The 72,089-nt window shown below is 40.6% G+C and overlaps 1 protein-coding gene and 1 pseudogene across 1 annotated transcript; one reads left to right on the top strand and one right to left on the bottom strand.

Annotated features, from left to right (window-relative positions):
• Nucleotides 1-6,258: 6,258 nt before the first annotated feature.
• On the bottom strand, nt 6,259-8,469 carry LOC116747510 (40S ribosomal protein SA-like). Its single transcript, XM_032619808.1, is given in 2 exon segments — nt 6,259-7,377; nt 8,350-8,469. A coding segment is annotated over 1 exon segment (1,014 nt). The 5' UTR covers nt 7,288-7,377; nt 8,350-8,469; the 3' UTR covers nt 6,259-6,273.
• An 11,373-nt stretch (nt 8,470-19,842) lies between these two features.
• Nucleotides 19,843-34,694, top strand: LOC116747149 (annotated as a pseudogene).
• The last annotated feature ends 37,395 nt before the right edge of the window (nt 34,695-72,089 follow it).

A 72,089-nucleotide genomic window follows, 5' to 3' on the forward strand; every position in this document is an offset into this window, starting at 1 on the left:
CAGATTCAGGCATGAGAGTTGATGAGTAAGTTACATTCACAGGATGATGGCTATTTGTGTATACCTATATTCAAAGCCAGGAAAGTGAGGAATAAAATTTGGGTTTGATATGTTTAAATTCTTGTTAAATGTTCTGATTTAGTTGTCCTCTGTTATCCCTTTTTTCCACTCCTGTAAATTATTCATAAATTGACTTAATACACAAAACATCAAATGAGTATTTTGTATCCAGAAGGTGATGATGATTTTGCCTTGGTATTCTTTTTTTTAATATATTAATTATTTGGCTGCTCCAGGTTTTAGTTGTGGCATATGGGATCTAGTTCCCTGATGAGGGATTAAACCTGGGCCTCCTGCACTGGGAGCACAGAGTCTTAACCGCTGGACCACCAGGGAAGTCCCTTGTCCTGGTATTCTGAGTGGTAACATTCCTGAGTGGCTAGGAGAACTCAATATTTTTATCTTGTTTAATCAATGCGGCTGGTGGGAGTGACCTCTCCAAAGTGCCTTTATGATGGGAACCCCTGACTCTCATTTCAGTGTTCTACTTAGCCAAGTCAATAACACACTGTGTGCTTCCTTATCAGCTTCTGTGCCTCAAGATCAAAGTTCACAAACTTTTCTGATGCTAAATCTAGAAGTCAAAATAAGACAACTGGAGAGTTTATGAAATAGAGGAGTGGGGGAGATTTTCTTCTCCTATCCTAGATTCGACTGGAGAGCCTTCAATTAAATGGAAATGATATAATGACATTCCTTTTTTTAAATTTATTAAATTTATTTTTTTTGGCTGTGTTGGGTCTTTGTTTCTGCGCACGGGCTTTCTCTAGTTGCGGCGAGCTGGGACTACTCTTCATTGCGGTGCACAGGTTTCTCATTGCAGTGGCTTCTCTTGTTGCAGAGCACGGGCTCTAGGCGCACGGACTTCAGTAGTTGTGGCACTCGGGCTCAGCAGTTGTGGCTCACGGGCTCTAGAGCGCAGGCTCAGTAGCTGTGGCAAACGGGCTTAGTTGCTCCGTGACATGTGGGATCTTCCCGGACCAGGGATCGAACCCATGTACGCTGCATTGGCAGGCGGATTCTTAACCACTGCGCCACCAGGGAAGTCCCTATAATAACATTCTTTCTCCAGGACTCCATCAGGCAGCCAATTCTAACATAACAAATTGGCACGGAAACTCACGTGGGCAGGTAATGAATTTGTATGCATATCCCTTTATTGTTACATTTTCAAGTATTCCCTCTAGTAGTCAAGCTTTTCAGTTCATGTCCAGGACACCTCTTTTAAGAAGGGAAGAGTCAAAGTGGGAAGCAAATTGGCATCTCCTGAAGTGCCCCACTAGGTGCCCAACACTGGTGGTTTAAAAATGAGGAAGGCTGAGGGTCAGAGCAGTTAAATATCATTCCCAGGCCCCACAGTTAGTAAAAGGCTGAGGAGATCTTCTCACCAAGGGTTGTCTGAGTCTAGTGACCATAGTCTCGCCACTCTCCCACTTGGACTTCTCTTTTAGATGGTAGCCTTGCAAGAATGAGGAATGGTTGAGCTTATGCTTTTTTGGGTAGGGGAATCCGTGCTGAGTGGTGCAGGTTACCAGGGGATTTATCGTCCTCCAGTTGAAGATTTCTGATAGATACATAGGATTAGAGCTCATGTAAGGAATGAAATGTGAATTGGAGCCTGCATACCTTGATTCCATTAGGTGCCTAACACATGCATGGTGGCCATGTTCTACTTTACTCTTTCTGAGTCTCATTACTCTCTCTGCAAACTGAAGTTGCTAGACTAGGTAACTGCTAAGGTCCCTTTCTGCTCTGTCTTCATAAGGGCTAAAGATGGCCACTTAATAGTTTTTGGATGCTGCAAAGTGAGTCAGAGTTCCTCATCAACTGCCCCATCCCTCCTTGTAGGCTGCACTTCAGCCATATCAGACTGTCTCCTGGCTGTGTACCCCAAGCACATTGGGTACATTTCCTCTTCCATGCCCTGTGCATAGCCAGGAATGTCCATATATGTATTCCACTTCCTCTCACAATCCTACTCTTCCTGTACGATTTAGCTCAAAGCCCATCTCCTTCTCTGATGATTTTGACTGGCATTGCCTGGCACACAATATTTTCTCAAGAAGGGCATGACAAGAGAATGAGGCCATTAACCAGTGAAGGTTTAATATTCTTAATGCATAAAAAACAATAAATATCAGAAAAGGTGGTTAATTATATCAGTAATTAGGGAAATGGAGGTGAAAACAACAGAAAGCAATATTTCAGAGTCATCAGTTGAGGAAGACTTATTTTAAAATTCTCTAAATACCAAAGTTCTGGTTTGTTTTTGGTTTTATTTTTTTGTTAGGAGTATGATGTATAAATTGAGAATTTTCACCCACTGCTGGTGGCAGTTTAAAAAGGTGCAAACATTTGGGGGAACAATTTTATAATTTCAAGTAGAGCTTATTCATATCCTAAGACTCAGACGTTTCATGCTTAGGCACATAACAGCTGGAAACTCATACATACGTACATACATATATTCATAAAACACTATACCATTTAAGGAATAGTGCAAGTATTTCGTAACAATTTTCAAGGCCACATAGCTTGGTAAGAGGCATTACAGGGATTCTAACCCTGATTTTTCTCATTCTACACTAGCACGCTGACTCCCCGGCAGACAGTCAGTCACCTTCTAGGGCTCATGTAAACTTATTCGATGTGAAAACTCTGCTAGAATCTTGCAGTTGTAAAGGACAGGGACACTAAGTAGGCAGTTGTATAGACAAGTTTAGGGCTGAACAGAGAGAGAGAGGTGTGAAATAGGAGTTTGAATACAGGTTGCCAGTGCCTGGCACATAGAGATTGCTCATAAATATGTAGTGAAAGGATGAATGAAATGTCAGTTTTGGAACGATCAGCCTCTGGCAGTGATCATACATCTTTACAACTTTTACCTAATTGTATATGAGATAGAGGCTTGTTTCATACTTCCAGTTTTAGAACCTGCTTTGTAAAAATTATTTTTTAAAATGTTTATACTTTTGACAACGTGAAATATGGACTTTGGGTAATAAAGGGTGTATAGATATAGGTTTATTGATTGTGACAAATGTAGCACTCTGAGGTGGGATATTGACAGTAGGAGGGGAATTGTGTGGGCTTGTGGGAGCAAGGGGTACATGGGAACTCTCTGTACTTTCTGCTCAATTTTTCCTTGAACCTAAAACTGCTCTACAAAATAAAGCCTATTTAAACAAACAAAAATCTTTATTGCTTTGGTTTTCTTTCCTTGCTAAAAAAATATTATATGCTTGGGGAAAATTTAGAAAGTAGAGGTCTTCACCAGCTGGTGAGGAGAACTGGAATTGCAACTTGAACCTCACAGTTGAGGACAACAGATTAGGTGGGGATGAGGGAGCACCAGGGGTTCCCTTAAACCCACTTGATGGACTTTTCTGGATGTGAAATGTGGCACAAGACCCTGTGCTTCCACTGCTATTACCTGTGCAGTCTCTGAGCCTCATGACAGACGGATCCTGTCTGATAAGTAAAATTTGGGATGATGCTATACGTAGTTTCTAATTTACTTCCTCCCCAGCCCCTTCACTATTAATTATGGACATATTTTCCGAAAAGTAAATCTCTCTCTACAACAAAAAATTTGCAAATAAATTTAAGACCAAATTCAAACCTCCTGTTTTAAAATGTTATTTTTATTATAATTACGTAAGTAGTAAATCTTGGATGTAAGATAAATTCGAACAACACGGAAGTGTATATAACATCTATATTTCGCCGCAACCCTGGAAATATCCATTGCTGTAATTTGGTGTATGTATAATTTATATATATTGTATGTTATATGAAGAGCTGTATAGAAAGACCTTTTTGTAGGAGAACATCCTCCACACCCAGCCACCTGAAAATACTGAATTCAGTGTTTGTTCACTGTCCTGGCAATGCAGAAGACTCAGAAAAACTAAAGGCTGAGCATTTCTTATCTTCATCAACTTTTAGACCTTGAACTCTCTATTTTCTTTACAAGGCCTTTCCTTTTCAAAATTAATACGAACTGGCTTATGTTTCTCCTTCCAATGAATAGCTAAACAAATATACCAAAAATCCTTCCCTACAAATCAATATTCCTAAGCCACATCCTCCCCTCTCTCCTCTCATTTTCATAAACAACAAACTGCTCAAAGCAAGGGGAACTATATTCACTGTCTCCACTTTCTAACCTCCCTGTCATTCCTCAACCCACCCCTGTCTATTGCCTCTCCATTCAGCTGAATCTGCTCTCAACAAGGTCACCAATGGCATCATTGTTGTAAAACCCAAAGGAGTTCCTTTCAGCCCTTATCTATATAAATGAGCCCATGTTTCTGATGAAAACAATACATGCTCCTTGATTTTGGTTGTTGTTAAAAACAAATCACAAACTTACAGAAAATTTGCTGGTATAAAACAAAGAATCCCCTGCCCCACCCCCTTCCCTGGACCATATGAGAGCAAGTTGCCAACACAATGCCCCATAGCTCCCAAATACTTTAGAGTGTATGTCTTACAGACAAGACCATTCTCCTATATAACCAGAAGACAACCATCAAAATCATGAAATTATCATTAATAAAATTTATCACAAGCTAATCCTCAGACCCTGTTCAAGTTTTGCCAGTTGTCTTAACGATGTCTTTCATAGCAAAAGGATCCAGGACAGAATCTTGTACTGTGGTGTCTCTTTAGTTTTCCACAGTCTAGCAAAGTTCCTCCGTTTTGTCTTGACTTTCATGACCTCGACATTTTTGAAGACTGTGGGCCGGTTATTTCATACCCTTTTCTCCCTCCTTTCCCCTTCCATTGCCTGCTGCCTTGAGACTTTAAGAGCTACAGTTCTAGATCTGACCACCAGGGGAGTATCTATCAACATTGACTACATTTTACAAAGGAAAAGCCATGATTTTCTTTTTTTTCCTGCTCTTATTACAGTGACTCACCAAACTGTTTGCTAATTCCTTTCTACTTTCCAGGTCTGTTTTGTGTATGACCTCTCTGGCATGTGACTGATTTGAACCAACACTTCACCTAAGAAATTATATAAATGGCAAATTGGTACATGAAAAGGTGATCAACATTATTCGTCAATATGGAAATGTAAATTAAAATTACAGTGAGATATCACTACACCCCTATGAGAATGGCCAAAATTAAAAATGCTGACCATACTAAGCACTGACGATATTGTGGAGGATCAAACCCTCATACACTGCTGATGGGAATGAAAAATGGTATAACCACTTCAGAACCAGTTTGGTAATTTCTTACAACATTAATCTTACATCTACCATATGCTCCAGCCACTGACCCCCTAAGTATTTACCCTACAGAAAGAAAGCATGTGTCCCTGTAAAGACTTAAACCCAAATGTTCATACCAGTTTTATTTAAAAGAGCTTCATGTTGGAAACAACCTCATATCCCTCACCAGGTTAATGGATAAAACAAACTGTGATATATCTGTATAATAGAATACTACTCAGCAATAAAAAGAAACTATCTATACAGGCAACAAATGGATAAATCTAGAAATAGGCTGAATGAAAGAAGCTAGGAAAAAAGTACATTCTATACAATTCTATTTACATAAAATCACAATGAAATTAATTAATAGTGACAGAAGTTCAGTGGTTGCCTGGGAACAGGAAAGGTCCAGGGGAGGAAGTTGGAGGCCAGAGGCAGGTGGGTGGGAGATTACAAAGGGGCACGAGGAAGTTCATTATCTCTGCTGTAGTGTTGGTTTCATGATGTAGACATATACAAAACCGTATTAAAGCATACAGTTCAAATGTGTGCAATGTATTGTATGTCAATCATAGGTCAATAAAGCATTTAAAATATATTTTTCTAAGTCTTTGATGCAATTAAAATAACCAGGAGAACAATACCCATCAATATGCTCTTATCATATTAATAGGTCCACACCATGTCTCACCAAATTCATCTACACCACATATTACCAAAATAGAAATCATCTTTTGCAATGAGGTATGTTGAAACATTTAGTGAAAGTTGATGCACATGTCCTTCTGAAGTACAGACTAAAACTATTATTTCCTGGAAAATAATCATAAAGATATTTTAGAATATCCGGTTATTTTAGGGGACATGGCTGAATATTATTATAATAGGGAAGCTCTAGAGTAATTATTATTTTTCAAAATACTAAATCCTCATAACTGACATTTTATACTAACACTTGGAAACTTTTTGGCATTTAAACATTTTGTTACGCGATGGATAAAAATGTGGTGATCAGGGAAGAATCCATGGTACAATCACAGATTGCTAGGAAAAACAACGTAGCATATTTCTTTTGTTTTTTTAGAAACTGTTTATTTTCCATCAACCTATTTCCATTTTGAGTTTGTGGAAGAACAGTTTCAGACCACTCAGTGGTTGTTCCTACCCACTCAATGGCCTGAGCAGTGGGAGCTGCAGACCAGTCTTCAGTAGCAGGCTGAGCACTCCAGTCTTCAGTGGTGAACTTCTGAGTAGGCACAGAGGGCACCTGCACACCTTCAGACCAGTCCGCCACCTCAGGCTGAGTAGCAGTGAACTCAGGAGCTGGAGCAGTCCATTCACCTTGAAATTCCTCCTTGGCCACAGCCTTCTCAGCTGCCGCCTGCTCTTCCTTTTCAATCTCTTCAGGATCTCTGTAGAAGTAGAGATCAGGCATGACCTCCCATGGGTGTTCACGGGAGATGGTGCCACGCATGCGCAGAACTTCTCAGGCAAGCATCCACCACATCAGACCCACTGAGTGAGCTCCCTTGTTGTTACATGGGATGGCAATGTCCACATACCGCAGAGGAGAGTCTCTGTTACACAGAGCAGTGGTAGGCAGGTTAACATAAGAGGCCTCTGTGAGAGGCTGGTGGTCAGCCCTGGAATCAGTAACCACCAGAAGTCTTGGCTCCCGGAAGGCTGCCTGGATCTGGTTCGTGAAGGTTCCAGGAGTGAAGCAGCCAGCAATAGGAGTGGCTCCAGTGGCAGCAGCAAACTTCAGCCCAGCTCGCTGGCCAGTATTCCTGGAGGATATGACACTGACATCAGCTGGGTTTTCAATGGCAACAATGGCACGAGCTTCCAACAGAAGCTTCTCCCAGGTTCCCTTCAGATTTATGATGTAGATGCCATCACTTTTCCTTTTGTAGATGTACTGTTCCATTTGGAAGTCAAGGTTGGTGCCACCTAAGTGGGTTTCTGCTGCAAGGAATTTGAGGACATCCTTCTCCTTCATTTGCAGGACATCAAGGCTCCGGACATTGTGAAAGTTTCCCTTTAAGTTCCGATGGGAATACAGAACAACGCCGTATGGACCCCTGTCTGGCTGGCACGGAAAAGGCAATTGCATATTTCAATACCCATCTGAGACATACGTGAGAATCACTGACTATTATTTACACAGTTAGAAAATATATATGTAAACTTATTGCAAATGCATATTAAACATCAAGCAGCTCCCTCAAGCTATAGAATTCATTGCTTTTGCACAAATAAGGCATTTCTAAGATGGGCCTCAGAACTACTACAAAGCAAGTAGCTGCTGATGGAATGACATTCCACCTGCTAAACCTCTTTCCCATGACGAGATCAAAGTAGCTTCTCTACTTTTAGGCTAGAATCTCACAGGAGCTATTTTATAACATGCTTTTGTCCGGATCTATGAACTCACTAGAGCCAGGCGTCATATTCCACTAGGAAATGAAGTGTTGTGGTTTCCTGAAGACTGCTGCCCTTGAATCGGGAGTAGAAGCTCCAGCAGCCATCAAGACACATGCTCAGAACCTGCCCCCTTCAGACACCTGATATGACCAAGGCCACTGGCATGAGAAGCTGCACAGGGAGAGACAGATCCAGCAATTACTATGCTTTACTGGTAACTGTGTGCCCTGCACCGTGCTAGGCACTGGGTTAGTGACATAGACAGTGAAACAACTGAGCAGTGATCCTAACTACCAGATGTTACAATGCGTTTCTCACCAGGGCCTTTTTCTTTTTCTTTCCTCATCTCTCCCCCAACAACGAAGTTGATAATAAATAAGAAGTGGCCAAACATTCATGATCCCACAATAACCACAGGACTATAGGCTTACTCATGTGTTATCACTGAATGTTCACAGCGATCCTGTGGGGAAAGCATTGTTATCCCCATTTTACAGAGGGAAAAGCTGAGGCTTAGAGTCGTTACCTGTGTCACCTCCCGCGCCCCTGCCTTTAGAAGGAAAGTGGCTCCAGGACACCCCTGGAGCAGGACACCGCACCCACTGGGGCTGGGCGGGACCCCAATGGCTTTACCTACGAGACAGGGGAGGCACCTAGCCCCAAAGCGGGAAAGAGGCGACTTGGAAGCGGATCCCTTCGTCTCCCCATACCCTAGGGCGGTCCAGCCACCACCGCCGGGACGCACACCCTCAGCTGAGTCCCAAACACCTGAAGGCGGGACCTGTGCTACTCGTCAGGTAACGTCAGTCTCTGCAGAAAAGTCGTCACGGTCGCCTTATTGACGTCAGGTTTCCATGGCAACCGCGAGGCGCAGGCTAATCCCCCACACCGGAAATGCCTCTTGCACACTCCTCCACTCCCTGGATTTCGGTGAAAGCAGAGGACATTAGCTCTGGCTACCACCAGAGAAAGCATACTAATTAGAGGCACTAGACTGGGATCCGGAAAATTGGCGAACTCTGCCCAGGCTGATGGAAAAAAACGTCCCTGTTGTCAGGAATATGTTTGCTTTAAAGAGACAAGAGCGGAGTTATTCTCAGTATACAGAGACCCAGGGAAGTATCCTAGGATTCTTGGAGATGAGCTAGCCCTCAGAGGGCTAACAGAAGTTCGTCATCTATGGTAGAACATTAAGAGAATGTCTATAATCGTGTGATTGAATGATCTAAGAAGTTGGAAAAAAGTCACTTATTTATTTATATATTTATTAAGTCATTTAAAGAAACATTCAGAGGTGCTTCAGGGAGGCAGGCCTAGAAAAATATAATCATTTAATAGGCAGAAAGAAACCTAGTCAATTCCCCATACAATTGGTTTCTGTTGGGGAAATTCTTATTCTCCATTCCTGATGTTTTCTTCCATGAGGAGGGACATCCATGACCAAAATACTTCTAGCCTCTCTGTAATTCACTTCTCTATTGTGGGAATCACTTATCTGATGAGTGACTTTGGAAGGAGGGGCACACAGCCCATACCCTTTCCCTTCAAAATTCTTGAAGCAAGCTGCCTTTATAGAGCACATGTTTACTCTGTTCTCAGGGGTGGGTCTAACAATAGATCCACAGCTCTTCTCCCCTTTTCTGAGTCTTGCTGGCTCCCCAACTTTTCCTATGATCCATTACAAAATGCTTGTGTCTTTAAGGGGTCCCCCAAACATACCTTTTACCCACATCTGGGCTCTAACTCAAGAACTATGACAAAAGAATAAAAAGAACAAAACATCAATTCTATTACTTATAAAGGTGATATTGGAGAAAATGACTTAGATTTGCAGGCAATTGGGCTTCTTTTTTAATAAACCCCAGAATCATACTGACTTGACCAACTAAAAGTGCTTCATGAGACAGTCATAAAGGCCAAAGACTACAATGCAGAGCTATTTGCTGCTGGTGAAGAAGCTCTGCCTATATGTGCTCAAGGAAAGTAACTTCCTTGCCAAAGGTTATCCCTGTAGCAGGAGAGTGTTTCAGGAAACAATCTGAGAATCACTTTTCAAAGTGAGTAAACACCCCTTGTTCTATTACTCACCAAGCAACGTTCTGAGGGTATGGTGTTCCATGTGGTTTATGGATCCAATTGTAGCAACAACCTCTCTGTTCCTTAACACAGGAGATTGCATTGGAGACTCCTCCTGTGGAGGGGGATTGGAATTAGGTTCTAAATTCCAAAAGTAGGATGAAAATCATATGTCATGAAAATTTCCTATGGAAATCCCTTCAAGAAGGAATAGAAATGTTCAGAAATCGATACCCACATATAAAGCTATATGCAATCTATAGCCGAAACTATAATGGAGTCCTACCAAGGCTTCAGGAATCAGTGAATCCCTATCCTTTCCAATGATTACAGACCACAGAAAAAAAGTACACCCCAAATACATGTTTTGAATATCCATTTCTACTTAATAAAGTCCCACAAATAATAGACATTTATTATCTCTCAGGATTCAGTATGTTGACTCAGCTCAGTTGAGTGTTTTTCTGCTCCACATGGTTTCTGTCACTTTAGGTCACAGTCATCTGGAGGCTTAATTCAGCTAGGACATCCAAGAAGGTGTACTCACATGGATGATTGGTGCTGATTGGTGGGCTCAGCTGGGGCTGTTAAACTTAGATTCACAGTCTCCTACCCCAGGGTGTCCAGATTTAGCAAATAAAAATAAAAGACACCAAGTTAAATTTCAATTTCAGATAAACAAAATCACATTTCATTTGACATACTTATGCTAAAAATTATCCCTTAGTTCTCTGGAATTCAAATTTAATTGGGTGTCCTGATTTTATCAGGCAACCCGACACAAAGAATGCTTTGTGGAGGAGAACCAAGGTGCTGGTGGTGAGGTGTGGCTGTCTTGTCTTCACGATGTATGTGACAAAAAAGCATGGGCTTCTCACCAGGAACAGGTGGCAAAGAGGTTTCTCCCCAAGCCCACTGCCATAACTATGGATATAACCGACAGCCTGAGCACCTTTAGTTGCTGGTGACCGATCTGTACAAAATGTATCAGGATACATACTGCTGAGGTGATCACCTCTGTTCTCCCTGTGTTTACCTTCCTTGCAGCAGGGAGCCAGGGTTGATGCCCCTTCCCCTTGCCTCCAGGGAAGTTTGTGACAGGGTTTGGAGCAGAAGCTGTTTGACACCTGTGTTTCTTCCATCTTTTGTAAAACCTTAAACTTACAGTAAGGAGTGGGCTGTTTCTACCTGCTACAGAGCGGAGGGCTTCTGAGAGCCTGGAGAGGGAGAAGAAGGGAGATTTCTCCCACACTGGAATGAGGTCAGAGATCTACATGTCCCTCCAGGAGCAGGGACCTAGCACTGCTCCATATCAGTGCTTGTGGTGGTTCTGTGGATGGTTCATCAAGGCTGGGCAACCAGCAGTAAGAGAGATTTTCTCCTTTGAATCAAGCAGTCAGGGGGCCTGAAGACATTGAGTCATCTGTGTTGATGGTTCAACCCTGAACAGTGTGGACAGATGGATCATGATGGCAGGGGTCTCACCCGGCTGCCTCAGGAAGACAAGATCCCACAAGTGGGACTTCTTTGTCAAAGAGTATGGACATTGAATATTTTTAATATTTACTGTTTAGTTGACCTTTATAATCTTATTAGTATTTAGCACAAACAACCACAAGACGAGAGCACCTGTTTTTGCAGATCTGAGTCCATGATGGGTTTTACGTTTTTATTATTTGCTAATCTGATATCCTGGTACTAGAACGTTAGATTATTTTAATCTTTCTTTGTTATATTTTCCTATAAATGGCACATCTCACATTTGTGCCTCAGAATATATCCTGAAATAATTCCAGAATTTGAAAAGAAAATCTGATCAATGACTTTATGTTTATGCTGCATCCTCTTTAAGTGGAAAATGTGGGGATACATTAACTCCATTCACTGCTGGTGGAGGAAAGATTGGTACAACCTCTTTGCAGAGACATTGGCAATATCTATGAGAGAAGAGATAGTGAGGTCCCCATCAGCTGCTGCACTCTTGGACACTGGCTACAGAACTTCTTGGGCACCTGTGCCCCAGGAAATACGTGAAAGAATGGTCAGGGCAACATGGAGTCATATGAAAGCAGCCCTACAGTCACCTTACTAGAGAAATCTCAAAAAACCCTACTATTTTCAGATTTAAAAAAGGTTGCTAAAGGGAACTAGCTCTATGATAGTATTTATATGTTTATACCTGAAACATGCACACAATTATATACCTTACATTATTCTCACAACAACTCTGGGAGGATGGCATCATTATTCCCATTGACAGATGACAGATTCATTCACTAATGGAAGATCAATCTTCCAGAGGCATCTTTTAAGGAACAGGAATGGGATCTACCTCCTACCCTCCCCAAAGGGCATCCAACAGTCTCCTTGACAGATGATGTCCTTCTAGAACTTAAAACTTGCAGTTTTACATGTTTCTAAACTGTGCCCACTGAGGTAATATTCACTCCCCATCCCCTCTCTTTGAAGAAGCTGATGGTGCAGATGAAATCCTAGTGCATGGTCCTGTAGAGGGTAATGGGTCTGGTGTCAAAGTCAAGGGTTTGTGATTCCTGCCTCCCCTTTATCTGCACTCTCTTCATCTGGGGGCTCAATGGGAAACTGCTTTTCCAATATCAATCTAAAAGGTAAAATAAAGGGACATAAAATGATGAGGAATTAAAGAAAATGGTTTGATGATCTTCTTACCTCACCCTGGATTCCTCAGCAAAGCCATACTGCAACACAGAAATGGCCCCAAACCTCCTTTATTATGGAAGTGTGAATATGTGCTATTTCTGACTGCCATGTTTCCAGGTGATTTCTATGGCAGATATGTCTCAGGGTCTCTCACAAGGCTGCAGTCAAGGCAAAGGTAGTGGCTACAGCTACCTGAAGGCTCAACAGGGGGAGGCTTAGATAACAATCATCACTTTCTAGGAGGGAGGAGAAAAGTGGGCCATGTCTCACATTTCTTGAAGTCCTACAATGTGCCATATACTCTATGGAGGGTTCCCCATTTACTCCTCCCTATAGTCCTGTAAGGAAAGCATAATGGGTGCCCTTTTGCAGAAGAAAAAGTGCAGGCTAACAGAGGCTAAGCAAGCATTCCTGAATGACACACCACATAATGGGCAGGGATTGCGTTCCAGGTTTTGTCTCCATCACAATTTTCCATTCATCCTCAGTGAAGCCAATATGGCCTCCCACCAAGAATCTGAAAATTGGTTCTTGAGAATAGGGGAAGGAAGTAGACATTACAATGGTTTGTGGCCCTCCAAAGGTCCACAGTACATAAACAGATGTAAACTACATCTATGGTATTAAAATTTCACATTCTATGCAGTAAAGTGTTGGCAAAGAAAAACTGTCTAAAGAGCCTCCTTGAGGGAGTAATAATGAAAGTAAGTTGAGATACACTGTGTATATCCAGTGATCTCTTATGTAGGTGATAGGGCTTAAGGACTGGTCATTTTACACTCCCCTATGGGCACTCACTCAAAAACCCCTCTTGGTGATGATGATGATGATGACAGAAATGAAATCCTGTCCCTGGGGCCAAGACACCTGTGAATGGGGACCAAGTGAATTGACTGGTTTTAAGGCGGTAGACAAGTTCTCAGTCAGAACAGGTGCTTCCTCTAGGATAGGTGGTCTGAAGAGTAGGATATTAATGTTGACAAAACTATTTTATGCAAGTGGAACTCTAAATTGTATATCCTTTAATCTTCACATTTATTTGAGTAAAGTATTATTAAATCCACTGTTTACATCAGAGTATAGGAAGTTTGGAGAAGTTAGATAAAAGGGGGAAACTTCTTTGTTAATGCCTGCTTAGTAGTGTAACCTGGACTTCACTAAAGCTTCTCCTATTGTGTCCTGAAGCCACCAGGACATGTCCTAATCCTAATTTCTTTCAGTGCTCATATTTCATGCTGCCAAGGCTATCAGTTTTTTAAATATAATGAGCCATATTACTTTTAAATTATAATATTAAAATTTAAAAGACTGTATTACAAAATAATCATTAAAACTTGCTTGACAAGACTGGAGTAAATACTTGAAAATTATATGAAGTGAACTCTCATGATATTGAAGCATTCCCAGGAACCAATATAAACAGATAATCTAATGATGTTGTGGTAGGCAGCCCCTAAAACAGTCTCTAATGATCTTCGCCTTCTGGCATTCACTTCCTTATATAATTTGGCCTATTGTGTGTGGGCTGGAGTTAGTGACTTCCTTTAATGGCTAGAATATATGAGAAGGGATGGGGTTCAATTTTGAGACAAGGTTACAAAGAGGCTGTGTCTTCCTTGTTGGTCTCATGCTCATTCTGAGAGAAGCCAGCTGCCATGTTGTGAGCTACCCAAGTAACAAGGAACCCATGTCTCTGGCCAGAAGCAGTGAGGCCCTGAGACCTGCCAGTAACCAGCTACCTTTGCCTTGATTGCAGCCTTGTGAGAGACCCTGAGCCAGAGCCTTCCACTTTAGCTTCTCCCTGATTCTTGATCCAAAGAAATGGTGTAGTATTATATATTTGTTATTTTAAACATCTAAATTTTTGAGTAATTTATTTTTCACCAATAGATGACTAATATAAATATAAACAGAATTCATTCAAAGAGCAATATGCATGTCTTAGAAACATTTAAAAACACAGCTAATGAAATACAAATGAAAACATAAAGAGATACTATTTTTGATGCAATAAAGCAAGTTGCAAAATATGAATAAGGTGATTCCAATATTGAAAAAAATATATGTATGAATAAATATTTTTGTGTATCTGTGATTATGATAATAATTCACCTATAGAGAAACACATCTGGAGAACATGCACCTGTCTGTTGATAATAGACACCTTTGGGTCAGGAGACAGGAATCAGGCAGGAGGGAGATTCAGGGTAATTTAATTTTATACATGTACAGTTCTATATTGCTTGAAATTCTATAAACAGAAAAATTTATTGATGAAAATTTGAAAACACAAAATACTTTCACAGATAAAGTAGTTATGGTTTTATTGTTTTAGAAATGTATTCAAAGAATACTGATTCATACAGAAAATAATCTGATTACAATTTTTGACACTGGATCTGTACATGTAAGTGTGTGTCAGTGTGGGTTTCTCTGGCTGAAACTTGGTAATATCTGTGTGCTTCCATGTCTCAAGTTCTATCACCTTATGTATTCATGGGCTGTGGATCCTTGTTATTTGGATTCAAAATCCTTGATGGGTCCCTTTTTAAGTTTGTGAGCTTACGCAAAGTACTTAACCTCTTAGTTTCTTATCTATTTCATCTGTACAATAGGGATGAAAATGTCACATAATAGTTTTATGAATAAATGTTGCCTGGGCCAAAACAAATGTTACCTAATTTTGATATTGTGATATGTTTAAAGGCCACTAGTATTTTTGCAAGCATAATCATTAGTTGATTTATATCAGTTTCAGGTGTACAACATAGTGATTCAACATTTTTATAGATTATACTCCATTTAAAGTTATCATAAAATAATGGCTATGTTTCCCTGTGCTGTACAATATACCCTCGTAGCTTTTTTATTGTATACATGGTATTTTGTACCTCTTAACTCCCTACCCCTATCTTGCCCCTCCTCCCTTCCCTCTGCCCACTTAGTGAGCAAAATTGGGCACCACTGTGCTATAAGGTAATGGTTACCCACTGGTAACCACTAGTTTGTTCTCTGTATCTGTGAGTCTGTTTCTTTTTTGTTAAATTCACTAGTTCATTTTATAGTTTAGATTCCATACATAAGTGATATCATACAGTATTTGTCTTTGTCTAATTTATGTTGATAAGCATAATATGTTCCGAGTCCATCTATGTTGTTGCAAATGGCAAAATTTCATTATTTTTTATGGCTGAATGACATTCCATTATATATATATATACCACATCTTCAATAACCATTCATCTGTTGATGGACACTTAGGTTGCTTCCATATCTTGACTATTATAAATAAGGCTGCTATGAACATTGGGGTGCATGTATCTTTTCCAATGTGTTTTTGTTTTCTTTGGAAATAGACCCAGGAGTGGAATTGCTAGATCATATGGGAGTTCTATTTTTAGCTTTCTGAGGAGCCTCCATACTGCTTTCCATAGTGTCTGCACCAATTTACATTCTCAACAACAGTGTACAAGTGTTCCCTTTTCTTTACATCCTTGCCATTTGTTATTTGTAGAATTTTTGATGATAGCCATTCTGACAAGTGTGAGGTGATATCTCATTGTGGTTTTGATGTTCATTTCTCTGATGATTAGCAATGTTGAGCATCTTTCCATGACCTGTTGGCTATCTGTCTTCTTTGGAAACATGTCTATTCAGTTCTTCTGCCCATTTTGTAATTAGTTTGTTTGGTTTTTTTGCTATTGAGTTGTATGAGCTGTTTATATGTTTTGGATATTAACCCTTTATCGGTCATATCATTTGCAAATATTTTTCTCCCACTCAGTAGGTTATCTTTTTGTCAAACTGTGTTTTGATGCATCACCAAACTAATCAGATTCAAGGGTTTTGCTCAAAGTATCCATGACTATGAATGAAAGCATCTTAATTCTGACCTCAATTACTATAGTTTGTTACCTATTAGCAAACACGTTGTAATGCAGATTTTAATTGTAATGATTTAAAAGGAAACTCTGTAATTTGAGAACATAAATTATTTTTGAGAAACGTGTATTTCTACTTGGTTTGGCCAATGATATTCTTACAGCTGTTAATTCATTTCCATTGAGAAATGATATATAGCTTTTCTTTTCTGTTAAAAGCAATATCTGGGTGATATGGGTTTTTTTTGGTGTGTGTGTGGGTCTATAGGTATAATTTGCTACAAATTGTAACAATTTAAAATTATTATAAATTGGAGGAATAGTCTCCCGTGATCTGAAACTATTATATAGTTCAGCAAAGAAATCACTAGTCATTGAAAAACTAGTGAACATAGTAGTTTCCAACATACATCTTTATTGTTTCCCTTTTATAAAACTAATTAACATAAACAAAATACCAATCAGCATTCATGTAGGAATTATACTTGTTCATCACTGTCTGTTTATGGATACAAACATTGCACCAAAATCAATGAAAGCCTTTGGTGAGAATCAGTTGGCTATATGAATTTATAATAAAGAAGATTTTATATTGTATTATTTGTAAATAGCGTGCTGCATATCTTTTTATCAGTGAATTTATAATACGTATATGAGTGTGTGTGTACATGCATGCACATAGTTTATCAGAGAACATATTGTTAAGCTAAACACACCACTGTGTATCTAAATGCTATAATTTCAAATAATCTATCCTAAAATACCTCCCTCTTACCTATTCTAGGCCTCAAATTACTCCACTAAAGATTATCCCATTAGCTTAAAATGTTGAGTCCTTTCAAAAGACAACTATTTCTCAACAGGGTATTGATGGAAGCTCAATTATATATACTTTTTTTAAACATCTTTATTGGAGTATAATTACTTTACAATGGTGTGTTAGTTTCTGCTTTATAACAAAGTGAATCAGTTATACATATGCATATGTCCCCATATCTCTTCCCTCTTGTGTCTTCCTCCCTCCCACCCTCCCTATCCCACCCCTCTAGGTGGTCACAAAGCACCGAGCTGATCTCCTTGTTCTATGCGGCTGCTTCCCACTAGCTATGCAACTCAATATCAAAAAAACAAACAACCCAATCCAAAAATGGGCAGATGACCTAAATAGACATTTCTCCAAAGAAGATATACAGATTGCCAACAAACACATGAAAGAATGCTCAACATCATTAATCATTAAGGAAATGTAAATCAAAACTACAATAAGATATCATCTCACACTGGTCAAAATGGCCATCATCAAAAAATCTACAAAAACTAAATGCTGGAGAGGGTGTGGAGGAAAGGGAACCCTCTTGCACTGTTGGTGGGAATGTAAATTGATACAGCCACTATGGAGAACATGGAGGTTTCTTAAAAAACTAAAACTAGAACTACCATACGACCCAGCAATCCCACTACTGGGCATATACCCTGAGAAAACCATAATTCAAAACGAGTCATGTACCAAAATGTTCATTGAAGCTCTATTTACAACAGCCAGGACATGGAGGCAACCTAAGTGTCCAGCAACAGATGAATGGATAAAGAAGATGTGGCACATATATACAATGGAATATTACTCAGCCATAAAAAGAAACGAAACTGAGTTATTTGTAGTGAGGTGGATGGACGTAGAGTCTGTCAAACAGAGTGAAGTATGTCAGAAAGATAAAAACAACTATTGTATGCTATCACATATATATGGAACCTAAAAAAATAATGGTCATGAAGAACCTAGGGGCAAGATGGGAATGAAGACACAGACCTACTAGAGAATGGACTTGAGGATACGGGGAGGGGGAAGGGTAAGCTGGGACAAAATGAGAGAGTGGCATGGGTGATATGGTTTTAAAACAGTGGAAATAAAAACAAAACTTGTCTCAAATCGTCACAGTAAATTGAAACTAGCTTTTATATTGTTTTCAGTTGTCAGCAAGGGAAACCATAAAGTTAACTATGTATGTCAGTGTTTTGTAGTGTTGCTGTTATTTGCAATTTCCCTCCATCCTTGAATGTATTTTCCACATTGTGTAAACTGAGTGTGAATTCCTGTTATGGTTGTAAACAAAGCCCATAAAATTATATCCAATAAATAAAGCAAGGCCTGGTGAATCAGTAGGAAGAGCAAAGGCCTCGAGTTCAGAAGACGTGGGTTCCAGTCTGGAATCAGCCAATGAGTAGGAGCATGACATGGGGCAGTGTGGGACATTAAGGTCCCAAACCTCAGGTTCCCCATCCCGGGAGTGAGGATTCTCCCCCTCATAGGGTCCTTGTCAGGATTTACTGAAATCACAAGACTGTGTAGGTCACCAAAGTGCCTTAGTCTCAGCCAGGCCTGAAATCTAAGGCTCGGTTTCCTTATCAGTAAAGAATGAATCACAATATGGAGTTTGTAGTTATGTCAAAAGGATTAAGTGTTATGTGTAGATTAAAAGATAAGCCAGTGTCCTGTTATGCGCATAATTAATGAGAATATAAAAATGATGATATCTCATCAGGGGTTAAAGGAACATTTTGCTTCCTTCCTTAATTTCTTTTTTTACTGTTTTCCAAGTTCATTTAAATATTTTGAAATATATTTAAGAGTATTCCACACAACAAATTATTCAAAACCTTTCAAATCTGCAATTTTACCTCTGGAAGTTTCATTTGGTCTTTGCCATGCAAAACTATGCCTGCTAAAAATCACAGACTCTCGTTGTAGTACTCTTATGGGCTCTTGTAGAGGAAGGAAGATTAATCCACAGCCTGCTCAGCTTCTCTGAACTACACGTTCCGATTGCTGTCTGTGGAAGAACTCTGCATTTCCGTTGCTGAACTGACCTGTGTCCCTAGCATCCCTCTCGAAAGTGGCAGAGAGAATCTGAGGCAACTCTTCAGACAAGATATTTGAAAATTTCAGCATCTTAAGTCCACTGTGTGATGCTACAGCCTATGAAACATTGTGAGGTCACAGTCTTTGGTCCCCTTTCACATGGAACATGTGTCTGGAGATGGTAAAGGTGGTGGAGCTACTACTAGATGCCTAGTGGTAATCACACCAGTAGGGTATGTCTGAGACTTCTCATGTGAAGTGAAGTTTAAGCTGAGATCTGAGCCTAAGGAGGCTTTAGCCAGCAGAAGAGGAGAGAGTGGAGACTAGCCAGATATAACAGGAAGGAAATACCCTATAACCTGGTTCATCCCTTTGGAAAATCCAGAGTGCAAATCCCTTACCCAGAAGTTTGTCACGCTGGGAGAAACTTTGTGAAACTTAACAGGACAGTTGTAGAAAGTATCTGAACTCCTTCTGCCCTCCTTGCTCCCACCTCAGGCCTTTACTGACCACCAGCCCTCTAAGAGTCCTATATTATTATTATGATTTCTATCTGTGAAACCATAGAGAAGAAGAAAATCGTTAGGTAAAGGAATTTGAGCATGATTTTATTTCACATGTTCTTCCACCACTCGCAATGCAAGGTAACTTTTAGTAGATTTTTCTTTCCCTTTCCCAAATAACATTTTTCACTGGAGAAAATTCAGAAGTTGGAGGTCTGTGCCACCTGGTGAGCATATCTGGAATGGCCGCTTGGATGTCGCATAGCAGGAAGCCTTGGCAGGAGGAAGGGAGAAAGGTGCCCATCGGATGGTAATATCTGGAAGATTTTGTGGCGAATGAAGCATTAAGGGTGAGTTAGAGCCCAGGTACATTAAGTCTAGTGGCAAGAATTTTCTTCAGCCCCTTCCTCCCAATAGTGACAGGAAACGTTTATATGTATAATTGAGAGACAAGGGTAATGTGAAAAAATATATAGATTTATATATAAACAGAGTTAAGTCACATACATAATTTCTTTGCAATGAAATTCCCAGCTAGATATATACTATAGTGTTATAAAAATTTGCATCATTTATTCTTCTGATTTCAAATTAATATCTTTCTTTCCAAAACTAATGAAATGCAGGAATGTGTATATGCTAGAGAAAATATTTTTCTATTTGTTTTCATCTTTTTACAAAGCAAGATGTATATTGTTGGTAATTTAGTTTATATTTCCCAGATGTATTTCTCTGTGTACAGTACTATATAAGTAAGTTTACATGAATATACTTATTCTTCCAAAATTTACTCACAATGTGTATACATACTATGTATACATATGTTATATGTGTATGCTTATGTGCATATGCATATGTAAATATATGTACCCATACATACATGCATATATAATTGTTTTTGTATTTGTTTAATCTTTATATGTTTGTGATTCATAGTTGTTATTTAAATTTTTTAATAGACTTTAAGTGATGTTCTTTTACTAATCAGATATATTTATATAATATAATGTTAAACATTTGGCTATAAAATATGTTCCAAACACTTTCCCAATAATTCGCATTCCTTTATATGTGACATTTCTGTTTGGGAGACATGGACTTTTTCTAACTTTCCTTCAATTTCTCTAATTAAGTTTGTGACAGAGTTAAACGCTTTTCTTGGGTCACGTATATCGTTTTGGTTGTCGTAGTGTCAATGCCACGCTGATAGGGTACTCAAACAGCCCTCTCCCCCATGTCTTGATCTTGAAGGGGATGTAGATGAAATCTACTCCCTTGAGCCTGGAGGCCTGGATATGGGGCTACAGAGATTGAACTGTCCTGAGGAATTTGTGTGGGGCTCAGGTTGAAGCAGAGGAAATTAACCTCTATGGAGGGAAGGAAATGATCATTTACGGAATTATTTTAGGCCAGAGGCACTTTACATGGTGTCTCCTATAAGCAAACAAATATTCAAATATTTTCCCCAGTATTCACCAATGTAGAATTTGGTCTAAAGCTCTTTTCCATTTTGCCCTGAAGCCATCAAGGCTTTGAATCTAGAATTCCCAGTGGGCTAGTATTTGATGCAACCCTATGTATTACTCATTTTTTTCTGTCATAGCTGTGTTATTTTTAAATTTTAAAAATCCATGAAAATTAAAGCAATTTCTGTACTGTCAAAAGAAAAAAAATTAAAAGTTTGAAAAGCTTGGAGACAACATTTCAAACAGTATTACAGATTTTGTGCTCATGTGCAAGAACAAACAGGATTTCTATTAATCAGCAGAGAAAGGAACAAAAGATAACCACAAATAATTCAATTCATCTAAAAATAAAAATGCTTCTTCAGTAAAGATCTGGAAAGATGCCAAACCATTAACTGAAGAAGCAAAAATCGAAAGATGTCATAATAAATGAAAAAAACAATTTGCATAAAATTGCTTATGAAATTGAAAATTTTTATTTATTTATTTATTTGTTTGTTTGTTTATTTATTTTTGCACCTTGCAGCATGCGGGATCTTACTTCCCCAAGCAGGGATCGAACCTGTGTCTCCTGCATTGGCAGTGCAGAGTCTTAACCACTGGACCGCCAGGGAAGTCCCTGTAATGGCAAAATTTAAAAAGAATATGTACAGAACTGCATAACTACACAAATGTTTTAAGTTAGGTATTCATGTCACCTAAAGAGAAACACATCTGGAAAATGTGCACCAATCCTTTTACATTGGATATCTTGGGTATCTATGACTCATGGTAAGGGGATCACGTAGATGGAAGGTGCAGAATGATTTTTATTTTCTAAGTATACATTTTTAACGTTTAAGATTCTGTGATTAGGCTAATCTGTCAAGAGGAACACTTGAAAGGATCTAATAATCGACTAACAAAAAAAGTTCATGTATATTTACCATGTTATCAAAGAGTTCACATGATACTGTTTCATAAAAAGTCATAATTTTCAACTTTTGACTTGACAGTGTATCTGTGTATTCATATGCATTTCTGTCTTACATTTCCCTCACCTCAGATGTTCACACTCTCATGTGCAGATTTTTCTTCACCTCGCTCAGGCATTGGACTTCAGGGCATAGAGATCTAGGAAGGGAAGGAGGGCAAGTGGTGGAAAATTCCAGAAGGTATTGGAAAATTCCACAAAGTTCTGGCTCATAAACTGGAGCCCAGGCTCCTCCCTCCTTCCCTCTTTACAAATCCCTCTGATTTGAGACTTTCAGAGCTACAGTTGTGGTTCTAGCCACTAGGGGATATCTGCCTAAAGTAACTACATTTTTTTTTAAAAAAGGAGAGGCTACCCATTTTTGTTTGTTCTTTGTTCTCACTGTCATTACAGTGATCCACCAAACTCTGTTTGATATTTCCTTTATATTTTCAAGTGTCTTTTGTTGTTGTTTTGGTATTATCTCTCTGGAATGGGTTAGAGTTAATTCTAGCCATTTGATTATTTTTAGACTATTCAGTTACTTTGTGTAAACTTCAGAAAATCCCCTATACTGCACCAAGAATTTAGTAAAGCTATGCATGGAGAAGTCATCTTCCATTCCATAGAGCTCAATTCCAGTCTCTGTTTCTCTAGGTAGCATCTGAATGACCCTAGACAAGCTCCAGCACCTCAGTAAGCCTCAGCAACCTTGGAAAGTTGGTGATTCTGATATCAGAGTCCCCTTGTGAGGAATTCATGAAAGAACAGAGGTAATGTAGCAAGTACAGAGTCTGGCCTACAGCCGGCACACAGAGTTATCTGGGTTTGCAGAATGAAGGAACACAATGTAGTGTAGCTGATCCAGAGTCTGGCATACAGAGCTCCTTGTGTTTGTAACCAGAAGTATCAAGGTCCCCTAAGCCTCCTGATTCCAGATGGCCTCCTCTGCAAGGGTGATACAGTTGGAAAGAGTTCCCTGGGTGTTAGGTTGGTAGCAAACTCAGGGGGCAGTAATTACAGGCCGTTAAGTCTCCTCTGGCTCCCAGGGCTCTCCTCCTCTGTGCCCTTGGGGAAGGGACTTCCTGTTAGGACTCCATCTTGTTTGTGTGGCTCTGACAAAGTGGTTTGGGGCTTGCACTCTCCTTCTTCGGAAGCCCTTCCTGATATTCTCCAAACCTCCAGCTCCAGACCCACAGATTCTCTTCACGAGCAGCCTGTGAGGAGGGTGGTGACAGATCACTGCCTTCAGGCCACCCCATGGGTGAGTTGATTAGCATGAGACCTTTTCCTCAGATCTCCATAGGGCAGGAGGGGTTCTGAGTTTCCTCCCTAACCCCAACGCACAGGACCCCAACCAGCTGACCCCCCTTTAGAGAAGGGGTGGAGAAGGCCCAGGCTGACTAGTTTCCACTCTCTTGAGGAAATGGTCTCTGACACTCCCATCCTGATTCCACATGGAAAACCTCCCCTCCTATGGAAATGGCCATAGCTGAGGTGAATTTTTTCCCCTCGTTAGGGAAAAGGCCTGATTCATGTGACCTAGGGCTTGGAGAGTGGAAATGGTCCCCTAGGCGGGGGATGGGGTTAGTATAAGCTAATATTCTTTGGATTAATAATAGAGGTGGGAGAGGGGAAGAAAACCCACTATTACCCTTGAATCTTACTTTAACTAGGCAGGGTAAATTGTATTAGCCCAGAAAAGGTTCTTGAGGCTGGCTTTATTGCCCAACATATGATCTATTCTGGAATGTTTGAGGAGTAGTTGCTATGTGAATTGTTCTATGTCAATTAAATACATTTGTTAATTGATTTAAGTCACATTTTAAAATCTCCTCCCTCTAGCTGAGTTTTTCTCTGCCACTTTATTGGTCACTCAGTGAGCTGTGTTAAAATTTCCCACTGTGACTGTGGATTTCTCCATTTGCTGTTTATTTCTGTCAGTATTTGCTTTGCATATTTTGGCTTTGCCTTAAGACATGCATACAGATTCAGAATTTTGTATTAATATCTTGTTATTGCAATGCACCTGTTATCATAAGGAAATCTCCCTCTTTCTCTTATAATGTTTTTTTCTTTAAAGTGTACCTTTTCTTTTACTAATGTGGTTATACCAGCTTTCTTTAGGTTAATGTGGAGAAGGTATACATTTTGCCATTTTTTCATTTTCAGACTTTCCTGATGATTAAATTTTGCATGTGTCTCTTTTAAGGAGCATTTGATGGAAGGTTTCTTGTCCAGTCTGATAATATCTGTCTTTCTATTTGGAATATTTAGCCTGAAACTTTTTAGGTAAAAATAGATGTAATTTGGTTTATGTTTATCATGTTACTGTATATTTATTTTTGCCTCTTCTAAGTTCCTTTTCCTTTCCTTTCCTTTGAAAGGGTTAATATTTTGTAACTGTTAAATTGTCACCTCATGTGGCTATCTAGTTAAACATTCTTTTGCCATTCTGGTGGTGCTTACCCTTAAGATTACAATGTACATTTTTGCCTTGTCACTGTCTCATATTAGTTAATTATCTCTTTAGAACTCCTCAGACAATTATGGGACCTTGAGACACTTTGATTCCATACACTCCCTCCAAATTTATTGTCATGCATTTTCATTCTCTATATATTTAAATCCCCAGAAGAAATTACTATCATTGTGTTATATAATCAACACTCATTTAAATTTGCCTACATATTCACAAATGTCATTTGTCTTTCTTTCCTGTATCTATGCGCCTCCAGGTGGGATGATATTTCCTCTGCCCAAGAAAGAGCTTATAATATTTCTTTTAGTTTGAGTCTTCTGGTCACAAATTTTCCAAGTTTTTGTTACAGGATGAATGCCTTTTCTTTAAGAATGTTTTTCTTTAAAGCATACTTTTTCTCCAGTTACAATAATACTGTTACACTGAGTTGATACCTTGTTACATTTGGAAACTTCTCAACCAAGATCTCTTCAAATACCACTTCTCCACTGTTCCCTCCCGTTCTTTCCAGGACTCACATTAACCATGTGTTAGGTATGTTCACTGCATCTCCTTTAATTATCTCCCCCTCGCTTTTGGTATTCTCCATGTTATGTCTCTCCAGGCTCCATTCTGGATCTTTTCATTGGACCTATTCTTCATATCTCTAATTCTTCCATCAGGCAGGGAGATCACCTTTGACCCTTGAACCAACACACCAGGCTAGATTTCAGGGTAGGTTTTATTGTCCCCCAAGAGCAGAGCAGAGAAGAGAGAGTTAGAGGTGAAAAGTCACTTGTCCCAGGTCACATAACCTGAACCAAGCAGAGCAGGGACTAACAACACAGACTAAACCCTGGGTCCAGACCCTTTCCTCTGTGCTTGTTTTCTTCTTGGCTGTGAATGCTGCCTACCTCTCATTTCCTGAGAAGCAGAAACACAGTGAAGTCTCTCAGCCTTTTTTTTTTCTTCCTAACTATGATAATTTCCTATTTAGATTTTAAAGTTGGTGGTGTCTCTTCATTAGCCGTGATATTTACCCAGAAATTTTTCTGGTACTGAGACCATTGATGTGATATTCTCAATTTCAGGGTACAATAAGCAAGTAACCTCCTTACAAAGAAGAGCCAGATGCTGGCGTATTTACCAAAGGAGGTATAACAATTGGTCTGAACAAGTCAGGTCTGGTATTCATCCTTCATCCCAGCAGCAGCAAGATAGAGAATCACTAAGAAGTGATGCTCACGTGGACACCCAAGCAAGATAGTAAGTGACGAGGCAGCATGGCTGACCAGTATGAACCAGTGAAAAACAAAACCTTGTAGTTAAATATGTCATTCTTCTCTCTAACCTGGAAGAGTGAGGAATGATGGGATCAGGTTAACGGTTGAGCAGTCTTTATTGTAGCTCTGCTATCATTGGGGAAAATGTAGAGAAGACTTCCCAAGACTATACGGACCACTTTCTTCTCTCCACTTCCCCACAGTGCTCCCTATGCCATTCCATCCTGTCATCGGAGAGGCAATTTTCAGGAACAAGACGAAACCCATGTTAACAAGGAGACAGAGCAAAAGCCTCCAGAGAGAAGAATGGAGAGAAACAGGCAGGATGAGACCTTGGGGAGCTGGTTCAAGATCAGAGTGAGTGTGCTGGCTAAATGGACCTAACATGTAGAAGAAGATGACAGAGAGAGTCATGTTGGGCGCGTGTAGAGATGCTGGGATCTTTTCTCTCGTGGCAGTGGAGTTGGTAATCTGTCTTGTTATTACTAGGAGTTAACTTCCTAGATCATGTGAGGGCAGGTTCAGAGAAGCAATATAAAGGGAGCAGACTGACTGCAGGGAGCATGGGAGAGGCTGTCTAAAAGCAAAGGAGGAAACTACTGCCAAGGAGATGGAGCAACTCCACACCAGAAGACGCAGTTTGGCTCAAGCTGAGTGTGGGAGGAGGTTGAGTCTCTGGGGTCCTCGTCAGAGGGGCGGGCCAGGTCTGCCTTAGGTAAGATCTCTTAGAACTTTATAAAAGTAAGTACATGTGAAAGATATGAAGTCGATTATTTCAGGAAAAGTATTTAAATGGAAAGAAAGAGTATTTAGGAAGTCCATGTCTGGTGTAAAAGTTAGCGATAACAGATATTGTCCTATCTTAAGAAATTACCTAAAGCCTGAAAAAAGGTCCTAAAGCAAGACACAGCTGGGTCTTATCTTACCCTTGGATTCCATTGTATCACTTTTCTTTCCCCAATTATTTCTTTGGCTCCTAGATTCCCTTCGGTATTAAATATGATGAGAAGTGGCTGCTGAATTTGATTCAGAAGCAATGCAGTGTCCCCTTCACCCCAGTCGAAGTAAGAGAGGACATTGAGGCCGATGAGAGGAAACGGGGTAGATGGCAGGCCCAGATGAGAAATGGCTCTGGTCTCATATTATGCTTCTCTTGTCACTCTCCCTACAGTTTCACTATGAGAAAATGCAGGCCCAGTTCTTCGTTGAGAATGCCAACATTGCCTTCGCACTGAAGAATGTCAACGGCAAGATTTACAATGAGGCTAATGAAAGGGTATGTATCAAGGGCATGAGCAGGGCTAGCTGGGGGCAAGAGGGCAGGACAGGGGCATGGTCTTGCTTGATCCCAGGGCTCAGATTTCCTGGAGCTTACCCAGCCCCTCTTGTGTTCTCAACAGATATCTATCTTTGTTGATCCCTGTGATGCACCCCACTCTGTGCTGAAGGAGCTGAGGTCAGAAAAGGTGGAGCAGATAAAGGTAATGCAGACTCAACACAACCTGTGCACTCACAGCCAGACCCACCTATTGCCCCCGATCACCACCTCAGCCTCAGGCCCCTGAACCCCATCCCTAACTCTGCAGCTGCCCGTGAAGGAACAATATGATGCCTCCCAGCAATCTCTTGACATCCAGAGAGTCCGCTCTGACCCTGGTATGGCTACAGCAGTAATTGTAGAGCAGGTGAGGGCAGAGGGATCTGGCTGGAAAGGATACTCAGGAATGGTAACTCGGGGAGGGGTTGGTGCTGGAGCTGTACCAGTCAGGAGCCTCTCAGCCCCCATTTCCCTCCTCCTGTCTTCCTGGAGACTTGATGACCCCTGATACTGGAATGGCACGAAACCCTAGAAATGACATGGCCACCTCCCTGCAGATCCATCCAGGGAATATGCCCAAGGTGAGGACCTTAGACCCGATGTTGGAGCAGGTGGTGATGGTGGGAGAGATTAGGTAGAAGAGGCAGATTTGTCTCAGGTATCCCCTGCTGGGGTCCTCACTCTAACTCTTTCCTCATCATAGCTTTTGGCCTTGGACCTGAGCAATAAGAAACCCTACCAGCTGCACAGCCTGTCCAACACTATGCCGAATGCTTCCAACACCAAGAACTTGAACCTCTCCAACACTGAGGTGAGGTGTGGTACCCAGATCCGTCTTTGAAGGGAAGGTGGGAAGGCTCATGTGGTGGTGACAGAGGAAGGGAAATGGATTTGTAGGAAAAGGAAGCGACTAGGGGTGCACGGCCATCCTGGCTCTGTTTCTCTGGCCCATGTGGTTCCTCCTCATAATCACAGGTGAAGTCTGCAGGGGAGATGGACAAGGGTGAGCGGCTGGAGCCAGAAGGGATGTGTGCAGACAGAAACCCCCTGTGCACCACCTTCCCTGATATGTCAACCAACATAAGGTCAGATGCATCCTCTGTCACCCGGTGGCAGCCTGAGCTACTCCCGAAAGTGCCCGTTTGCAAGGGGCAGCTGACGTGGACCTCAGGGAGGACTACAGGCCCTATGCTCTCCTCTCTGCATCACAAAGCTGCCAAAGTTTCAACCAGCACCCAGTGGGCCCCCAGCCCAACATGTGCATATTTTACATTCTTACGTGCTGTGTCTGAGCCATTCTGGGGCAGGTGAAGAGCTGCAAATGGGGCGCCATTTCCCCTTTCTCCTCTCTTCTTCCGTTACCCCCACCACGGGAGAGCTTCTTTCCCTTCCCTTTGTTTTCTCTCTCTCCCTTGTGTCTAGGCCCATATGTCTCTCTCATCTATCCCCTCGTACCTTCACTCCCTTTCTGTCTTCATCCCCCTCCATCTCCCTCCCTGAGCCCCACCTCACTCACCTCCCTGCCCCAGCACCCTGGGCCATCCAAGGGGGAAGTCCAGGTCTTGGTCCAGGTCTTGGCAGAGTGCTGGACCGCCAGTGAGGTAGCAGAGCCTCGGGCACACACCCCATTCCCTCTTCTCTCCACAGCCTTCAGTGGGGCCCTGGAGGAAGGAAGGGAGGGGAAGGAAGCCCTGAAGCATGGGTTTGAAATGCTGGTCCCAGTGGCACTGGAGAAGAGAGTCCAGGCAGTCTGCGGGGGAGCTACCCAGGGGAAGGAGAGGAAGGGAGGGAGGGAGGTGGGGGGGGAGGTAGGGCCTGCTCTCCCTCTGTGTCAGTCGATGGGGGACGTGTTCAGGGCCCTGGAAGCCTGGGACGCTGTGGTGTGGGTGTACTTGCTCCCATGAGGAAGAGGGTCACCTCCACAGTTTCACTGACTTTTCTGTTTTGTCTTGATTTTGGCAGCTCCATCCTGGAATTGTTCCCCAAGTTACTAACCTTGGTAAGTGTATTCCTTGTTTACTGACTCCTCTAACTGGCAGTGACAGCACCCACAAACTACTCTGAACCCCATTAGGTCTTGCCCCAGTTACAGTTTTGAAACTGACCCTCCAAAGTCCTGGGTGGAGGGGGATGGTACAGTCCCTGTGGGAACCTGACAAACGCTCTGGATCTTCTACAAGCACATTCTTCATAGGCTTTGGGGAATCCATGGTGATGATCCAAACTGTAGTCCTGCCCATGGAATTTCCAGGGTCCTTTCACCACTGACCTCTGACCCTCACCCTCTCTTGGGCCCATCCTTTTCCCTGATCATCCAGCACCACCTCCTGGTCTGCACTGCTGACATCCTCTTCTCTTCCCCAGGATGACCAGGAGACATCCGCACTGGCTAAGTGTGGTATTGAAGCCTGCAAGCGCTTACCAACCTGCAAGGTGAGGACGGAGGATCAAGCCGGGTTTTAAGTGGTGCCTGAGAAGGGGGTGTCAGCCATGGTCCTGAGGACTGTTTTGATTCCAGGGAAGCTACTTTGGTTTTGATGAGCTGAAAGGCCTAGTCCTGCAATTCCTGAAGCAGTAAGTACCTCAGGGAAGCTGAGCAAGGGGGGAAGGGCTAGGACAGGTGAGGCCACCTAAGCACAGGTCTGCTCAGGGGAGTTTTCAAGTCCATTTGAGGTCCAGACCACAGAGATAGACTGTCTTCATTGCTCCTCCTTAGGTACTACTTGATCCATGACTATGGAGACAGACAGGTTCTCGCGGGTGCTTATCACGAGGAGGCCTGCTTCTCCCTGACGATTCCCTTCCACCCCAAGGACCCAGCCCCGTGAGTATCATGGCACAGGCTGTGCTCCTGGGCCGTGTGGCTCCCCAGCAGACACAGGCCAGCTGCTGCAAACACCCACCACCCACTGTTGCTCTTTGTCTCCTAGAAGCAGGTTGTGCGAGTATTTCAAGGACAGCAGGAATATGAAGAAGCTCAAGGACCCCCGTGAGTGTGTGATGGGAAGACTGGGTGGGAAAGGGTGGTGAAGGAGTCAATCATAGGGCCCAGGGTGTGGCAGCCCCTGACCTTCGCTCGCTTCCCCTCCCCTCACAGACCTGCGGGTCCAGCTGCTGAAGCACACAAAACGTGTCATTGTGCACACCCTCTGTGTGTTGCCCAAGACTCAGCATGACTTCAGCTCCTTCGTGGTGGACACGTGGTTCCAGACGGTGAGTGCCTGCTTCCTCCCTCGGGTGGGCCCAGGAAGCCGCAGGTGGGTGGGAGGTGGAGGTGGTGACTGGGCGCCTGGGCTCTTCCCTTTCAGGAAACAATGCTCTGCTTCTCCGTCAGCGGGGTGTTCAAGGCAGGTGAGTGTGTGTAGGCCCCCAGCGCAGATGCCCCACTGCTGCCTCCCCCTGGCCAGGCTCACACCCAGAACCACTCAGCTTCCCTGACCCCTTCCCTTCCCTTCGCTTTCTTTCCCCTTCCATTCCCTTCCCTCCCCTCCCCTCCCCTACCCCTCGCCTCCCCTTCCCCACTGTGTTCTCCTGCCCTCAGGCTTCCCACAGACAACCCCGGTCTGAGCTGTGCCCATGCCTGTCTGCCCTGCACACCCTGGGCATTGAGGGCACAGGCTGTGGATTTTGGTGGCTCTCATCCCAGATTCTTACTCTGAGAACTTGGGCCATTACTCAACCTCTCGGTTTCCTCATTTGCAAAATGGGGCAGTAGTATCCACCTCTTGGGCGGCTGTGAAAAATGCATCCCGTGAACTTGTGTAGTGGTCGTCAGGGGCCCTGTCACTGGGTGCAGACTGCTCCTATAGATGCCCTCCCCATTCCCGACACCCTGGCCCCCGTGAACAACTGCCCTCTCAGCATGAGTGTCCAGTCACACCCTGATTGGGGACCGCCGTGTGAGCGTGTACAGCACATGCAGCTGTAAGGGGTGCTGTTGTTTGTTTGCTGTTGAAGTGGAAGGAAGTTCTCAGGGCTGTGTGCGTGCCTTCACCCGGACCTTCATCGCTACCCCTGCCGGCTCCTGCAGGTGAGAGCCCTGTTGTGGGCGGGAATGCCCATCCCCGCCTGGGGCTCAGGGGCGTGGGAATGTGGTGGCAAAGACCTTAGGTTTACTCAGTATTGTGGAAAGCCAGCAGGGGGATCCCAGGAGCAGTGTAGCCTAGTGGTTAAGAAGAACATGGGCCTGGAATCGGCCTAAGCGTTCACTCCTTGACCCAACACTCACTCGCTGTGTGACCTTGGTCAATTCACATGACCTCTGTGTGACTCAATGTCTTCTTCTGAGAATGGGGATCAGACTGTCCACCCCTTGCACTGTGGTAAAGGGTAAATGCGAAATTGCCCCTGGTTTGGGGATGAACCTATAAATCAAGTGAAGATGGTAGACAGTCTCTCCAAAGGTGGGCTCTGTAGGGAGGGGCAGAGGTACCAGTCAAGGAACCTGGGAGACAGACACAGGAGGGACGTGGAAGGAATCTGGTTGCTGAGTGCCAGTGGGAGCAGAGTCAGTGTTGGGGGTGTGGGTGTGCATCCACCAGTTGTCTGAGGGCCCATTTTTCCTTCAGTCTGTGCATCATGAATGACGAGCTGTTTGTGAGGCATGCCGACCCCAGTGAGACCCAGAGTGTGTTCTCCATCCCACTGTCTGCACCCACCTCCAGCTCCATGCACCCCCTCTCCCAGCAGCAGCAGGACATCATGCAGGCATCCTCCACCCCATCTGAGATGAAGTACTAATGGTCTCAGAAGTGAGTGCTGGGGTTGCATGGGGATAGGAGGGAGCTGGGAGGAGTAGAGGGGTGATTAATGGGAATTTTCAGGTAATTATTTTAAATCTATTTTTCCTTACAAACGTTTACTTGTGAGAAAGACCCTAATTTCATACTAATACACTTCCATGTATTGTAAAATACTGGTATCCTATCTTATATACTGTTTTGAAACTTCTTTTATTATTAGTGCCAGCATAGTTTCTTCTCAGTATATGTGAAGCTACATTATTCTTTCTAAGATCAATATATTAAACAATTGAATTCCAGGAAGTCATAAGCTGTTATTGATAGGCATTTAGCTTTTCGCCTCTTCTTCAGCATTACATGCAGTGGCATCTGCTCATTCTGGTACATACATGTTGGTAAACTTGAAGGCTTGGTCTTGTAGCATAGATGTAGCAGTGAAGTTGTGTGGTCAAGTGTCTCCAGTTTGGTCCTAAGGGAGGTCATCTATCCTCCCCCACTAGAGGTGCTTTCAGTACAATGACTAGACTATACCAGAGCTAAAAATTTCTTTACTCTTCAAAAAGTGAATTCTGAGAATTCAGAGATAAGAAGAAATAGACCTCTAGGGTTTCAGGAAGGTGAAGGTGGACAGAAGTCAGGTGCCCTGGGGTTGACACTCACGGCTGCTGGCTCTGCTAACATCCCAATTCTTTCTCTTTACTTTCTTCAGTCCAAGGGCAAAATTCCAGATGTGACCCTCATCCACTGACCTGGGATCTTGAGAACAAATTTCTGCAAATGAGCCTTTAGATGTCAGTTTCATCCTCATCATATTTGTCACCTCTCTTCTCTTAACTGAAGCCATATCCATGACTAAGCTTGCAGTCCAGCTAATCAGGAAGCCAAAGTTTACCGTGTAGGCCTGCCCATTGTTTTTTTATTTTTCCAACGCATGATCCTTGTTCATCTTTATATTAAAGAGTAACATCGCACATTGTATGCTGTGTGTCTTGTATTGCTTTTCCCCTGACCCAACCATGAGTTAGTGGGGCCAGGACCAAAAGGTCCCATCTCCCACATCATCCCTGGCAGTCTCTAGCAGTTATATACGACGTACACAGTGCTTGAAAATTATAGAGTAAGGACTCCATTCCAGGACAACACTAAAATCCAAGCTTTGCCTCCCGATAACCTTCTCCCCACCACTTCAGTACTCACAAGTTGTGACCGTTCTGATGTTCACTTCTATAAACAAATATAACGTATTTAGCAAGTAAAGTACCATATTTACTCCATTAATTATGGATTTCTTAATTATTTAACAGGTCTAAAACTGTGTTGACATATTTATTAGTTTCTTAGGTTCTGTACCTAAGACTATTTTCCCCACAACTCCTGTGTTGTTTTTTTAACTTTTTTATTTTGAAGTAATTATTGATTTACCAAAAGTTGCAAAAAAATGTGTAGAGAGGTCATGTTTACCCATCACTCACCTTCTCCTAATGATAACACCTTGTATTACTTTAGTACAGTATCGAAACTAAGAAATGGACATTGGTACAATCCACTGAGTTTACCAGAGTTTTGCCATTTTACATGCACTCATTTGTGTGTTAGAACACTTGTGTATAATACTTATATATTTAATAATTCCATGCACTTTTACCAGCAGTGTAGGTGTTCTATCACCACAAACAAGATCAAAAACTGTTTCATCACCACACGTTTCCCTCATGTTAGCCTTTATAGCCACACCCACCTTCTTTCTGATCCCACATCCCTAAACTCTGTCAAACACTATTATAATTTCCTAAATGTCATAGAAATGGAATCATGTAGTACACTACCTTTAGGAATGGATTTCTTTCACTCAGCATAATTCTCCTGAGATCCATCCAATTTGTAACGTGTGTCTATCGTCTGTTCCTTTTTATTGCTGAATAGGATTCCACGGTGTGAATGTACCACAGTTTGCTTACCCATTCCCCCGTTGAAAGACATCTGGGCTATTTCCACTTTTTAACTATTGTGAGTAAAACTGTGATGAACTTCATGTAAAGGTTTTTGTGTAAACATAAATTTTCATTTCTCTGGGTAAATTGCCCAGAGTGCAACTGCTGTATCATTTGGTAATCGCATGTTTCGTTTTGAAAAACCTGCCAAATTGTTTTCCAGACGGCCTGTACCACTTTGCATTCCCTTTGGCAATGTGTGAGTGACTCAGTTTATCCAGTGTTGCCTGCATTTGGTTTTGTCACTCTTTTTTTCAGCCATTCTGATAGGTGGGTTTAACATTTCATTGTGCCTTTAATTTGCATTTGCATGATGGCTAAAGATGTTGAATAGCTCTTCCTAAGCCCATTTGCCCTCTGTTCATGTCTTTCATCCATTTTATAATTGGATTAAGAGGCAAAAAGTTACCTCTAGAGAGCTGCCCTGGCTCTGGCTAACAGGCAGAGTAAGAGAATGTGAGGCCCCTCGAGACTCACTTTTCTTGACAGGGAGGGCAGAAGTGGGGCTGAAGCTATTAAATGTTCCTCAAATTAGGACTGAACTTGGATATGGAACAGGATTAAGAGGTGGGGCCATCTCTGGGTCCATCTTTGGAGATCTGGATAGGGCAGAAAAAGGCGGGGGATATGGGGTAGAGGAAACACAGTGGAAAGAGGGAGATACGGGGGGATGCCTTCTAAACGATGCTAGATTCATCACTCTCAGCCTGCTCAATGGAGTGCAAGAAACTATTCTCCTAGACGTGTGGTTTTCAACTCTGGATATCCATTAGGATCCCCTCGAATGCTCAGATTCAACCAACTGAATCAGAGCCTCTAGGGATAAGCCCAGTCATCAGTATCTTTAAGGTTCACCCCAGTTGATTCTCATGAGCTGTCAAAATTGAAAACCTTATCTGACGGTGTATTAGTTTGCTATGGCTGCCATAACAAGACACCACAGGCTGAGTAGCTTAAACAACAGAAATTTATTTCTCACAGTTTTAAAGGTTAGAAGTCCAAGATCCAGGTGTCCACAGGTTTGTTTTCTTCTGAGGCCTCTCTCCTTGGCTTGCAAATGGCCTCCTTCTTACTCCTTCTTCACATGGTTGTCCGTCTGTGTACATACCCTGGTATCTATGTGTCTTAAACTCCTCTTATAAGGAAACCAATCATACTGGATTAGTGTCAACCCTAATGGCCTCATTTTAATTTAATCACCTGTTTAAAGGTCCTATCTTCAAACACAGTCACATTCTGAGGTACTGGGGGTAAAGCTTCAACATATGAATTTGGGTAGGACACAGTTCAGTCCACAACAGATGGTATGAGAAATACCTGGGTCTGAGAAATTCATCTCCCTTTTAGCCACCTTCCTGGAACTACTATACAGCACTTCTGCCATCACCTTTATAGGTAGAAGTCGGTCATGTGACCATTCTTGGCTGCAAAGGAGGCTATAAATGTTGTCTTTTACTGGAAATATTACTGTCCCAAATAAATTTAGGATTCTTTTATTAAAAAAGAAGGAGAATAGGTATAGAACATAAGCTACACTTTCATACCCAAGGCAGCTAGAAGCACTACCTCAATTATCACGTCCTTTCTACCCAGTTTTCCAACCACAGTTTTCATGGGTTTAAACAAAACTGCTGCTTCAGAGACACCTGAGCTCACTCTCCCATCCTCCCAAATCCCATGTCCCAGGCTATGCCTGAGTCCTCACAACTTAGCATGCTAAATCTACGTCATTCACTCACTCAGTCATTCATTCAACAAATATTTATTGGTTACCAATGATATGTGAGGCACTGTGATAGGCACTGGAGATAAATCAGAGAACATGACAGACAGGGTCATGGTTCTCATGGAGCTCACATTCTTCAGGGGTTGATACACTCAAGATTTGAGAGCCATTAAGAAAATAATATGGGAAAATGTGACAGAGAATGACTAGTGTGGGGAAGGCAAGGAAGGATTTTCTGAAGACGTAACTTAGATTTAATATTGAAATAACAAGAAGTACACAGTCAGCAGTGGGAAGATATAGGATCTGAGCCCTCGAGGCAGAGGGAAGAGCAAAATGAAAGGCCCTAAGATATGGGCAAGCTTGGCAGTTTTAAGGAACAGCTTGTATGCAGTGTGTATTGGGAGGACAGTGTTAGAAAATGAGGTGAGAATGGTAGGAGGGGCCCAAACAGAAGGTCCTGTGGGCCATAGTAAGGACTCTGGGTTTTGTTCTTATTATGATGGAGCCATTGCGTGCTTTCTGAAATGAAGGGAAATTATTATTAAAATCTGCTTTATTAAAGCTCATTCTAAATGTTCCTTGGAGGACAGACTGAAATAGAGCAACTGTAATATCAAGAGACAAGATTAGGAGGCTACTACACACGTGACAGTGAGAGGTTACAGTCTCATAGACCACAGTTGTAGCAATGGAAGGGGTGAGATGGGGTTTGAAATGAGACGTATGTTGGAAGAACTGAACTTGTTGATGAAGTCCACGTTTGTGGTAAGGGATGGAGAGGAATTAAGTGTGTCTCTTGGAATGTGGATTTTTTCAGCTGGGTTAGGGCGGTTTTCTTCGATGGGGAAATGAATGGAGGACCAGCTTCGGTGCTATGTCAGCAAACTGACAGTTCTGTTTTGACCATGTCGTTTGTGGAGCCTATGAATAATCTGGGTGGGGAGCATGTTTTTGGATGTATAAGTCAGGAGATCCTGAGAACATTCTTGGCTGTGGCAAAAAAACCCCAAAACAAACAAAAAAAAACCCAAAACAAACACAAAAAACAAGCATGTAAGCAAGCAAACGAAAAACCCAACTGTACAGTTCAATCTGAAAATACAGGTTGATTCCACATATGAGCATGACACAGCTCTGGATTCTGGAAGGGATACAAAGACATATTAAAAACCAACTTCACTGAGTTATAATTTGTGTTCAACATAATGCATCCATCGTTTTTTCTTTTTTCTTTTTGGCTGTGCTGTGCAGCTTGCAGGATCTTAGTTCTCCAACCGGGGATCTAACTGGAACCCTCGCAGTGAGAGCGCCGAGTCCTAACCACTGGACTTAGCTGTAAGCCTAAGGCTCTGGCCTGCTAGGGGTTACAAACTGTCAGAGAAGAAAGATATATGTGTGGAATATAACTATCATTCATCCACTTATTCATTCATTCATGCACCTAGTGCATGTCAAGCTTAGTGCTAAGAAGGGAAGATAGGACCATGAACAAATTCAGACAATGTCTCAGTCTTCCTGAAGATTAGGAGTCAAAATAGAGAACTGCAAGTGGCTCTGGTTGCTAAATAGTAAGGGAGGTATTTGGTGAGATAATTGGGGCCCCGAAAGGTCTAACCCCAGTGCACAGACGCAACTCTTCCCCTTCGGCATGTCTCATTGACAATGCTGTGGCATGACCTAGAACATAGAGCTGTTAGAATAGAATAAGCCTGAACATTCTGTGCATAAATGGCTGAGGAAACAGCTTTCCAAACCTTCCACCCAGCAATCAGCCCTGATTATGTGCAGAAGTAGATCTCAATTTCATTTAATTCTCACAGTTGGAGTTGTATGACTAATTATTTTGTCTCTGTATCTAATTAAGAAGCTGAGGTTAAGAAGGGTCAAGTATCTTGGAATCTTCCAATTCAAGAACATGGTATATCTCTCCATCTATTTGTATCATCTTTAATTTCTTTCATCAGTGTCTTATAATTTTCTGCATACAGGTCCTTTGTCTCCTTAGGTAGGTTTATTCCTAGATATTTTATTTTTTTTGTTACAATGGTAAATGGGAGTGTTTTCTTGATTTCACTTTCAGATTTTTCATCATTAGTGTATAGGAATGCCAGAGATTTCTGTGCATTAATTTTGTATCCTGCAACTTTACCAAATTCATTGATTAGCTCTAGTAGTTTTCTGGTAGCATCTTTAGGATTCTGTATGTATAGTATCATGTCATCTGCAAACAGTGACATCTTTACTTCCCCTTTTCCGATTTGGATCCCTCTTATTTCCTTTTCTTCTCTGATTGCTGTGGCTAAAACTTCCAAAACTATGTTGAATAAGAGTGGTGAGAGTGGGCAACCTTGTCTTGTTCCTGATGTTAGTGCAAATGCTTTCACGTTTTCACCATTGAGGATGATGTTGGCTGTGGGTTTGTCATATATGGCCTTTATTATGTTGAGGAAAGTTCCCTCTATGCTTATTTTCTGCAGGGTTTTTATCATAAATTGGTGTTGAATTTTGTCAAAAGCTTTCTCTGCATCTACTGAGATGATCATATGGTTTTTCTCCTTCAATTTTTTAATATGGTTTATCATATTGATTGATTTGCATATATTGAAGAATCCTTGCATTCCTGGAATAAACCCCACTTGACCATGGTGTATGATCCTTTTAATGTGTTGTTGGATTCTTTTTGCTAGTATTTTGTTGAGGATTTTTGCATCTATGTTCATCAGTGATATTGGCCTGTAGTTTTCTTTCTTTGTGACATCCTTGTCTGGTTTTGGTATCAAGATTATGGTGGCATCGTAGAATGAATTTGGGAGTGTTCTTCCCTCCGCTATATTTTGGAAGAGTTTGAGAAGGATAGGTGTTAGCTCTTCTCTAAATGTTTGATAGAATTGGCCTGTGAAGCCATCTGGTCCTGGCTTTTGTTTGTTGGAAGTTTTTTTTTGGAAGATTTTTAATCACAGTTTCAATTTCAGTGCTTGTGATTGGTCTGTTCATATTTTCTATTTCTTCCTGATTCAGTCTTTGAAGGTTGTGCATTTCTAAGAATTTGTCCATTTCTTCCAGGTTTTCCATTTTATTGGTAAAGAATTGCTTTTAGTAATCTCTCATGATCCTTTGTATTTCTGCAGTGTCAGTTGTTACTTCTCCTTTTTCATTTCTAATTCTATTGAATTGAGTCTATTCCCTTTTTTTCTTGATGAGTCTGCCTAATGGCTTACCTATTTTTTTAATCTTCTCAAAGAACCAGCTTTTAGTTTTATTGATCTTTGTTATTGTTTCCTTCATTTCTTTTTCATTTATTTCTGATCTGATTTTTATGATTTCTTTCCTTCTGTTAACTTTGGGGTTTTTTTGTTCTTCTTTCTCTAATTGCTTTAGGTGCAAGGTTAGGTTGTGTATTCAAGATGTTTCCTGTTTCTTAAGGTGGGCTTGTATTGCCATAAACTTCCCTCTTAGAACTGCTTTTGCTGCATCCCATAGGTTTTGGGTCATCGGGTCTCCATTGTCATTTGTTTCTAGGTACTTTTTGACTTCCTCTTTGATTTCTTCAGTGATCACTTCGTTATTAAGTAGTGTATTGTTTAGCCTCCATGTGTTTGTATTTTTTACAGATCTTTTCCTGTAATTGATATCTAGTCTCATGGCATTGTGGTCGGAAAAGATACTTGATACAATTTCAATTTTCTTAAATTTACCAAGGCTTGATTTGTGACCCATGATATGATCTATCCTGGAGAATGTTCCATGAGCACTTGAGAAAAATGTGTATTCTGTTGTTTTTGGATGGAGTATCCTATAAATATCAATTAAGTCCATCTTGTTTAATGTGTCATTTAAAGCTTGTGTTTCCTTATTTATTTTCATTTTGGATGATTTGTCCATTGGTGAAAGTGGGGTGCTAAAGTCCCCTACTATGAATGTGTTACTGTCGATCTCCCTTTTTATGGCTGTTAGTATTTGCCTTCCAGGTCACTTATCCGTTCTTCTGCCTCAGTTATTCTGCTATTGATCCCATCTAGAGTATTTTTCATTTCATTTATTGTGTTGTTCATCATTGTTTGTTTCATATTTAGTTCTTCTAGGTCCTTGTTAAATGTTTCTTGCATTTTGTCTATTCTATTTCCAAGATTTTGGATCATCTTTACTATCATTTTTCTGAATTCTTTTTCAGGTATACTGCATATTTCCTCTTCATTTGTTAGGTCTGGTGGGTTTTTATCTTGCTCCTTCATCTGCTGTGTGTTTTTCTGTCTTCTCATTTTGCTTATCTTACTGTGTTTGGGGTCTCCTTTTTGCAGGCTGCAGGTTCCTAGTTCCCGTTGTTTTTGCTGTCTGTCCCCAGTGGCTAAAGTTGGTTCAGTGGGTTGTGTAGGCTTCCTGGTGGAGGGGACTAGTGCCTGTGTTCTGGTGGATGAGGATGGATCTTGTCTCTCTGGTGAGCAGGTCCACATCTGGTGGTGTGTTTTGGGGTGTCTGTGAACTTATTATGATTTTAGGCAGCCTCTCTGCTAATGGGTGGGGGTTGTGTTCCTGTTTTGCTAGTTGTTTGGCATAGGGTGTCCAGCACTGTAGCTTGCTGGTCGTTGAGTGAAGTTGAGTGCTGGTGTTGAGATGGAGATTTCTGGGAGATTTTCGCCATTTGATATTATGTGGAGCTGGGAGGTCTCTTGTTGACCAGTGTCCTGAAGTTGGCTGGCTCTCCCACCTCAGAGGCACAGCACTGACTCCTGGCTGCAGCACCAATAGCCTTTCATCCACACGGCTCAGAATAAAAGGGAGAAAAGTAGAGAGAAAGAATTAGTAGAAGTAGGAAGAAAGAAAGAAAGGAGGTAAGGAAGGAAGGAAGGAAAAAAGAAAGAAAGAAGAAAAGGAAAGAAGGAAAGAAAGAAAGAAAGGGAGGGAGGGAGGGAGGGACAGTGGAAGAAAGCAAGGAAGGAGGGAAGGAAGGGAAAAAGTAAGAAAGAAAGAAGATAAAGTAAAACAAAATAAAATATAATAAAGTTATTAAATTAAAAAATAATTATTAAGAAAAAAAAATTTTTAATGGACAGATAGAACCTTAGGACAAATGGTGGAAGCAAAGCTATACAGACAAAATCTCACACATAAGCGTACACACACACACTCACAAAAAGAGAAAAAGGGGAAAAATCATAAATTTTGCTCTCAAAGTCCACCTCCTCAATTTGGGATGATTCGTTGTCTAAAGTAGGGAAGGAAGGAAGGAAAGAAAGAAAGAAAGAAAGAAGATAAAGTAAAATAAAATAAAGTTATTAAAATTAATTATTAAGAAAAAAATTTTTTAAAAAAAACGGACGGAGAGAACCCTAGGACAAATGGTGGAAGCAAAGCTATACAGACAAAATCTCACACAGAAGCATACACATACACACTCACAAAAAGAGGAAAAGGGGAAAAAATCATAAATCTTGCTCTCAGAGACCACCTCCTCAATTTGGGATGATTCGTTGTCTATTCATGTATTGCACAGATGCAGGGTACATCAAGTTGATTGTGGAGCTTTAATCTGCTGCTTCTGAGGCTGCTGGGAGAGATTTCCCTTTCTCTTCTTTGTTCTCACAGCTCCCAGGGGCTCAGCTTTGGATTTGGCCCCGCCTCTGCGTGTAGGCCGCTGGAGGGCGTCTGTTTTTCACTCAGACAAGACGGGGATAAAGGAGCCGCTGATTCCAGGGCTCTGGCTTACTCAGGCCGGGGGGAGGGAGGGGCGTGGAGTGCGGGGCGAGCCTGCGGCGGCAGAGGCCAGCGTGACGTTGCACCTGCCTGAGGCCCGACTTGCGTTCTTCTGGGGAAGTTGTTCCTGGATCCCGGGAACCTGGCAGTGGCGGGCTGCACAGGCTCCCCGGAAGAGGGGTGTGGATAGTGAGCTGTGCTCGCACACAGGCCCCTTGATGGCGGCAGCGGCAGCCTTAGTGTCTCATGCCCGTCTCTGGGGTCCACGATTTTAGCCGCGGCTCGCGCCCGTCTCTGGAGTTCCTTTAAGCAGCACTCTCAATCCCCTCTCCTCGCGCACCAGGAAACAAAGAGGGAAGAAAAAGTCTCTTGCCTCTTCGGCAGCTCCAGACCTTTTCCCGGACTCCCTCCCGGCTAGCCGTGGTGCACTAACCCCTTCAGGCTGTGTTCATGCCGCCCACCCCAGTCCTCTCCCTGCGCTCTGACCAAAGCCCGAGCCTCAGCTCGCAGCCTCGCCCACCCCGGCGGGTGAGCAGACAAGCCTCTCGAGCTGGTGAGTGCTGGTCAGCACCGATCCTCTGTGCGGGAATCTCCCCGCTTTGCCCTTCGCACCCCTGTTGCTGTGCTCTCCTCCGCAGCTCGGAAGCTCCCCCCTCTGCCACCTGCAGTCTCCACCTGCGAAGGGGCTTCCTAGTGTGTGGAAACCTTTCCTCCTTCACTGCTCCCTCCCACTGGTGCAGGTCCCGTCCCTATTCTTTTGTCTCTGTTTTTTCTTTTTTTCTTTTGCCCTACCCAGGTACATGGGGAGTTTTTTGCCTTTTGGGAGGTCTGAGGTCCTCTGCCAGCATTCAGTAAGTGTTCTGTAGGAGTTGTTTCACGTGCAGATGTATTTCTGGTGTATCTGTGGGGAGGAAGGTGATCTCCACGTCTTACTCTTCTGCCATCTTCCCCTCGTCCCCCACCACGTTCTTCTGTCTTTAAAGTGATCTGTCTGCCAACCTACTGAAGGTAAAGATTATCGAAGATACAGGGAATGAGTCCTGCACTGAGCTGAGTCCTTTGACCTTGGAGCAGAATCATCTAATACCCAGGGAGTGGATGTGACAAAATGTAATTGGTGGTGTATAACAGTTTATGACATCTGGAAATTGTTGCCTTCTGAAAGATATTTTGGGAGGAGACCCTCAAGATGGCAGAGGAGTGAGATGTGGAGATCGCCTTCCTCCTCACAAATACATCAGAAATACATCTACATGTGGAATAAATCCTACAGAACACCTAATGAATGCTGGCAGAAGACCTGAGACTTCCCAAAAGGCAAGAAACTCCCCAGGCACCTGGCCGTGTGGCTGACAGGGTCTCCAATACTTCCAGGTAGGTTTCTGGACCTGCTGTGGGCACTGTGAGGCCAGCTTAGACTCTGATCTGTCCTTACTCTGGCGTGTACTTGCCCCCAAATTCCACAGTTGCCCCCGAGGTCCACAGCCTCAATTGTGGGAACACTCATTGTCTATTCAGGTATTCCACAGATGCAGGATTTACCAAACTGATTGCGGGGATTTAATCTGCTGCTCTTGTGGCTGCATGGGGATATTTCCCTTTCTCTTCTTTGGTCTCACAGATCCTGGGGTTCAGCTTTGGTTTTGGCTCTGCCTCTGCATGTGGGCTGCCCTCAGGTGTCTGTTCCTCACTCAGGCAAGAGGGGGCGAAAGCAAGGGCTGATTAAGGCCCACCTGCTCACTAAGGCCAGAGAGAGGAAGGGATACAGCTGTCACAGTAAGAATGTGTGGGGAGTGCCTGCGGCAGCAGAGACCAGCAGGATGTTGCCACAGTGTGAGGTGCGCCATGCATTCTCCAGTGGAAGTTGGCCCCGATTGCAGGATCCTCGGCAGTGGCAGGCTGCACAGGCTCCCAGGAAGTTGTGGGCAGTGACCCGTGCTTGCACACAGGATCCTTGCTGGCAGTGGCAGCAGTCGTGGTGTCCTCCTGTGGGGTCCGAGATAACAGCTGCGACTCCCTCCCTCCTCTGGAGCTCACGTAGGCAGTGCCCTGCCATCTGTGGGCACATGGAGCAGGAAGTTCCTATGGTGGGCCCACCCGTCTCCTTGCATACCCCGCAACAACGGTCTCTTGCCTCTCTGGCAGGCCCAGGGGAGGTGTGGACAGTAACCTGTGCTTGCACACAGGATTCTGGTCTCTGGTGTCTGCGCTGATAGCCGTGGCTCGCGCCTGTCTCTGGAGCTCATTTAGGCGGTGCTCTGAATCGCCTCTCCTTGCGCACCCCGAAACAATGGTCTCTTGCCTCTTCGGCAGATCCAGACATTTTCCTGGACTCCCTCCCGGCTAGCTGAGGTGCACTAGCCCCCTTCAGGCTGTGTTCACACAGCCAACCCCAGTCCTTTCCCTGGGGTCTGACCTCCGAAGCCTGAACCTCAGCTTCCAGCCCCCGCCTGCCCCGGCGGGTGAGCAGACAAGCCTCTCGGGCTGGTGAGTGTTGGTTGGCACCCATCCTCTGTGCAGGAATCTCTCAGCTTTGCCCTCTGCACCCTTGTTGCTGCGCTGTCCTCTGTGGCTCTGAAGCTTCCCCACCACCAGCCCCCATCTCTGCCAGTGAATGGGCTTCGAAGTGTGTGGAAACTTTTCCTCCTTCACCGCTCCCTCCCAGAGGTGCAGGTCCCATCCCTATTCTTTTGTCTCTGTTTTTTCTTTTTTCTTTTTCCCTACAGAGGTACTTGGGGGAGTTTCTTGCCTTTTGGGAAGTCTGAGGTCTTCTGCCAGCGTTCAGTAAGTGTTCTGTAGGAGTTGTTCTACGTGTAGATGTATTTTTGATGCATTTGTGAGGAAGAAGGTGATCTCCAAGTGTTATTCCTCCTCCGTCTTGAAGGTCCCCCCGCCACCGCTGAGAGCAATTTTAAAAGTAGATACAGAGATTTCTTTTCTAGAGTTGCTAATTTAATAGGTCTGGGATGTAGCATGGGAGCCTGCATTTTGAAAAGTCACCCCACGCATTCCTAAAATCAGTTAAATTAGAGAAACCCTAACTGGGATAGATATAAAAATTGTTGCTTATTGGTCTGCCTGATGAACATTTCTTTTAATCTTAGTTCATGTGTTTTTAAACAACACGAACACTAGTAGCATAGAATATGAAACAGTTTAGAGTTTTACTTTCAATTCATGTAGAAAAATACATACCATATATTTATATGTTTTAATGAAATCACATGCTATATAGTCAATCCTCTGTATCTGCAGGTTCTGTATCCTTGGACTCAACCAACTGCAGATAGAAAATATCCAGGGAAAAAAATTCCAGAAACTTCCAAAGAGCAAAACTTGAATTTGTCGCATTCCAGCAACTATTTACATAACGTTTACATCTTATTCACAGCTATTTACTTACCATTTACATTGTATTAGTTATTATAAGTTATCTTGATGACATTTAGAGTATATGGGAGGATGTGCATAAGTTATATGGAAATACTACACTATTTTATATAAGGGACTTGGGCATCTGCAGACTTTAGTATCTGCGGGGCTCCTGGAACAAACTCCCTGCAAAGACAGCTGTATATGGTTCTTCCACTTGCTTTTTTCCCCCCCTTTAAAAATATTCCTTGGATAATTATTCATGTCAGTAAACATACAAGTATTCATTCTTTTTTTAAAAAAATGAGATAGAATTTATATATAACGTTGTTTAACTTTAAGGTGTACAACATGTTGATTTGATACATTTATATTTGGCAATATGATAACCACCATAGCTTTAGTTATAACCTCTATCACATCACATAATTATCATTTCTCTTTTGTGGCGAGTACATATAAGATCTAATCTCTCAGCAATTTTGAAGGATAATACCGTACTGTTGACATAATCACTATGCTGTGCATTAGATTTCCAAAATTTATTCATTTACTGGATGCAAGCCTGTACCCTTTAACAACATCTCCCAATTTCTCCACCTGTAGCCCCTGGTAACTATCATTCTACTCTCTGTTTCTACGAGTTTGGCTTTTTTAGAGTCCACCTATAAGTGATATCATACAGTATTTGTCTTTCTCTGTCTGGCTTATCTCACTAGGCACACATCCTTTGACAGACACTTAGGTTGTTTCCACATTTTGGTTATTGTGAATAATGCTGCAATAAACATGGGAGTGCAGATATCATTTTGACATTCTGTTTTCATTTCTTTTAGATATATACCTAAAATGGGATTGCTGATGACATAGTAGTTATATTTTTAAGTTTATGAGGAAAATCCATACTGATTTCCATAGTGGCTGAACCAAGTTACATTCCCACCAATAATGTACAAGTGATCCCTTTTCTCCACATTCTGGCCCAAACTTGCTATCTCTTGTCTTTTTTTTTTAAACATCTTTATTGGAGTATAATTGCTTTACAATGTTGTATTAGTTTCTGCTGTATAACAAAGTGAATCAGCTATATGTATACATATATCCCCATATCCCCTCCCTCTTGCATCTCCCTCCCATGGCTCCACGGCATGTGGGATCTTCCCGGACCAGGGCACGAACCCATGTCCCCTGCATTGGCAGGCGGACTCTCAACCACTGCGCCACCAGGGAAGCCCCACATCTCTCTCTCTCTCTCTCTCTCTCTCTCTCTCTCTCTCTCTCTCTCTCTCTTTTTTAGTCTAGGTAAAGGTTTGTCAATTTTGCTTCTGTTTTCAAAAATTAACTCTTAGTTTCATTGATTTTTTCTATTGTTTTTCTCATCTCTGTGTCATTTACCTCTGCTCTGGTCTTTGTTATTTCCTTTCTTCTGCTAACTTTGGACTTACTTTGTTCTTCTTTTTTAGTTCCTTGAGATGTAAAGTTAGGTGATTTATTTGAGTTCTTTCTAGTTTCTTAATATATGCATAAACTTCCCTCTCAAACTGCTTTTGCAGCATCTCACATGATTTCGTATGCTGTGCTTCCTTTTTAATTTATTTTGAAATAGTTTTTCATTTTGCTTCTGATTTCTTCTTTGACCCATTGGTTGTTAAGGAATGTGTTGTATAATTTCCACATATCTGTGTGTCTTCCAGTTTTTCTCTTGTTCTTGATTTCTAGTTTCATAACACTGTGGTCAGAAAATATATTTGATATTATTCTCTGGTCAGCTTCTGCCTTGCCAAGTGTTAGCTTCTTCCTAAGGCTGATGGTTACCCCTGATGCAACTAGAAGGCTGCTTATGGTGACTGAGGGTACATTCTCTGTTTCTGTCACTCAGGAGAAAAGGAAAAATCTCTTCAAACCATGGAATGTAAGGCCTTTTCAATCTGACTGGGCCATTTTAAGATTGTTGGCCACCCTCAACCAGTAACAGTTGTCAGAGAAATTCCAGATCCTGATAGGTTCAGAATAATTAGGACTTGCCCCCAGAAGCTATCAGTGAGATGAGGTGGATTGGACATCCTGATATTTGGAGTTCTGTTAGTGAGGAAGTGGGAAATTGATGTTATGTAAGCATATACTACACTGGATGGCTTAAAAATAAGAATGGCTCAGAACACTCTGACCTCCAAGAGGCCTTGAGTGGTAGATGAAACAGCCAGAAGACACACTGAATAAACTTTGGAAGGAAAGGAGGTAGAACATAAAAAAAGGAAGTTTCCCAAACATGCCAACATTCAGGGGAAGGAAAAAGAGAGAGGGTGGGGCGAGGGGAGGGAGGAGGAGAAAGAGAGAGAAAGGAAGAGAGAGGAAATCTTGAATGTGACTTGGCAAAATCTCCCCAATTGATAGAAATCTGAGGCGTCCCTGGAGTCCTGTGATTAAAAACCAAAACAAGGGGCAGTTTCTCCAAGGTACCAGGTCCACTAAGACCAGTTACCAAGGCTAAGTGGAAGTCATGTGGGTCTGTGCCCACAGATACCCAAGGAACAACCCAGTGGAGAGAATTCCAAGAAGATTAATTCTTCACAGAGTTTCCACTTTCATCACGTACATAACACCTCCCTTCTGTGCCCTGCTCTGTGAACCAGTTCCAGATGTGTTGGGGACATCCCTTCCTCCAGAAGTAGTTAGAAAGTCAGCCTTGAATGTCGTTTAACAACACCTCTAAAAAGCAAAAGCTTTGGTTGTCTCAGCTTTTCATCTTATTGGGGTTTGCAGGGACTTCCACTGGGCATTGCTTGCTCACTTGGCAGGCTCATGACCTCTACCCGAGCTAGGCTACTCTCTCTCTCTCATTATTTCTTTCCAGAACTCCTTCTCCTGGAAAAATGTTCCAATCCTACCCACCTTTCAAGGCTCAACCCAGATCCTTCTCCCTCATGACAGCTTCCTTGGCTCTGTGAGTACCTCCCTTCTTGTACTCCTGTTAAGCTGAGAGAACCCCATAGTTTTTCAATTTTTTTTTTTTTTTTACCAGAAGTTGTTATGTGCAATAGCAGACCTGTCCAGGCACCTCTTGTTCTGCTTCCCCGGTGATATCTTAGACTGTGGTTTATAATTATTTTTGTATCTTTCATAGACTTTAGAGCACTGAGTGATCAGTGAACTGTCCTGTTTCTCCTCTTGCCCTTCTCCAATCCAGTCTCTATATGGGAATTCAAGGAATATTTTAAAGAAGAATTAGAACAAGCTCCTCCTTTCAATTACATACCTTAAATGCCTCCATTACATTTAAATACTTTAAAACAAAATAAAACAAAATGAATCCTTACCATGGCCTTCAGGTCCTGCAAGACTTGGTTCCTGGCCACCTCTCCCACTCAGCCAGGCCATTCTCCCCCTCTATTGATAAGCTCCAGCTACACTGGCCTCCTTTGGTTATAACTGGGCCAAGGACTTTCCTGCCCTAGAGCCCGTGCATGTGCTATGACTCCTGAAAGGTTAACCACTCCCCTGCCACCTCTTCCCACCCCCACCCGACTAACTCATTTCCTCATTTCCCCTTTAGGATTCAACTTAAATAGCATGCCTACTATCATTCCCTGGTCTAGTTCCTCATATTATACCTCACAGAAACTTGTTCTCTTTCTTTATCATAATTTGGGATTACATGTTTGTTTAGTGTTTCTCTTCCCCACTAGATTGTACATTTCATGCTCTGAGGGACCATGTCTGTCTTATTCACCAGGACATATCCAACATTTAGCCCAGTGCCTGACACATGGTAAGTCCCACGAGATAGTAGATTAAATCCTACTAAATTGCCATTTTTAAGTAAAAACCAGGCACACATCAGCAACTTCATAAAGTGCAACATAATACTTTTTGAATTAATGAAAGATGAGACAGGTGAATTATTAAGCAAAGAGAATGAGAAAGGAGCCTGAGGAATATGTTTTACTCTCAGGAATCTGGCTGAGTTGCTGACCCTGAGTCCTTCCCTCTAATGGAAGGAGCACCTCTGATCCTTGTCATGAGTGTCTCTCCCCACTGAATTCCTCAAAGTCCATGCTTCACACTCCCAGGTTTTGTGTTCCTGCTTAAGCTCTATCTCCTCCCATGCTCTTTCATGTTTTCCTCCCTTTTCACAGCTATTTTTGGCAACTAACTCATCAAGGGCATAAGGAATTCTATATGATATTTCTTTACTCCCTTTTGCTGATAAGTTCCCCAATGTTCTTTGCCAGTTCATAATAATATTTGATTTATCCAACTGAGAGACTAAAAAGAAGAATCAGTGGCTGTATTGAATGATGAAGGAAGAAACTTCTTACCCTGGAGAATTACAGCATTGGAGTGGAGTATCTGTGAGGTATTGAAGGCAGAAAGAACCTAAGAAATTTCAGGGTTGCCTCCACTTCACAGTTCCACTTTTCCTTCCCTCTCATATCCAGGAGACAGCAATTACAGCAGTGGTGTGACTCTTGACTCATCATCAGGGCAATTGAGAGAAGGGGAGGGTCACAGAATCTACCAGAGTTCTGAATAAAGTTTGAAAATTATTGTATAGAACAAAACCAAAAATCAGGTATTGGAACAAAAATCATGTATTTCCTGGGTGTCTTGAAAAGATAGAACTTAAGTCCAAGAAGAAGATCTAATGTTGGGGTATTGATTTGGGCTACCAGTGTTTGATACACAGGAGGTACTGCATAAATACACAGTGAATGAATGAATAAATGAGTTGTTTTAGGAAACATCAGCCAATGAAAACCATTAAAGTATAACCTCCCACAGTCTTTTTTCATCTCTATGTATATTTCAAACAGAAGTAGGTTCATTTGGTATATACTGTGGCAAAATCTTATGTTATAAAATAAAGCAGACTGCTTTGCTGTTGATGTTGTTGTTTTTGCCTTTCCTTATTAAAAGTGTACCTTTCACTTTTTGGTTTCCAGTTCAGCATGTAAGGAGCTTGAAAGCCACCATGCCCATTCTCACACAATAAAAAGCTTACAAATTTAAAATCAACAATTCTTAGACCATCAGAGAATTGAGATCACAGGGCAAACTACTGTCCTCACAAATTGGAGAGATAAACAGGTGTATATAGAGAATTACAACTTACTGGAGCAGAAACTCAGGAGCAGACCACTGCTGGAGCCAGAACCATGATAGGAAAACAATCTATAATTAATTTCTGGGGGCTCAGTGTGGACAAGCTTAAGAGTTAAAAACTCTGGTGGACCCAGTCTATGGGTCCCTCCTCATTTTCTTGAGTTTTATCTCCAAGAGCCATACAGTTCCTCACAGTGAAGATCAGAGTAAAGTACTCTCAGGCTTCTAGCAAGGGGAGGGGAAAAGTAGCCATTTTGAAATACACCCAAAGAATTTGTTTTTCTTAAAAAGACCTGCCCTCATAAGAAACTAATTAAACTGGGGGAAGGAAAATACCCAACTCTTGTTCTCTCCAGTTTTTCAAGTGGGGGAAGGGAAATATCCCCCTCTAGCATTCCTGACTCACCTAATTGCGCAGGCAGGACTGAGGAGCACTTTTGAAGGTCACAGCCCATGGCACAGTCACACTAGAAGACTGAAACTTAATCATAAGATAGTAGAACACTTCCCTTCCCCCCACATCTTACCATCACACCAATAAGCTTCCTGTAAAATAAGAGAGGGATACAATGGAAAAAATTGCACATTGCATGTATAAGAACTTACTTAAAAAGAAGTCTCTAGTAAAATCCAAAGTCAACAGGAAAGACAAAAGCAAGGACACCAGAGGAAATTTTAACCTCTGATACCTACAGCTACAGCAAACAGTGAAAACAGTGTAACTTCTAGTCAGGTAAACATATGCCTCACACTAAAAGCCTATGTATCTCAATTCTTTTTCCTCAGTACATTATGTTTGGATTTTAACAAAAACTTATGTCATAACAAATATAAAAAAAAATAGTTTGAAGAGAGAGAGAGAGCAAGTATTAGAACCAGACTCAGATATGATAGATTTTGGAATTATCAGACCAAGAACTTATGGTGAGAGCTCTAATAGGTAAAGTAGACAACATGCAAGAACAGTTTGGTAATGTAAGCATGGAGATTGAAAGAGTCAAAAGTAAATGCTAGGGCTTCCCTGGTGGCGTCGTGGTTGAGAGTCCGCCTGCCGATGCAGGGGACACGGGCTCATGCCCTGGTCCGGGAGGATCCCACATGTTGTGGAGCAGCTGGGCCCATGTGAAAAAAAAAAAAAAGTAAATGCTAAAAACAAAAACATTGTAAGAGAAATGAAGAATGTCTTTCATAGGCTCATGCCCATAGACTGGGCATGGGTGAGGAAACAATCGGTGAGATTAAAGATATGTCAGTAGAATCTTCCCAAACTGAAAAGTAAAAAGAAAAAAAGAAAGAAAATGATAGAATAGAATATCCAAGAACTGTGGGACAATTACAAAAGGTGTAACATATATGTAATAGGAATAGCAGAATTAAAAGGAAGAAAGGAACAGAAGAAATAGTTGAGTAATAATGGATAAGAGTTTTCCAAAATTAATGACAGATATTAAACCACAGATCAAGAAAGCTCAGGAATACCAAGCAGTATAAATACCAAACAATGTACACCAATGTATATCATATTTGAACTTCAGGAAATCAAAGTCAAAGAGAAAATATTGAAAGAACACAAAGAAGGGGAAAAAAACCTATAGAGGAGCAAGGATAAGAATTAAATCAGACTTCTCTTCAAAAACCATGAAAGCAAGAAGAGAGTGAAGTAAATCATTTAAAGGTTTGAAAAGAAAAAAATCACTAGTTTAGAATTCTGTATCCAATGAAATTATCCTTCAGAAGTGGAGAGATAAAGACTTTCTCAGACAAACACAAATTGAGGGAGCTCGATCCAGTTTATATTAGATGCAGGAATTCAAGTATTGTTCAACATACAAAAATTGATCAGTGTAATTCACTACATCAACATAATGAAAGAAAAAAACCCCACACAGTTATTTCAATTGATGCAGGAAAAGCATTTTACAAAATTCAACACCATTTCATGATAAAAAATACTCAATAAACTAGGAATAGAAGGAATCTACCTCAACATAATAAAAGACATATGAAAAACTCATGGTAAGCATCATACTCAATGGTGAAAGAATGAAAGCTTTCTTTCTAAGGCAAGGAGCAAAGCAAGTATGTCTATTTTCACCACATCTATTCAACATTGTACTAGAAGTTCTAGCCAGAGCAATGAGGCAAGAAAAATAAATAAATAAAGGCATCCAAATTGGAAAGGAAGGAGTAAAATTATCTGTAGATGATATGATCTTATATGTAGAAACCCTAAAGACTCTACAGAAAGCTGTTAGAACTAATAAATGAATCCAGAAAATTAGCAGAATACAAAGTCAACATGCAAAAATCAATTGTGTTTCTACAATATAACAATGAATAATCTGAAAAGGAAATTATGAGAATGATTTCATTTATGATAGTATCAAAAGAATGAGAAAATAGAAATTAAGGATGTTAAAGACTTGAACAATAAAAACAGAACATTGCTGAAAGAAATGAAAGAAGACATAGACAAATGAAAACACACCCCATATTCATGGATTGGAAGATATAACATTGTTCAAATGTCAACACTATCCAAAACAATATATATATTCAATGTGATCCTTATCAAAATCCCAATGATGTTTTCCACAAGTATAGAAAAATCTATCTTTAAATTAATATAGAATCTCAAGGGACCATAAATAGCCCAAACAACCTTGAAATGAAAGAACAAATTTGGAGGACTCACACTTCTTGATTTCAAAACTTACTACAAAGCTACAGTAACCAGTGTGGTAATGGTATAAAGACAGACATATAGACAAAAGGAAAAGAATAGAGATCCCAGAAATAAACACTCATGTATCTAGTCAAATGATTTTTTTTCTTTTTTTTTGCAGTACACGGGCCTCTCACTGTTGTGGCCTCTCCCGTTGCGGAGCACAGGCTCCGGACGCGCAGGCTCAGCAGCCATGGCTCACGGGCCTAGCTGCTCCACGGCATGTGGTATCTTCCCGGACCGGGGCACGAACCCATGTCCCCTGCATCGGCAGGCGGACTCTCAACCACTGCGCCATCAGGGAAGCCCTAGTCAAATGATTTTTGACAAGGGTGCCAAGACTATTCAATGGGAAAAGAAAAGTCTTTTCAACAAATGGTGCTGGGAAAACTAAATATTCACATGCAAAAGAATGAAGTTGGACCCTTACCTAACAACATATGGAAATGTTAACTAAAAATGGATCAACGACCTAAATGTAATATCTAAAACAATAAAACTCTAAAAAGAAAACAAAAGCTTCACAGCATTGGATTTGGCAGTGATTTCTACGATATGACACCAAAGACACAGATAACAAAAGAAAAAAATAGAAAAATTGGACTTCATGAAAATTTTTAAATTTGTACATCAAAAGATACTATCAGCAGAGTAAACCCACAGAGGCAACCCACAGAATGAAAGAAAATATTTGCAAATCATATATAATAAGAAATTAATATCCTAAAAAATAAAAACAAAAACCAAACAACCTGATTCAAAAATAAGCAGAGCAAAGGACATGAATAGACATTTCTCTAAAAAATATACAAATGTCCAATAAGTACATGAAAAGATGCTCAGCATCACTAATGCTGAACATCATTATTAGGGAAATGCAAATTAAAACTACAATGAGATACCACCTCATACTCATTAGGATAACTAATATCAGAAAGAAAAAAACCCAGAAAACAACAAGTGTTGGTGAGGATGTGAAGAAACTGGAACCCTGTGCATTATTGATGGGAATGTAAAATGGTACAGCCACTGTGGAAAACAGTATGGTGGTTCCATGAAAATTAAAAAGGAAATTTCCATATGATCCAAATCTGGATATTTATCCAAAAACTTTGAAAGCAGGGTCTTGAAGAAATATTTGTACACCCACATTCATAGAGAGCAGCATTATTCACAATAGCTAAAATTTGGGGGCAACATGTGTCCATTCACAGATGAATGGATAAACAAAATGTGGTATATACATACAATGGGATATTATTCAGCCTGTAAAATGGATGAAATTCTGTCATATGCTACAGCATGAATGAACCTTTAGGACATTATGCTATGTGAAATAAGCCAGTCATAAAAAGACAAATACTATATGAGTTCATTTATATGAAGTATTTAGAGTAGATGGCAAGTAGAATGGTGGTTGCCAGGAGCTGGAGGAAGGGAAATGAGGAGTTATTTTTTAATGGGTATAGAGTTTCAGTTTTATAAGATGAAAAAAAATTGGAGATGGATGGTGATGATGGTTGCACAACATTATGAATTTTTAATATCACTGAATTGTACACTTAAAAATGGTGAATATGGTAAATTTTATGTTCTATGTATTTTACCAAAATAAAATAAATGAAAAAAAGAACATAAGCTCCATTTGTAAAAAACAAAAATAAGTACACAAGTATAGGGCATGGAAAGTGAAATTCTTTGGTATTCCTCTCTTCCAATGACAACTGCTGTTACAGTTTCAATGTAGTGTTTGTATTTGTGTATGCATATTTTAGCAATTTATGTAGTAATTATCCTTTTAAGAAACATGTCACAATATAATGTCGTTCAATCTGCTTTGTTTAATGAAAATTAATACATACAAATACACTCACTCGATGCTCTAAATTTGTCCCTCTCCACAGAAATCTATAACAAAGCAAAGCAAAAACTAGACCATTAAGTACAAAGATGTTAAGCCAAATATCTATTAAAGCACCAAATATCTATTAATGTTCTGGGAACATTTGTCCCTCTAGTGAAGTCCATCTTCTTAACCATATAATTGCAGATAAAAGGTACATTCTTGCTGGCATACATACTTTCAATCTACCCCAACCCGTTATCTGTTGTCTGAACCATTTTCTAATTAATGTATTACCTCAGTGCCCAGCCTGTCTCATTTCTGTTCCATTGGTGACCATTTACAATTTCTTAAAATTGTGGACACATGAAAATATAATGGAAGCACAGGCAGCCAATAGACCCACCACCTGCTGGCAACCGCTGTTAACATTGTGCAATATTTCCCCTTGCAGGTTTTTCTATAGGGGGCAGAAAGCTCTTCTGGAGACCAAAATAATGCTTGTTTCACATCCACTTCACCTTAGGACTGGAAGGGTGTCTGCACTTTCAGAGGACTTTGTCATGTGACAAAGGAGCCAGATTTTGAAGGGCAGAAGTTCGGAGAAAATTCCCTGATACTTATTATCATTATCTTTGACTATTTTTCAGTTACATTATTTTTCTGTATATGCCCATAGATGCACATATGTATACATTATGCATACAATAAAAAAATTAAATGGAACTATACTGCAGGTGCTGGAGTATAACTTTGTTCTTTTCTAAATACTTTACCAAATGACCTGGGAACATTTGTCTCTGCACTTATATCAGATAACACCTTTATGACCTATGAAATATACAAAGACTCAGAGTGCAAGGGATTAATGCCACATAATTTGTTTGCCACACCAGTCCTAAGAGGAATTTTAGTGACCACTGGGAAGGTAACATATTCATCCCTTTACATGCATAAGAAGTCCTCTGAGGTGCTGGTAACGTTCAATATTTCAATCAAGCATAAAGAAGAAAATGCATATAATCAGGGAGCCCATTAACCACTGACAACCAGTATAACAAATACGTGTGATATTAATATTTCTGCATTTTGAATCCTTCACTGGCTTGAAAATGTACCCTTTAAAGTTTTATAAGGATTAAATGAGTTCATATAAATGAGGCACTTTAGAAGTATACATGGCACAGAACAAATGCTTAATATTGCCACTAATAATAGTCAGGTCCATATTCTTCATATAAGTGTGTATAAGTGCACACATACATAAATTTCATATATATGTTTTAGCCAAATGTAGCATATGCTGTGAGAAAAAGATATGACCCTACTTTATCCAAATGACCACTTAGTATATAAAATGCTGCTCAACATAATTATTTATTAGGAAAATCCAGACTAAAAACATAATGCAATGCCTTCTGGAATGGCTGAAAGTAAAACTAACAATACAGTTGGTGAAGATGTAGCGTAAGTGGGGTGTGAATCGGTACAGCCATTTTGAAAAACTGTTATGCAGCATCTACTAGGGCTGAACTTACACATACCTGATAGCCTACAGGTTATCCTGATAGCCTGTATTGTACCCATAGGCAAATATATAATACTTAACAACAATTAATTTGTATGTATGCCAAAAATAAATATACAAAATGTTCATAGCAGCATCATTCATAATAACCCAATGCTGAAAACAAAACAATGCCCATCAACAAGAATAGATAAATTTAGTAAAGTCAAAGAATAGACTGGTCACAGGTTCTAGGCTCTCAGACACTTGTCTGGTCCTATCCCTTCATTAGTTCTCACCTCATCCATCAAAGTACCTTACACTGAAGCAACACTGAACTGTTCATCATAACTACCAAGTATATACCTTTGCACATTCTTTCTTCTGTACCATGGATCATACCTGGAATGCCCCCCTGGAAACTTTTCCTTGACTACTCATCCTTTCTCAGCTCAAATGGCACTTCCTTCTTGAGGCTTCACTTACAATCCCCAATCCCACTATTGGCAGGAACCACCCATACGCTGTTCATCCACAGCATGTCACTTACCTTTCTAGTATGTTGCTCTAATGCAGTTAGTGTGAGGACTATAAAGAGAATGCTAAACACCAGCAGGTGGCAAATCTGGATAATGGGTACTTTTGTGTTTGTAAAATTACTCTCTGCACTTCGTTGCACACATATATATATGTTTGCCATATTGCATTTAAATTTAAAAATAACTGTTGGTGAAAGTGTGGGCAAACAGCTACTGTAATATCTAAATTTCACAATCTTTCTGGAGAACAAATAACATTCATGGAGCTTCATGGGAGTGATTTGATGATTGTGGAATTTTGTTAAGAATCCAAAACCCCCAATGTTTTTCAACAGGAGCAACATTGGTGTTTTGGTGGGGAGGGGTCAATCTTCTTATGAGGCATCAACAACACTTGTTAAACAATTTTGAGTACACCAATATGGTGGAATGCTATGCAGCCATTGAAAGGAGTGAGATGCTTCTATGTATGCATATAATTTATATGTGATTCTGCATGATGGAGATGTAAATAAAACACAATCTTTTGCATTGTATTTAAAATTTAGGAAAACTATCACACTCACTTTTGTTTCTGTCTCAATTGGAAGAAAATTTTTAAATAATCCTTCCTGATTTTATCAAGACAATCTGGCTTTCATAGGGGATGAACAAAATTCTTTCTTTAATAAAAATCTTATTAAGCTTTGAACTAGATATATTACATTAACTGTTACATGTTTTAAAGCACCAATAATTTTTACAATCACCATTGTTTGCAACTTGTGTTATCATATGGAAAATGTTTCAACTTGAAATAGATGCAACAAAAAATCTTTAATGACCATGAATAAAACAGTAATAAAACTTTCAGCGTTAGAACAATTCTTATCTACCACGTGAGTTTCTAGGTTAGTGAACAATAGTTTTTTGTATAAGGAATACTCTGCTTAGAAGCTATTTACCATTCTAAATAATTATATTTTTCCTTGAGTTTGGATGCATTCAAGAGGGTAAGAGGAACTTTACCAATGCTGCCCATCCCCTAAGGCAAAAAAACATGGGGGTGACCTAGCTGGTGACCTCTCCCATAGGGGAAAAGGAGAGCAGTGAGTGAGTACCTGGCTACTCCAGCTTTGTGGGATGCTGCTGGACTCATTTCTCTCCAGAAGCACCCAAAGGACTGAGGCAAGAACTCGATGACTTGGGAAAGGGAGTATTTTGGGAAAGAGGCAGATAAGAATATTGAAGGGCATTAAAGGGACATTACTTGCTCACTGTACACAGGACTTCAACAGGAAGTTGGACCACAAGCCTCTGAGAAAACTTCACTGGAAGATCCTCCCACTGGGCCCATGGGCACTCCCAAAACTCTGAGTGTTAAACCCACACTTTCCCCATTCTGTGGCTGGCTCCATGTGTGCACCCCCAAGTGCAGAGGTAAACAGAGTGTTTTCAGAAAAACAGGCCACGGTTCTAGGCAGGGGAAAAAACACACACTTGAGCTATAGTGCCACCTTTTGGAAAACAAAAGAGATGTTTCCAGCAAATAGCCTGGCAAGTTGTAAGAACCATAGAGGACATAAAAGTTAAAAATTCTGCTACAAGAGGGAGTTGGAAGTGCAGAGCAGGTGTATCCATACAAGATTTGGGAAAACCCTAGATATAAGAAAGACCAATGAAAAATATCCCCCACTTGAACACAGCTAATAACGTTTGTAAGAGGTGACTGCTACTTCAAATGTGAAAGCAGTAACAGAAAACCTCAAGGAACATGAAGAATCAAGGAATCATGTCATCACCAAAAGATAATAATAAATCTTCCAATAACCAAACTCAATGACACAGATCTAGCTGATAAAGAATTCAAAATAGCAGTTTCGAGGAAACTCAAAGAAAGCACAGAAAGACAATTCAATGAAACAGGAAAACAATACATAAACAAAATGAGAAATTTAACAAAGGAACAGAAATCATTAAAAAGAACCAAACAGAAATTCTGGAGCTGAAGAATTCAATAAATGAAATGAAAAATGCAATAAACTGTATCTACAACAGAGTAGACCAAATGAAAGATATAATAAGTGATCTGAAGGATAGGAAATTTGAAATAAAAGAATTAGAGAACAAAGAAATAAGAATTTTAAAAAGCAAAGAAAACTAAATATAAAATATTGAAATAAGTGGGACTCCAGAAGAAAAAGAGGGGGAGAAGGGGCAGAAAGTTTATTTAAAGAAATAATAGATGAGAACGTCCCAAACCTGGGGAGAAACTTAGACATCCAAGTTCATGAAGCTAATAAATCACCCTCATCTCAATGCAAAAAGACCTTCTCCAAGACACACTACATGAAACTGTCAAAAATCAATGATAGAGATTCCTGAAAGCCATCAGAGAGAAAAAGATTGTAACCTAAAAGGGAACCCCCATTATGCTATCAGAACACTTCTCTGAAGAAACCCTACAGGTCAGAAGAGAGTGGAACGATGCATTCAAAGTGTTAAAAGAAAAAAAATCAGCCAAGAATACCCTATCCAGTGAAGCTATTTTTTCATATATAAAGGAGAAAAAAAGACTTTTCCAGACAAATGAAAGCTGAGGGATCTCACTGCTGCTAGACCTGCTTTGCAAGAAATGCTGAAAGAAGGGCTTCATGCTGAAATTAGAAGATGCTAGTCACTGACATAAAAACATATGAAAGTATACAACACATTGGTAAAGGTAAATATACAGTCATATTTAGAAAACTCTAATTTTGTAACATGATAGGGGATTAACCACTTAACTATAGTATAAAGGCTAAAGGAAAAGAATATTAAAAATAACTATAGCTATTATAATTTATTCATGAATACACAATATAAAAAGAGACATCTTTCTTGTTAAATTTTGACATCAAAAATATAAAAGGAGGGAATAAAAATGTTGAACTTTTGTATGCAATCAGAGTTAAGTTGCTATCAGCTTAAAATGGACTATTTTATCTGTAAGATGTTTTATGTAAGCCTCATGGTAACCATTCACAAAAGGTAAAGGAAGGAGAAACAGAGAATACCACCATGGAAAATCACCAATTCAAAAAGGTAGACAGAAACAGAGGAATAAAGAAATAGTGGAACTACAAAATAGCCAGAAAGCAGTTAAGAAGATGGCTTTAGTAAATTCTTACAGATCAATAATTGCTCTAAATGTAAACAAATGGATTGAATTCACCAATCAAAAGGCACAGGGTGGCTAGATGGATATAAAAGCAAGACCAAACTACATGCTGCCAACAAGAGACTCACTTCAGATTTAAGGACAAACATAGGCACAAATTGAAGGGATGGGAAAAGATATTCCATGCAGTGGAAAACAAAAGAAAGCAGGAGTAGCTATACTTATATCAGACAAAATAGACTCTAAGCCAAAAATGCTAATAAGAGACAAAGAAGGTCATTCTATAATGATAAAGGGGTCAATTTACCAAGAAGATATACAATTGTAAATATATATGCACTCAACATCAGAGCCCCCAAATGTTTTAAGTAAATATTAACAGACCTGAAGAAAGATATAGACAGCAATATGATAATAGTAGGGGATTTCAATACCCCACTCTCAGCATTAGGTATATCATTCAGACAAGAAATCAACAAGAAAATGATAGACTTGAATCATACATTAGAGCAAAAGAACGTAACAAATATTTATAGAATATTCCATCCAAAAGAAAGAAAATACATGTTCTTCTCAAGTGCAAAATGAACATTCTCCAGGATAGACTATACGATAGGACACAAAACAAGTCTTAGTAAATTTAAGATTGAGATAGAAGGAACCTTAATGACACACTTTAGTTGTTGAATCAATCAGTCCTGAAGCTTGTCCTATCTACTTCTGCTTTTCTGGCTAAATGAAATCATAAACTTCCTTAATATTTTACCGAGTTTCAGTCAATTATTCTTTACATACAGCTAAAATTCCCCCATCCAGTAGAATGGATATAACAATATTTCTTACAGAATTTTCCATTTTATTCTGTTCAGACCTACTCCATTATTTATAATGGCTGTATAGCTTTCCAAAGTATTATTGCACCTTAATGTATTTATTTTCACCCTTATTTATAAGTATTAAAGTTGTATTCCGTTTTGTGGGAATTTTCGTATTTCAAAAATGCTGAAATAAAATCCTGTTATTGCATATAGTAACATACTTGCACACTTGGATGTTTTAGCAGCTCGGACATAGAACATTGTATGACTTTTCATCTGGGAGGTAGTCATAGGAATAGAATTTTGGGGTTAAAGGCTGTAGAATTATTGTAAGGTTTTTTGTTTGTTCATTTTGTTTTTTTTGCGGTACGCGGGCCTCTCACTGTTGTGGCCTCTCCTGTTGTGGAGCACAGGCTCCAGACACGCAGGCTCAGCGGCCATGGCTCACAGGCCCAGCCGCTCCATGGCATGTGGTATCTTCCCGGACCGGGGCACGAACCCGTGTCCCCTGCATCAGCAGGCGGACTCTCAATCACTGCGCCACCAGGGAAGCCCTATTATAAGGTTTTTGAAACATATTTTCAAGCTAACTTTCAGAAAAGTTGTCAGTTCTCATTCTCACCAGCACTGCATGAACATGGCCATTTTTCTGAACCTTCACCTCTGGGATAAATCACTAATAATGGCATGGACTCAGAAGTCAGAGTGTCTGTACAAATTCCAGCTCCAAAACTTAATAGTGATGTGGCTTTGGGTATGTGGTTCATTATCCTTAACTACAAAATGGGCCTAACAATGGTATCTGCAAGCAACTTGCGTGGTTAGGGAAATAAAATAAGTCATGTAAAGTGCTTAGATTATAAGTGGTCAATAAATGTTGGTTGTTATCGTTATTAAGATTATTTACCAACCTGTGACTTGAAAATGTTTTCTTGTTCTCATTTGCATTTCCTTGAATACTGATGAAACATCATTTATTCCACATGTCTGTTACTCAATTGTAAAATGGTTTACCTTTATCTTTCTTGTCCATTTTGATATCTGTGTTGCCGTTTCCTTGATAACTTGAACCCAATTCAATATATAGTTATAATATTAACTCTTTGTTTTTCCTATATGTTATTTTTCCAGTAGTTTCTTTGCATTTTAAAATTATACTTACATCATGAAAAAGCATATTTTTATTTTTGTAACATCTTTATTGGAGTATAATTTCTTTACAATGGTGTGTTAGTTTCTGCTTTATAACAAAGTGAATCAGCTATATATATACATATATCCCCATATCTCCTCCCTCGTGCATCTCCCTCCCACCCTCCCGATCCCAACCCTCTAGGTAGTCACAAAGCACCAAGCTGATCTGCCTGTGCTATGTGGCTGCTTCCCACTAGCTATGTATTTAATATTTGGTAGTATATATTAATCCATGCCACTCTCTCACTTCATCCCAGCTTACCCTTCCCCCTCCCCGTGTCCTCAACTCCACTCTCTACATCTGCGTCTTTATTCCTGTCTTGCCCCTAGGTTCTTCAGAACCATTTTTTCTCTTAGATTCCATATATATGTGTTAGCATAAGGTAATTGTTTTTCTCTTTCTGACTTACTTCACTCTGTATGACAGACTCTATGTCCATCCACCTCACTACAAACAACTCAATTTCGTTTCTTTTTTGGCTAAGTAATATTCCATTGTATATGTATGCCACATCTTCTTTATCCATTCATCTGTCGATGGACACTTAGGTTGCTTCCATATCCTGGCTATTGTAAACAGCGTTGCAATGAACATTGTGGTCCATGACTCTTTTGAATTATGGTTTTGTCAGGGTATATGCCTAGTAGTGGGATTGCTGGGTTGTATGGTAGTTCTATTTTTAGTTTTTTAAGGAACCTCTATACTGTTCTCCATAGTGACTGTATCAATTTACATTCCACCAACAGTGCAAGAGGGTTCCCTTCTCTCCACATCCTCTCCAGAATTTATTGTTTGTAGATATTTTTGATGATGGCCATTCTAACTGGTGTGAGGTGATGATACCTCATTGTAGTTTTGATTTCCATTTCTCTAATGATTAGTGATGTTGAGCATCCTTTCAAGTGTTTGTTGGAAATCTGTATATCTTCTTTGGAGAAATGCCTATTTAGATCCTCTACCCATTTTTTGGATTGGGTTGTTTGTTTTTTTGATGTTGAGCTGCAAGAACTGCTTGTATATTTTGGAGATTAACCCTTTTTCAGTTGCTTCATTTGCAAATATTATCTCCCAGTCTGAGGGTTGTCTTTTCGTCTTCTTTATGGTTTTCTTCCCCTGTGCAAAAGCTTTTATGTTTCATTAGGTTCCATTTTTTAATTTTTGTTTTTATTTCCATTTCTCTAGGAGGTGTGTCAAAAAGGATCTTGCTGTGATTTATGTCATAGTGTGTCCTGCCTAAGTTTTCCTCTAAGAGTTTTATAGTGTCTGGCATAACATTAAGGTCTCTAATCCATTTTGTGTTTATTTTTGTGTATGGTATTAGGGAGTGCTCTAATTTCATTCTTTTACATGTAGCTGTCCAATTTTCCCAGCACCACTTATTGAAGAGACTGTCTTTTCTCCATTGTATATTATTGCCTCCTTTATCAAAAACAAGGTGACCATATGTGTGTGGGTTTATCTCTCGGCTTTCTATCTTGTTCCATTGATCTGTATTTCTGTTTATGTGCCAGTACCATACTGTCTTGATTACTGTAGCTTTGCAGTATACTCTGAAGTCCAGGAGCCTCATTCCTCCAGCTCTGTCTTTCCTTTGCAAGATTGCTTTGGCTATTCACGGTCTTTGGTGTTTCCATACAAATTGTGAAATTTTTTGTTCTAGTTCTGTGAAAAATGCCAGTGGTAAATTGATATGGATTGCATTGAATCTGTACATTGCTTTGAGTAGTAGAGTCATTCTCACATTGTTGATTCTTCCAATCCAAGAACTTGGTATATCTCTCCATCTGTTTGTATCATCTTTAATTTCTTTCATCAGTGTCTTATAGCTTTCTGCATGCAGGTATTTTGTCTTCTTATGTAGGTTTATTCCTAGGTATTTTATTCTTTTTGTTGCATTGATAAATGGGAGTGTTTCCTTAATTTCTCTTTCAGAGTTTTCATCGTTAGTGTATAGGAATGCAAGAGATGTCTGCACATTAACTTTGTATCCTGTTACTTTACCAAATTCATTGATTAGCTCTAGTAGTTTTCTGGTAGCATCTTTAGGATTCTCTATGTATAGTAGCATGTCATCTGCAAACAGTGACAGCTTTACTTCTTCTTTTCCAATTTGGATTCCTTTTATTTCTTTTTCTTCTCTGATTGCTGTGCCTAAAACTTCCAAAACTATGTTGAATAATAGTGGCGAGAGTGGGCAGCCTTGTCTTGTTCCTGATCTTAGAGGAAATGGTTTCAGATTTTCACCACTGAGAACAACGTTGGCTGTGGGTTTGTCATATATGGCCTTTATTATGTTGAGGTAAGTTCCCTCTATGCCTACTACCTGGTGGGTTTTTATCATAAATGGGTGTTAATTTTGTGGAAAGCTTTTTCTGCATCTATTGAGATGATCATATGGTTTTTCCCCTTCAATTTTTTAATATGTTGTATCACATTGATTGATTTGCATATATTGAAGAATCCTTGCATTCCTGGGATAAACCCTAATTGATCATGTTGTATGATCCTTTTAGTGTGCTGCTGGATTCTGTTTACTAGTATTTTCTTCAGGATATTTGCATCTATGTTCATCACTGATATTGGCCTCTAGTTTTCTTTCTTTGTGACATCTTTGTCTGGTTTTGGTATAAGGGTGATGGTGGCCTTGTGGAACGAGGTTGGGTGTGTTGCTCCCTCTGCTATATTTTGGAAGAGTTGGAGAAGCGTAGGTGTTCTCTAAATGTTTGATAGAATTTGCCTGTGAAGCCATCTGGCCCTGGGCTTTTGTTTGTTGGAAGATTTTTATTCACAGTTTCAATGTCAGTGCTTGTGATTGGTCTGTTTATAGTTTTTATTTCTTCCTGGTTCAGTCTTGGAAGGTTGCTTTTCTAAGAATTTGTCCATTTCTTCCAGGTTGTCCATTTTATTGGCACATAATTGCTTGTAGTAATGTCTAATGATCCTTTTATTTCTGCAGTGTCAGTTATTACTTCTCGTTTTTCATTTCTAATTCTATTGATTTGAGTCTTCTCCCTCTTTTTCTTGATAAGTCTGGCTAATGGTTTACCAATTTTGCTTTTCTTCTCAAAGAACAAACTTTTAGTTTTATTGATCTTTGCTCTTGTTTCCTTCATTTCTTTTTCCTTTATTTCTAATCTGAACTTTATGATTTCTTTCCTTCTGATAACTTTGGGGTTTTTTTGGTTCTTCTTTCTCTAACTGCTTTAGGTATAAGGTCAGGTGTTTATTGGAGGTGTTTCTTGTTTCTTGAGGTAGGTTTGTATTGCTATAAACTTCCCACTTAGGACTGCTTTTGCTGCATCCCGTAGGTTTAGGTCGTCGTGTTTTCATTGTCATTTGTTTCTAGGTATTTTTTGATTTCCTCTCTGATTTCTTCAGTGATCACTTCGTTATTAGTGTATTGTTTAGCCTCCATGTGTTTGTATTTTTTACAGATCTTTTCCTGTGATTAATATCTTGTCTCATAGCATTGTGGTCAGAAAAGATACTTGATACAATTTCAATTTTCTTAAATTTACCAAGCCTTGTTTTGTGACCCAAGATATGATCTATCCTGGAGAATGTTCCATGAGCACTTGAGAAAAATGTGTATTCTGTTGTTTTTGGTTGGAGTGTCCTATAAATATCAATTAAGTCCATCTTGTTTAATGTATCATTTAAAGCTTGTGTTTCCTTATTAATTTTCTCTTTGGATGATCTGTCTATTAGTGAAAGTGGGGTGTTAAAGTTCCCTACTATGAATGTGTTACTGTTGATTTCCCCTTTGATGGCTGTTAACACTTGCCTTATGTACTGAGGTGCCTCTATGTTGGGTGCATAAATATTTACAATTGTTATATCTTCTTCTTGGATCGATCCCGTAATCATTATGTAGTGTCCTTCTTTGTCTCTTGCAATAGTCTTTATTTTAAAGTCTATTTTGTCTGATATGAGAATTGCTACTCCAGCTTTCTTTGGTTTCCATTTGCATGGAATATCTTTTTCCATCCCCTCACTTTGAGTCTGTATTTGTCCCCAGGTCTGAAGTGGGTGTCTTGTAGACAGTGTATATATGGGTCTTGTTTTTTTATCCATTCAGCCAGTCTATGTCTTTTGGTTGGAGCCTTTAATCCATTTACATTTAAGGTAGTTATTGATATGTATGTCCCTATTACCATTTTCTTAATTGTTTTGGGCATGTTATTGTAGGTCTTTTCCTTTTCTTGTGTTTCCTGCTTAGAGAAGTTCCTTTAGCATTTATTGTAAAGCTGGTTTGGTGGTGCTGAATTCTCTTAGCTTTTGCTTGTCTGTAAAGGTTTTAATTTCTCTGTCGAATCTGAATGAGATCCTTGCTGGGTAGAGTAATCTTGGTTGTAGGTTCTTCTGTTTCATCACTTTAAATATGTCCTGCCACTCTCTTCTGGCTTGCAGAGTTTCTGCTGAAAGATCAGCTGTTAACCTTATGGGGATTCCCTTGTATGTTATTTGCTGTTTTTCCCTTGCTACTTTTAATATTTTTTCTTTCTATTTAATTTTTGATGGTTTGATTACTATGTGTCTTGGCATGTTTCTGCTTGCATTTATTCTGTATGGGACTCTGTGCTTCATGGACTTGGTTGACTCTTTCCTTTCCCATATTATTGAAGTTTTCAACTATAATCTCTTCAAATATTTTCTCAGTCCCTTTATTTTTCTCTTGCTCTTCTGGGCACCCTATATTTCACATGTTGGTTTGTTTAATGTTGTCCCAGAGGTCTCTGAGACGGTCCTCAATTCTTTTCATTCGTTTTTCTTTATTCTGCTCTGTGATAGTTATTTTCACTATTTTATCTTCTCTGTCACTTACCTGTTCTTCTACCTCAGTTATTCTGCTATTGATTCCTTCTAGAGAATTTTTAATTTCATTTATGGCGTTGTTCATCACTGTTTGCTCTTTAGTTCTTCTGTGTCCTTGTTAAACGTTTCTTGTGTTTTCTCCATCCATTTCCAAGATTTTGGATCATCTGTACTGTCAGTATTGAATTCTTTTTCCCGTAGACTGCCTATTTGCTCTTCATTTGTTTGGTGTGGTGGGTTTTTACCTTGCTCCTTCATGTGCTGTGTGTTTCTCTGCCTTCTCAGTTTGCTTAACTTACTGTGTTTGGGGTTTCTTTTTTGCAGCCTGCATATTCATAGTTCCCATTGTTTTTGGTGTCTGCCCCCAGTGGGTATAGTTGATTCAGTGAGTTGTGAATGCTTCCTGGTGGAGTGGACTGGTGCTTGTGTTCTGGTGCATGAGGCTGGATCTTGTCTTTCTGGTGACAGCACTATGTCTGGTGTTGTGTTTTAGGCTGTCTGTGACCTTATTATGATTTTAGGCAGCCTCTCTGCTAATGGGTGGGGTTGTGTTTGTGTCTTGCTAGTTGTTTGGCATTGGGTGTGCAGCACTGTAGCTTACTGGTCATTGAAAGGAGTTGGGTCTTAGTTCTGAGATGGAGGTCTCTGAGAGAGCTTTCACTGTTTGATATTACATGGAGCTGGGAGGTCTCTGGTGGACCAATGTCCTGAACTCGGCTCTCCCACCTCAGAAGCACAGGCCTGACACCCAGCTGGAGCACAAAGACCCTGTCAGCCACACTGCTCAGAAGAAAAAGGAGAAAAAAAAGATAACAAAATAAAATAAAAGTATTAAAATAAAAATGGAAAAATTATTAAAAATTAATAAAAAGAAAGAAAGAAGAAGACACCAACCAAAAAACAAATCCACCAATGGTAACAAGCACTAAAAAGTATATTTAAAAAAAAATGGACAGACAGAACCCTAGGACAAATGGTAAAAGCAAAGCTATACGGACAAAATCACACAAAGAAGCATACACATACACACTCACAGAAAGAGAAAAAGGAAATATATATATGTATATAAATAAAAGGAAAAGAGCAACCAATTCAATAAACAAATCTACTAATGATAATAAACTCTAAATACTAAACTAAGATAAACATAAGAACAGAAACAAATTAGATGCAGAAAGCAAACCCCAAATCTACAGTTGTTCCCGTAGTCCATCACCTCAATTTTGGGATGATTTGTTGTTTATTCAGGTATTCCACAGACGCAGGGTACATCAGGTTGATTGTGGAGATTTAATCCGCTGCTCCTGAGGTTTCTGGGAGATATTTCCCTTTCTCTGCTTTGTTTGCACAGCTCCTGGGGTTCAGCTTTGGATTTGGCCCCACGTCTGCATGTAGGTCACCTGAGGGCGTCTGTTCTTTTCTCAGACAGGATGGGGTTAAAGTAGCAGCTGATTAGGGGGCTCTGGCCCACTCAGGCCAGGGGGAGGGAAGGGTATGGAACGTGGGGCGAGACTGCGGTGGCAGAGACCGGTGTGATGTTGCAACAGCCTGAGGTGCTTCGTGTGTTCTCCCTGGGAAGTTGTCCGTGGATCACGGGACCCTAGCAGTGGTGGGCTGCACAGGATCCCGGGAGGGGAGGTATGGATAGTGACCTGTGCTTGCACACTGGCTCTTGGTGGCTGCAGTAGCAGCCTTAGCGTTTGATGCCCATCTCTGGTGTCCGCACTGATAGCCGCAGCTTGCACCCATCTCTGGAGCTTGTTTAGGCAGTGCTCTGAATCCCCTCTCCTCACACACCGTGAAACAATGGTCTCTTGCTTCTTCGGCAGCTCCAGACTTTTTCCCGGACTCCCTCCCGGCTAGCTGAAGTGCACTAGCCCCCTTCAGGCTGTGTTCACGTGGCCAACTCCAGTCCTCTCCCTGGGATCTGACCTCCGAAGCCTGAACCTCAGCTCCCAGCCGCTGCCTGCCCTGGTGGGTGAGCAGACAAGCTTCTCAGGCTGGTGAGCCCTGGTCGGCACTTATCCTCTGTGTGGGAATCTCTCTGCTTTGCCCTTTTCACACTGTTGCTGTGCTCTCCTCTGTGGCTTTGAAGCTTCCCCCACGCTGCCCCCGTCTCCACCAGTGAAGGGGCTTCCTAGTGTGTGGAAACCTTTCCCCCTTCACAGCTGCCTCCCAGAGGTGCAGGTCCTGGCCCTATTATTTTGTCTCTGTTTTTTCTTTTGCCCTACCCAGGTACGTGGGGAGTTTCTTGCCTTTTGAGAAGTCTGAGGTCTTCTGCCAGCCTTCAGTAGGTGTTCTGTAGGAGTTTTTCCACATGTAGATGTATTTCTGATGTATTTGTGGGGAGGAAGGTGATCTCCACGTCTTACTCCTCCATCATCTTGAAGGTCTCTAAAGGCTTAGTTTTAAAGTAATAAAAGTTATTTTTCTGCATAATTTCAGCCTTGGGTTATATGTTGAGAAATGTCTTTAGCATGCTTAAGTTAAATAATCATCTACTTTCTCCCAGTTCTGTTATTATTATATTCAATTTGTCAATCCATTTAAGTAACAACTTTGTTTCAAATAATTCTTAAGGATAGTGGAAAAGGATTATCTTAAAATGTTAAGTGAAAGAGGAGCATACAAAACAGTGTGTACAGTATTATTCAAATTTTATAAAACTAGATTTCATTTGTGAATATTTTGTGTAGAAAAAAGACTAAAAGAAAAGAAACTGAAATATTTAACAAAGTTTAGCAGGGTTAAGATGATTTTTTATAATTTCTTCTTTATGCTCCTTTGTGTTTTCCAAAATGAATGTGTACCATTTGCTATCAGAAATTTTAAAAATAAGATTATTTTTTAATTAAAAGATGTGTTGTATCTTAAAATGATTTGGAGTGGTGTGTTTCAATATAAAGATAATGTAAGCCATGTATCTAATTTTAAGTTTTCTACTGGGATCAATACATACTTTCAAAAATCCACTAATTTTATTAACTCTGAAACATTAGGCTACTCATTTTTGGTGACCTAAACCTTTTTTTTTTTTCATTTTACATGTGTTATAACATTAACAGCTAACATTTACTGGGAGCTTAGTATATGACAGGCATCTTGCTAAACACTTTCCACATTTTACCAATGAGAGAAATGAAACTAAGGGAGGTTGACCAATTTTGTTTAAGGTCAAAAAACTTGTAAGTGATGTTGCCAATATTTGAACTAAAGTCTGCCTGACTCCAGTCTGTGCTTTTACAAACACTCCTTTAAATTGCCTAGGAGTATCCACGTCTAGGTAATCTACCAATCTCCCTCCTTCTCTCTCTCCCTCTACACACACACACACACACACACACACACACACACACACACACATTCCTCTAGTCCTTTTTCTCTTATCCTCTGTTTCTTTTTTTTTTTTTTTAAGATGTTGGGAGTAGGAGTTTATTAATTTATTTTATTTATTTATTTTTGCTGTGTTGGGTCTTCATTTCTGTGTGAGGGCTTTCTCTAGTTGTGGCAAGCGGGGGACATTCTTCATCGTGGTGCACGGGCCTCTCACTATCACAGCCTCTCTTGTTGCGGAGCACAGGCTCCAGACATGCAGGCTCAGTAGTTGTGGCTCACGGGCCTAGTTGCTCCACGGCATGTGAGATCCTCCCAGACCAGGGTTCCAACCCGTGTCCCCTGCATTAGCAGGTAGATTCTCAACCACTGCGCCACCAGAGAAGCCCCTGTTTCTTTTTCTTTTATCTTTCTCTCCTTTATGCTCATCCTACATCTCCTTTCCAAAACATATTTCCTTTTCCCATTCTCATCTTTCATTTTCATTGCATAGTATCGTCTCTGTTTTATCCACCGTGATAAGGGAAGCTCTCAGCCAGTGGTGTGCTAAAGCCAGCTCTTACTGGCTCAGGACAGTTAATTATACATATCTCTTCTGAACTTTGCATTAAGTGACATCATGTTGGCAGCTGAAAATCAGCTGTAGTAGGAGTATTTACACAATGGAGATAAGCTAACACTACACATAGTTTACTGGAAACCTAGTTGTTTAACATTTAATTTATCAGCACACCACTGGCTTTAGCACTGGTTACACATCTGATTTTTTCTGTCTGGGGATCAATGTAGGTGTTAGGTAGCTTATCTGCCCATCTACTTTTCCCTTTGGTTTTGTAAATTCTGTTATTTTCTGGAACCCAAACTCTTACATTAACTCCCTAGCTTATTACATTGATTCCTAATGTGTATGGTGAATTTTAGTTCTTTGACATTCAGAAGACAACTTTATTTTCCAGTTATGCATGAAATGAAATTCCTTTTTATTCTTTTTAAAGAGATCTATTTTTAGTACCTTGACTATGCATTAACTGATATCTTTTCTGAATATATTTCCTCACTGGGACAGCTGGATATTATGGTCAGAACCCCCTTCAGCTCATTTTGCTTTAATTTTTGTCCTGTTTTTGCATGTTTCCTTCTCTTATGGCACATTTATGCCTTCTATTTCATAGCTTTTTCCCTTAAAAATCTTCTAAAATATTCCTTGGACTTCTACCTGTTTTAACTTCAAGTCTCTTAAAGGATTTCCAAGACCTTGCTTCTTATGGGCATATTATTATTATTTTCCTTCCTGGAGCATTTCCATGTTCCTGCTTTCATTGGACAAGTCCCAAATGATGCTGATTGGAATACTGGATCTTTGCAACCTTTTTAGTATCACATTCACAGATAATTTCTTATGTTATTCACAGAGATGGAAAGCCATGTTCATTATCTATCAGATTTATCCATTTAGAACTCTCAGAGGGCATCCTCATTTTCAAGGTTTGAGGTCCTGGGGACCCACAAATTATATCCTCCATGTACTTATCTTTTTTCTTTTTTGGATGCACCATGCAGTTTGTGGGTTCTTAGTTCCCTGACCAGGGATTGAACCCGGCCCGAGCAGTGAAAGTGCCGAGTCCTGACCACTGGACCGTCAGGGAATCCCCATCCTCCATGTACTTACATTAGTCCTCTGAATTTTGTGTTTCTTGGGGAAAAAAAAGACTTCTTAAAAACATACCCCATGCCTTATTCAATCAAACTAGATGATAAAATGGTTTCATATACCTGCTTGCTCATCCTGTTATCTCAGTCCTATGTTTCCTCTAACCGTAAGAGCACTTTTTTTTTGTAGGTATTTACTCAACCACAGGAATGATTAGTAATATGATGATTTATACCTGCATCTTTCCAACTTTGCCAGCCTGACAGCCACTTTTTCTATCCAATTGCATTTCTTTCCGGAGTTAAACACATTATTTTGGCAAATTTGATTAAGTATAACTGTTTTCGGGCTTCCCTGGTGGCACAGTGGTTGAGAGTCTGCCTGTCGATGCAGGGGACACGGGTTCATGCCCCAGTCTGGGAAGATCCCACATGCCGCGGAGCAGCTGGGCCCGTGAGCCATGGCCACTGAGCCTGCGTGTCCAGAGCCTGTGCTCCACAACGGGAGAGGCCACAGCAGTGAGAGGCCCGCGTACAGCTAAAAAAAAAGAATACCTTTAAAATATATATATATAACTGTTTTCCAATACTTCTGCAAAATGCAGGTGTCAGAATCTCAAATGACTGTTTTGGGTTATGAAGTTGTCTGTGTAATTCCCCTTCCTGACCCTGACTCTACCCTATATTTTCATTGTATAGAACAGACTAG

Source organism: Phocoena sinus, chromosome X (genome assembly GCF_008692025.1).
Source record: "Phocoena sinus isolate mPhoSin1 chromosome X, mPhoSin1.pri, whole genome shotgun sequence".
NCBI classification, from domain to species: Eukaryota; Metazoa; Chordata; class Mammalia; order Artiodactyla; family Phocoenidae; genus Phocoena; species Phocoena sinus.